General features: G+C 42.1%; 6 protein-coding genes across 11 annotated transcripts in view; 3 read left to right on the forward strand and 3 right to left on the reverse strand.

Moving 5' to 3' along the window:
- Window positions 1–3,218, forward strand: part of shisa9b (shisa family member 9b) — a 19,083-nt gene extending 15,865 nt beyond the window's left edge. For both annotated transcript variants that reach the window (XM_068728072.1, XM_068728071.1), the window contains one exon: window positions 1–3,218. This exon is cut by the window's left edge and continues 835 nt beyond it. The gene's annotated coding sequence lies outside the window, so the exon portion shown is untranslated.
- A 13,779-nt stretch (window positions 3,219–16,997) lies between these two features.
- Window positions 16,998–19,757, forward strand: igfals (insulin-like growth factor binding protein, acid labile subunit). Its single transcript, XM_068728092.1, has 2 exons — window positions 16,998–17,093; window positions 17,188–19,757. The coding sequence occupies exon 2, from the start codon at window positions 17,193–17,195 to the stop codon at window positions 18,924–18,926; it is 1,734 nt and encodes a 577-aa protein (XP_068584193.1). The 5' UTR covers window positions 16,998–17,093; window positions 17,188–17,192; the 3' UTR covers window positions 18,927–19,757.
- Window positions 19,758–20,319: 562 nt separating this feature from the next.
- On the forward strand, window positions 20,320–29,227 carry LOC137885691 (dynein axonemal assembly factor 8). Of its 4 annotated transcripts, XM_068728030.1 has the most exons (30): window positions 20,320–20,544; window positions 20,643–20,747; window positions 20,920–21,045; window positions 21,141–21,257; window positions 21,377–21,473; window positions 21,557–21,668; window positions 21,743–21,985; window positions 22,084–22,332; window positions 22,411–22,555; window positions 22,633–22,824; window positions 22,916–23,056; window positions 23,170–23,361; window positions 23,453–23,560; window positions 23,664–23,808; window positions 23,962–24,232; window positions 24,317–24,369; window positions 24,544–24,698; window positions 24,901–25,009; window positions 25,189–25,320; window positions 25,418–25,582; window positions 25,815–26,099; window positions 26,238–26,291; window positions 27,087–27,283; window positions 27,380–27,548; window positions 27,655–27,749; window positions 27,828–27,939; window positions 28,275–28,486; window positions 28,581–28,666; window positions 28,764–28,833; window positions 29,006–29,227. In XM_068728030.1, exons 1-30 carry the CDS (start codon window positions 20,485–20,487, stop codon window positions 29,042–29,044), a joined length of 4,236 nt encoding a protein of 1,411 aa, XP_068584131.1. In that variant the 5' UTR covers window positions 20,320–20,484; the 3' UTR covers window positions 29,045–29,227. The 4 variants fall into 4 exon arrangements, with proteins under 4 accessions (XP_068584131.1, XP_068584128.1, XP_068584130.1 ...); XM_068728027.1 differs by having other exon boundaries at window positions 27,655–27,939; XM_068728029.1 differs by having other exon boundaries at window positions 27,120–27,283; window positions 27,655–27,939.
- A 537-nt stretch (window positions 29,228–29,764) lies between these two features.
- Window positions 29,765–42,378, reverse strand: unkl (unk like zinc finger). Of its 2 annotated transcripts, XM_068728032.1 has the most exons (16): window positions 42,314–42,378; window positions 41,475–41,684; window positions 39,702–39,878; window positions 39,423–39,556; window positions 39,180–39,315; window positions 38,972–39,089; window positions 38,574–38,658; window positions 38,263–38,420; window positions 37,749–37,937; window positions 36,985–37,035; window positions 36,693–36,870; window positions 36,514–36,603; window positions 36,184–36,420; window positions 35,674–35,861; window positions 35,287–35,544; window positions 29,765–35,114 (listed from the first exon to the last, which is right to left on the reverse strand). In XM_068728032.1, exons 1-16 carry the CDS (start codon window positions 42,376–42,378, stop codon window positions 34,959–34,961), a joined length of 2,430 nt encoding a protein of 809 aa, XP_068584133.1. In that variant the 3' UTR covers window positions 29,765–34,958. The 2 variants fall into 2 exon arrangements, with proteins under 2 accessions (XP_068584133.1, XP_068584134.1); XM_068728033.1 differs by lacking the exon at window positions 37,749–37,937.
- Window positions 42,379–47,080: 4,702 nt separating this feature from the next.
- On the reverse strand, window positions 47,081–49,232 carry gper1 (G protein-coupled estrogen receptor 1). Its single transcript, XM_068727977.1, has 2 exons — window positions 49,122–49,232; window positions 47,081–48,652 (listed from the first exon to the last, which is right to left on the reverse strand). Exon 2 carries the CDS (start codon window positions 48,278–48,280, stop codon window positions 47,177–47,179), a length of 1,104 nt encoding a protein of 367 aa, XP_068584078.1. The 5' UTR covers window positions 48,281–48,652; window positions 49,122–49,232; the 3' UTR covers window positions 47,081–47,176.
- Window positions 49,233–56,545: 7,313 nt separating this feature from the next.
- On the reverse strand, window positions 56,546–65,819 carry gpr146 (G protein-coupled receptor 146). Its single transcript, XM_068728004.1, has 2 exons — window positions 65,510–65,819; window positions 56,546–60,866 (listed from the first exon to the last, which is right to left on the reverse strand). The coding sequence occupies exon 2, from the start codon at window positions 60,824–60,826 to the stop codon at window positions 59,825–59,827; it is 1,002 nt and encodes a 333-aa protein (XP_068584105.1). The 5' UTR covers window positions 60,827–60,866; window positions 65,510–65,819; the 3' UTR covers window positions 56,546–59,824.
- Window positions 65,820–70,945: the final 5,126 nt, after the last annotated feature.

A 70,945-nucleotide genomic window follows, 5' to 3' on the forward strand; every position in this document is an offset into this window, starting at 1 on the left:
AGTTTTACTTTGTAAAACAAAACACAACAAAACAAGACTACTTGGTTACGTTTAGTAAAACATCATTGTTTGGCTTAAAATGACTACATTTGTCACATTATTTAAGTTACGGACATAAATTAAAATAAGTCAATGTTCACTTTTGGCTTCACACAGGACACGAACAGAGGTTTCCTGGGTGAAAGTCCTCCCTACACAGACTTCAGCCGACAAGGATTAGAAACGCATTTGTTTAACGTCAAAAACAAACAGAATACAGGAGAATATAGGTTTTTTCTCATAACATAATTGCCAATGCTGTGTCGTTGTTTTGGAATATACAGCGCTGATTAATGAGAAAACTTTCCTCATTTGTCAAATCATGGTTGAGTGGGCTGTGGTTAACTGGGTATTGATGAAATTCTTTACTGGACAATTTATAGATGCCGTTAACACTGAACATGTCTGGCACTGCTCTACTGCTGGATCAAGTGCAGTGTGCAGGGAGAACACAGTTAAAAAACTACCTAAATAGTTTGAAGCAGCCCAAATTCTTACTATTTTGTGAATGAGTTTACCTATTTAAAATGGAAGATCAAACAAGTTAATCAGAAAGAACGCATTACTGATGTTTTGGGAGCTCACAGCACTAGACTTTGTTAGAATGAATGAGACCTAAAGCTCTCAATAATCATTTAACCTCAACACATTTCTTACACGTGTATTGTCATTAAAAATGTTTAAAGTCCAACTTAAAAACATCAGCAATAGTTGGTCACATACAATTTGGATGGCCATGACTAAGGCTGACTAAAGTAAGAATTGTGTTTGTTTCAGAAAAAGACTTTGAGACGTCCAAAAGTAAGTTATTCAAGTTTGTTTTCAAAATACTGTACATCCAGAGAGATTCATAAGCTAAATATATCATTCAGTGTTTCTAAAAAAATAAATGAAATAGAGGAATCATTCTGTGGAAATGTTGACCTAAATGACTTAAAATCATTCAAACGTTAAAGTTTTGTTAATGTAATGTCACTTTTTGAAGTTGTGTCTCATTTTCAAGGAAACTTTCCAAATGCATTCAAACCAAGTCACCGCCAACAGACATCCTACTGATGCATATATTTATAGGAGAAGTAGCAGCAGAGTGTTGAACCAGTGTCGTGTTGGTGTAATAGTGCCTCTCGTCAGAACCAGCATGTGTGTGGTTATCCTAGAACATACTGTAGATGAAGCCCCAGTATTATAGCGCTGATTGGTCTTAGTCAACAACAACAGTCGTTTTCAGTGTGAAGATGGAGGCTCAGAGTTTACAGCATAGTTAAAGCTCTCAGCATTTATAAAACATGGGAGTGGATCTGGACTGGACAGTCTGAAAGCAGTGGTGCAGTAGCAGTAGACGTCTCCAGTGTTGGAAGTTAACAGTGAATGAACTTCTGTCAGGATGAATGTAAAACTGTTGTGAAGCAAAGTTAAGTTGTTTTTTTGTCTGTTACTACTCAAATAAATGGGTCAACTAAAGACATATAAACAGCTTTTTGTCTGATTGACAAACAACGTACTACACGACCATATTTACCTGCTGTTAATCTGTTTCCACTGCTTATGTCAGAGCACCATATAAAGAACTCATTGCATAAAAGGACATTCGTGACGCACTTGGCAAATTGTTTTAATAAATACGATTAACTGGAACAATCGTTCATTACTTTCAAGGATTTTCCAGCCAAGCAACATACTGTAGAAAGATGCTCACGCCCGCCTGCAAGTCTTACTCATGCCGTTGACTATTTCAAGCAGCTGATACACAAGTGGGAAGCTTATGAACAGTCTGTGGTGGGAAGTGAAAACTGCTAGTACAGTAAAAAAAAAAAAAAAAAAAAAGGTGTCTCTAGGTGTCTTCTCAAGTCAAACCCTCACAGACTTCCAGTCCAACCAAACTGTCTGCACTACTCTCCCTAGTGCACGGAACTGTCCTGCCACAAAGTGAATCAACTGTTTGTGTTTCACCGTTGTATGAATTCTGCTGTTCACACTATTCAAACTTGACTATTCACTCAGCTGAGATTTGTATTCATGCTAACAATGATGTATAGTACCATTGAATGATTTTCTTTTGTGAATGCAAATCGTTTTTTATTTGACTTCTTTCCTCAAAGATACTGAAATCACTGTTATTAAGCTGCAGAACATCATATTTACACACCAAGCTCTTCTGTAACACTAACTGCCAGTTAAAGACATAATGTGTACAATATCTGTTTACTTTGCAACATCCACAAGTGAGAACACAGCAGCATTGTCGTATTTTGGTCAAGTTTTAAATGAAGGCGCCTATGATCACAGGTTTAATACAGTTCACTATTAATTCTTTGTATCACTGTTAGCTCATTATCAGAATATGCATCTGATTATCTAACTGTTCTAATGGCTTTTGTTATGCGTCTTCATGTACAATACAAAGTTACTTTGGTTTGAGATGCCCTGTTAAGTATATTCACAACCTCTGTATTTGACAGTCCACATCCTCCATAGAGTTCCTGGACGTTCACTAAGCATCGACATGCTTTCCATTCATTGCCTGTGCAGTGAAATGTAAGCCCCATGTTGCCAGAGTCTCTAAAATGACTTTTGTGTTGCATTGCATCGTATGAAATGTATAGTTAAACCAGTGGTTCAGTTCCATTGTGGTATTTCTGACATGGTTTCAGTCTGGAACAGTTTTTAGAAACATTTTCTAAAAACGTGGAAAACCTCTCTGACTGCCTTTTATGATGATAAAAGGTTTCTACAAGACTTCTGGTTTCCACGTGTTAGATATACCATCCAAGTGTAGAAAACAGTCATTGGCAATGAGCAACTGTAGCACAACGTTAGTAGTTTTACTGTCCGGCTGACAGTCAAACTACTACTACAGCTTTTAGGCTTTTGTAATTGGTTTGTTCAACTGACTTACCTCTTCCTTATCCACCAAAAAGGAAACAAACAAAGAGTCTAGTGTGCCAGCAGCAAATATTAAATGATAAAAGATAAGTGTCACAAAAACATGTATACAGACTATTTTCTACAGAGGTATGTTGTCTTTAGCATTTTTTAGTACTTAATAAATAATTCTAGCTGGCTCTATTGGCTGCCCCCTCAACACCACATCAGAGGTGTCATTACAACATGGACCTCTTCTGTATAATACACTACAGTCTATGGGACGTTCTGCTTTAATGTGCTACACCTGTAATAAAAGTGAGGCGTCATTATACTGTCCACATTAAAACCATTTTTGATAACTGTGTCTTTATTTGACCTTGATAGTTATTATATAACCTGACCTGATTCATTTGCTTTTGCTTTTGAATTCAGCGAAATCATCTTCCTGTAATGATTTATTAACATGAAGCTTCAGGCTGACAATGTCAGCTGTTCTACTCAGCAGCAACACGAGTAAAGAGGAAAAAAAAAACTATTCATATAACAGCTCATGTTGTACAAGCGCATTAACACAACAACAATAGCAGGCTACAACTTCACATTCACACGCATGCAGTCCTACGCACATTGATTCCACTACTGTAGCTTTATCCTGATGTTACCTTGAATCTCTAGATATGAGAATCGCAGAATCACAAATCATACAAAAACACTTCTTTTCAGGCTTCAAGTTTGCACCCGGTAAGTTAGAGCACAGACCAATCAGCGTCCTGTGAGGAGCTACTAAAGCAGTAAAGTAGCGCAATAACGAAAGAGAACAACTCAGAACATAAACAACATACATAATACATAAACAGTTCGGTAGTACAGCCTTGCATTTGAACACTCACATTTGCAAACACAATTTTACGACAAATAAGCTATTTTGTAGTTCCAGCCAATAGCCAGGATTGTATCACCTGAAAAACTAAAGCACCAGAAGCGTGGAGGGCAGCCAGCTCAGTGTTTAAAACAGACTTATTGACTGAGGGCATACTTGGACCACTTTGCTTTTCTCTCTACTTTTGCACTTGTTGGATAATTCAATCCATGTTGGACTTGTTAAAAACAGGCTGCTACTGTTTACAGCAATGCTTTCTATCAGAACTTAACTTTTAACAAGCCTCTGGGAGCACGATCATTTTCTTGAAAACGCCAGGAGACATTCTTGTTAATTAGCAAATGATGTTTCTTACCACCGGGGTGGTTCCCTCTGGAAATTAAATCGGCACAATAACCTAATTCAGTCAGACAGAGGGGCACAGCCATAGTCCTGGTGTGTGAAGAATCGGGATCCTACAGCAATTACATAACAAAATCTGACAAAACATTGAAACAGAATGCAGGACTGTACTTTTCACATGAACAAACAGCCTAATCCATGAGGGGAGAACAAATGCACTGAATCAAAACCACGCTGGTTTTGATTCAGTGGGTCTTCTGGAAGAATCATGGCAGCTCTCATGCTGATCGCCACTACATGCAGTTATTGTTTTCCTTACCTAAAAGTTTCTAAAAACGTGTCGGCACAGATTTCTGCTTTTCATAACTTAACATTAGGACTTTGTTCACATCACAAGGATGCTTAGAAAATGTCTTTTGGACAAACAGAATCCTACACACTGTGTGAAGGCAGCAACAGACCGGTCTGTGACTAACAGCTTGTAACACACAGATTCACACGTTCCAACCGGCTTTTATGACCACTGGTCAGTTTTCTTCACATGCAACGTATTTAGGTCCGCTTTTATGGGGTTTCTGTTCACTGATGACATGCCAGGGAGGATGGGGGACATGCTATTCATTTCAGTTTGCCATTAATCAGAGACTTTATTTGGGTTTGCAAAATGACTGGTGAGCATCTCTGGGTTGAGGCTAGAGGGACGTGCTAAATTACAGTAGATTAAAAGATCAGGTCATTAGTGGGAGACTTAGTGTAATTATACAATACTTTGGTACTCTAATAGTTATTGAACAATAGGTTACAGTTATTATTGCATGCCTAATACTGTTTGCAAAATGTTCCTGTTACCTTCAGTAACATTAGTCTATAGCCATTTTAGGGGTAAAAAGTGATTTACTTTAAAAGGAAAGTTTTCATTGTGTTTTCTTTTCATAATGCATAGAAATAGACGTTCAATATACCAAACAACGAATCCATGCCGATTAGTTGTATGCTGGTAGATAAAGGAGTGACTGTATAGTACTGTATGCTCTGAATTCCTTAGAAATAGCTTCGCCAAGTTCTACAATACGCAGACCAGATGGCATCCGATGATGGAACGCTCATTACAATCACAAGAGACTCGAGACTGAACTTGGAGTTTTGACCTAAGACTTGACCTCTAGCTCAAAGACCTCCAGAGACTTTGACAAGACACTAAATTACTCGTGAGCATCTCTGCTATCATCTACCCAGGAACACATTTAATTTGTGGTTTTCTATTCTTTTACATGTTAACACAAATACCTTTTTGATGGGCATTAGCCATGTCACAATAAGTGAACTCATGTTGGAGTTAGGTTATCAGCTCCTGAGTGCTATGAAGGCCCATTAAGCAGGGAATTCTGGCATCCTAGAGCCATTCACCTCTCTCAATGATCACACCAGTGTTCATCAACGCCACACAATAGCTAGACTGAGACTGCAACATCATATCAAGTCATTTCCAACTTTACCATCAATCTTACCAACAACAAGCTAATAGAACTGCTGACTGTGCTGGTTTGAAACAGACCCACTTCGATTTATCAGCAAACAAAAGACTTAATTATAAGCAATTACACCATGAAATATGAATTGTGTAGGACTACCACAGCGACTAACAAGGCTGAGATTTAAGAGGTGGTACAAATGTGTAATATATGCAATTAAATTACGTTGGCTGATTTGAGTCCTGAATCCATAATTCACAAGCAGTCGCACCTTTCTTTCATGCATACATAAAACAAAAGAATGTCAAGTTTTTTCTTATGACTGCAACAAAATAGGAGACCGGTGAGGAGCCTCCACTGACAAGCTGTCTAGATGTCTTAGTCCCTGACATGAAAAACTGCACTGTGACAGGCTGCAGTTCCTGCTACAGAGGCATTCATCACAAACTGCTGCTTATAAATAAATAAAGCAATAACGTTGAGATTATCCGCCGAGATAACGAGGGACATTTCCATCTCACTGGAAGTTGTGTCGATACAAGATACAGGGTGTCCTGGAGGCAACAGCTGTGAGTGCAGTAATGATGGTCTCCAGTTAGATGTACCTTGTGCGCCTATAAATTATGAGATACGTTTCATTTTAATTTAGTATGAATCTAGGAACTTTCCACAGATTTGTTACTGAGTTATTTGGCATTGCATATAATTCCTCTTCTTTCTCTGATGCTGTCTGAGAGTCAGCGAGAGATTCAGCCAAAGAAAGAGGAGTCTGTCTAATGTCTGCGTTTGACAGATTGTTGCTTTTCATACACTCATTATGCACCTTTAATCAACAGTATAATAGAACATTTTCTTACATAACACTGTGTTATGCTTGTGTATCCTTTTTAATGAAAAACAAAAAAAAATTAATTGTAAATAATAACTTAAATCTACAGGGAACCATGTTAATTTTTAAAGAAGAGAAGACATCAATAGTCATAATTTTCAATGTACTGCAGTCAAGCGAGACTGTTAATAAGAGAGCGATTCACATAAATAGACACCAGCGGGGCCAGAATAGGCTGTCAGCGCTCCAACTGAATCCGTTCTCCAAGCCAGAGCACAGTAGCACAGCCCAGATAACAGCGCTGCTACAAAAGCAAGCGAAGCAGCTTGGAGCAAAATCTGAGAGTTTCTGAAAGGAGGCACACAGAGATTAGGAATGTGCAGCTCCACAGAGAGATGCCTCCACAGCAGACAAAGACACGAGGAAGTCTTTCCTCCATGCATGAGGCAGGAAGAAAGGTCACGTTATTTTAGGGGAACTTTTCCCAGGTTAAAAGTCTGTGATACTCCGATTACCTTCACAGTATCATTACTGCAAAAACTCACTTTAGAAAGTTTGTCACAACTTGGGCTTAAATTGTTTCACAATTGTAATTCAACTTGCGTTTTTCAAGCCAAATTGAAGTTTTGGTGTAACATGCACTTCACTATTTCCTGCTCCATCTGTGAGAAGATCACACCGATGCCTCTCTGACAGAGATCACACAAACAGAAAGTAATATTCGGGTCCCACAGGGAACTCTCTGCTCCATCTTCCAAGGATGGTTTGTAAAAAACAAAAACAATGCTGCCTAGGAGGGAGGATTCCATAACAAGAGAGCGTCTCTGTTTATTTGTATGTGTGCACGGTTTTGTTACAGAAAGAAGAAACTTGCTTCAGTGTCAAATATCATTTTTAAGTCTAAACAAATTTATGTATCACATCAAAGCACAACATGCACCCATCTCCTGCCCCTCCCATATCAGCAGTACTTCTCTTTCCTTACAGCACATCCACCAAAGTCATCAACAAACTACGATACATCCAGAACTCAGCTGCCACGTCTGCTCTCCCATCCCGCAGCAGAGGTCACATCACCCCAGTCCTTCACAACCTCCACTTGACATCACTGCATAGTATGTCCTGTTGTGACTTCTAGGATAATCACAACCTCATGCAACTTTACAAGCACAAACTAGAGACCCGGGGCATTCAGGGCATGTATGGCTTTCCTACGTATAACGCAATGCAGGTTCCCAGCTTTCAGATGATCTACACCACTTCTATGTGGCATATACTGCTGAAATGCTATGATAACCCTCCTAGAAAAGACTAAATGGGGCGGGGAACAGAGGTTAAAGAAATGAATACAGTTAAATTGTCACATTGCTATAAAACAGTACTCCTGTGTTACACAATGTAAAATACAGAGTAGAAGGGTCAACAGAGGCCACAAAAAGGTAGGTGATAAAGTTTATTTTTGTTGAGCGGATCCGACTGTAGCACTACAAGCTGAATTATAAAGACGAACAAGTTTCACAACCATGGGATGTTCTGTTTGAGTAACTTTTAATCCAGACTTTAGAGAGACTCGTACATTTGTATGATGCTTGACTAAATTCCCTGTTGCCAGAAAACAACGTTAAAGGAGTAGAGTTTTAAAGTGTCCTGCAAGTTTGTGCAAATCATCGTCAATGAAACAAGAACAATGTAAGTCAGTCCTAAATCAAAGTTGGTGAGGCCACTGTCTCACTTAGAAGTTTCATATCTTATTAAACACATCAGTGAGGCAGTGGTTTTGCCAGGTGGGTAATGAGTCTACAGTGAGCATTTTATTTCCCACATCTTCAATGTGGCTTTGGGTTCAGCAGACGGGACTAAGATTTCAATTAAGTTGCCAGTACGTCATATCGCTAACACTGTAACACAAGTCTCCATCAGGAAGCTCCTCAGAGGCTAACTGCTGGAACACACAGCAAGCAGATATCTTATCAAATAAAGAAGGTGAGAGTAAATGTGAAATGAAATGTTTCCAGAAAATGCTACAACGAGAGCATCGCTAAGGGATACTCAAAGCATGGAGCTTGAAACTGAAAACCCCCGGATGAGTTATATAGACACTGAAGAGCAGGGCTCTTTGTTCGACCACCGTTAATGAAGAGATGTCATGAAAAGGTGATCCAAGTTATTATGAAAATCTGAGGGCCCTTTTTTTTTTTTTTTAATAAAAATTGTATGTCGTGTTCTACTACTACTTTCTGTTCAGCCTTTTCAACTTCAAGCAAACTGACAAAGATAGATTCCTGGATGGACTAAAAGAATTTTCATATAATGTATTAATTTAATTCTCCCGTCATTATTGTGCAGGTCTATTCAGAGAATGATCATTCAAGTCACAGAGAGGGCTTGTCATTTTTCCGTCTCTTTGTCCTTTCAGACCGGCTGCACATCCTTATCTCATTTCTTTCATTTACACCCATTCCATAAGTGGCTTCTCTCCGCTCTCCAAAGCAGGTTTAGTCACAAAGTCACACCAGACACTGACCAATACACAGACTACAGCCTTTTTAATAAGAAGACTCTAAAAAAAGACATTTATCAAACACGCCTTATTGCACAATTTAAATCAATTCATCAATCTATCCTCATAGTGAATTACACAGAGAGACGTCAAAACTAAAGCTGGACAGACCGGAGCCTCGGTGGCAAAAGCAGCTTTAAGTGTTCATACGTTGACAGTGAGGCGTCGTCCTGAGCGAATACATTGCAGCCTGTTTAGAAACTATAAAGATTTTTAGGCAAAGCATTTGACTTATTTTGTGCTGAAAGCAGCGACACTGGTGAGTGAACTCTAGTGGTGATAAAGACATCTAATACCTACAGCAGGTTCTCTTTTCAGCACAAAGTGCTTCTAACTGACACATTGAGGCGACCATCATGAGCCTTTACATTTAAGAAGTCTCATGAGAGGGAATGTCATACTCTTGTTGCTCCAACAATGATTGGTTTGGACACACGTGACACACCACGGGTAAATGTATTCTAAAATACACTTCAATCATTGCTGGTAAGAGTGCTCAGTAAATGAAAAAACAGCATCATTAGGTTAATATATTGTAGTTGAAAGAAGATCAGTTAATTGCTGGCCCCCACCATCATCAACAATGTTAAATCTCGTTCTACCTGTGTGTTAAAGCATGAGAAAAGCGTGTTAATGCATGCAACAAAGAGGGAATATCCCTACATTCACACGGAGAGAAGCCGGATGCAGTAAAGCACTCTCAGTCCGGAGGGCATCATAACTGTGAAGATTGCAGCCCAAATACAATTAGATGGGATGAAGCTCTCCAGAGGAAGACCACCACAGTTGGCAGTATTCAAACGGCAGAAATGGGACCCAAGTTGTCAGCCAAAATGAGCTCTGCAGTGAGACTACTGTTGGACTAGTTAATAATTCATTCATCAATCGTCCGTGGCAAATTCTGATTGGGAAGTGACCCGATCTGACGAAAAGTAAATCTGACACTAAAGACGAGTGTGTTGCTAAGGACCTTCTGACAATGGGAACATCCTCCTTCAGCTTTCAGAAGCTTTTACAGCTTTGCTCGCTCACCAGGAATCCTAAAAATGGCCCTGGATTGGAGAGCTGTAGTGGAAATCTGTGGCTTTGTTCAGCCGCTGAGGCTCAGTTATGAAAGATTGAAATTATTCTGAAGGGAGGGCAATTATACTGAATACAATGGCTTGTGTTGTGGTTTGTGAAGTCTCTTTAAGAGTTATGAGGACAGTTAATTACCAAACAAGGAATTTACGATTTAAGAATAAAACCTTGTCAAAGTGATATCTGTGTGCTACAATTCCTGTCTAAGAAAGGCACAACTTTATTTCTATTATTGACCTACAGTTCTAACATGTATTCACTCCACTGCCCCTGAATGTGGAGCAGGAGCCCCGGGCTACAGGTTGATGACACATTACCATTCTCATCACCTTGCAATGACACATTTGTACCTGCTTATCTAAGATGAACTTGAAACAAATGGGTCATTTTAGAATAAAGCCTTTTGAGGAATTTGGTTTTAATTCCTCTTGGACTAAATCATTTGCTTGACATTGACCTGCAGACTTGCTGCGCTCTAAACGAGTCCTCTGACGACATAGAAGGGGAGCAATAACTTTCATTGAGCTACAGAGAAAAAAAAAAAAAAAAAAATTCCTAAAAATGGTGCTCAAAGGTCTGAAAACTTGATTGAAGGGTGCTTCATGCTGGCTGCTGCTCTCATTAGTCAGTTCACAAAAACAGCTCACTGTTCAGTGTGGATGGAATGGACAGCGAGCAGAAGTGACCTGGATAAAGTGAGGCAGGAAACCGACAGAGTGGGAATGTGTGATGAATGCACTCATTCTTCACTAAAGAACTGTGGTATTGACAACATGTTACTTAAGACTCAATGCACAAAATTAACAGCCATTTTACTATTTGCATATTAAGTCAAAGCCAGAGGCTGTCACCAGAACGACGTGACAAGTGAACAGCTAACGTGCCTCGTAAACATTTGCTGCTGGTTTTATGGATTATGAAACCAAAATGAGCAACTAAACATAAGGAATACCCACAAGAAATGGGAAAATACTTTTTTCTTTGTCATATCAATGTCTTTGCAGTAGCGAGTATCGCCAACGAAAGGCACCTCGACACATCTTTTCAAAAACCATGCTTCAGCACAACTAGAGGATTTCCCAGAACAGACTGAACTACAAAAACTAAAACATCAGCTAGTTGCAGAACAGACAATTTTTGGAGCAGACGAGAAAAGACTTTTAAGACATTTTTTTTTTGTAAATGCTGCTCACTGTTTGAGGATTGCAAGAAACAGACTGAGATTGTTGCTACTGTAAAGGATACTCGGTTATCCAGAACACATGCGACACAGAAATGTAAGTAATGTCTGAGGATCAACTGAAGGATATATTGCCACCTCACATTAGACATTGTAACTTCCTAAAACGTCATCAGACACTGACAGGAGCTTTACTGAGCCCCTTACTATGTATATGTGTTTCCTGTTTGGCCCAAATATATAAAGATGCAGATGACACTTCCTCCAAAATTCAATCACTCTTTCACCTGGACACAGCTGCACAGGAAGATTAAATATCCACCTTTCAAAATGACATTCAGATGAAGAGCGAGGCATCTGAAAGGAACTTTTTTGAGCCAATGTACATACGTGGGTCTGCATCTTCACAACCGAAAAGTATTAGTCAAGAGCAGAATAAATAAACCACTAATTGTGTCTTTCAACTGAAATATGTGCTTGTCATGCTGAGGCCTACATGTTACATACATGAATGAATAAGTGAGTGACAGACCTAAAAGAAGCTATGGACTATCTCAGAGGATTCATCAGCTGCTCTTCTTTCTTCCTCTGAATGGAACACAGGTCTCCTCCTTGATTCAAAGCCTGGCAGCTGATTCAGACAGACTCTGTTTGCTTGTTTGGGTGCATGATATGGCTCTCACCTGTCCTCTCCCAGGCCTTAGAAGCTGATATTGTCCGAGTGTGCTCAAGGGTATTCAGCAAAGTCAAAACCTGTATCCATGTGAGTGAATCCGCTGGGAACACCTTCACAGGGCGGGAGGATAGAGAGAAAGAGTGAAAGTGACTCCATGGATATCGATGTTAAGTAAGGAAAGATAATTATCCAACGAGAGCTAAGCACATAAAATGTCAGCCTCTAAAGGATGTGACGTTGCAAACATTTCTGAATAAATGTACATGTCCCTCTAGGATGCAAACTCCTGAGATCCAACAAGCCTCTTTCTCTTTTTGTAATGTCAGCAAACAGACAGTCAATTTTCAAATTCACAGCATCAGCACCACATACACTAAACACTTTGAACATTAATGATGTTTAGCATCATGTTTAAACACCATGAAGTATATTTCAGAAGTGTTTTTAAAATTGTTAACCATAGATTTTCATGTTTTAGTGTAAAGTAGCTACCAGGATTTGGCATCATGTGGCTCACACATGAAACTGACATTCAGAAGGCCTAATTGGGTCATCAGCTGCAATGATTTGCTCTAGTCAAAATGATCCCAATCAATTAAGAACCAGTGGCTCAGTTCCGGCTCTTTCCAGTTGTCGAGAGTGGATTCTCTCTCCTGCTAGAAAGCCGCTAGTTGACTGTGAGCGCTGAGTGTTATTAATAGCCACTGCAGGGGTGTCAAGGGTCTCTGGCTGTCAAAGGGCCGAGGTAGCAGCCGGGTTCAGAGCAGCGCTGAACCGACGTCACCTCGATAGGTGAAAGGCCATTGAAAAACCCCGTTCTAAAGTCGTCTTTCTCAACCAAGACATGTTTCTCTTTGTTCATTTTCAAACCGGAGAAAGAGTCCAACAATCTGCCAGTGGATGGCAGTGTTGACTGAGCCTGCTCTTATTCGACACAAAGTAAAGATGGCGCATGTCTCACAATAAAATATTAAAATGTAGCCTGTGCAACTCACCTCGCTTCACGTGGTTGGGGAAGCTGAATTGTTCTCAGTTTAAGCCTGTGAAGGGACAAAGAAAACAAATGAGTTCAATTAAGCCTCTCCACTCGGTTAATAGCAGGGAATAATGGCTTCATCCTTTAATTGGGCCCCACACATTAGCATCATTAAGAAAGGGTTATGGTTAAAGCGACAGAGCAGAGAAAAGAAAGTAATTCCTTTGGCTGTCCCTCGTGGCTGTATGCCCCATGATGCACCATGTTCTGTGCAACAGATAAGACCCAACAGGAAGGTCCAACATTATGCATAAGCAGAGGCCCACTGCAGCAGCCCAGAAGGACTAATCTGTTGCTTTGTGGTTCTGCTGATTATAGACCTAGTTCATCCCGGGGTTCAGTTCACCGCATCCAGCTGCTGGCTTTTATTTTCTTATCTGACGTTCACTTGGGGGGGGAATAGTACTGTGGTGTCTTTGCTTTACGAAAATGCAGTAGGTAATACCCCAATAGATCTTTTTATTCCTGGTTTATCTCACAGTGTTTTACTTTCTGACAAGGCTAACTGGGAAAGTCGTATGGTTTCAGAATCAGCTCTGAAAAAATAAAGTGAAGTAAATTGTGTACAAATACTTGGATAGCAGCCTAGAAAAAAGGCTGCGTGTCACGGTGCCTTTCGTTGAAGACTAATGGTTAACTTGATGTCATCGACTGACCTGTAAAACTGGGTTTCTCCACAAAGAATCACAAAAAAGCACCACTTTAACTCTTGTTTACCAGAGATGTGCACATACACTTCTTGGAAATAACTCATTGAGCATGAAATAGAATTTTAAAAATTACTAATAAACAAAATAAATAAGGTAAGACTAAGACCAAAATGGCCGATTAGTTGATTAATCAACTAAGCCCTGGATATCTCTATATATTGGTGGTAGTATTAGTAATAGTATGTTTAGTGTATTTATTATGTTTTCAAGTCTGTGTTCTGCGTTTTGATTGGCTGTTAGACAAATGTCCCCCCCCCCCCCCCCCACAATGCAGAAATCAAGTACACTTAATAAACAACACTTAAAACCAAAGAATACTAGACTTTCTTGATTTCTGTGTGTGGCTGACAAATATCAAACATGTCTTTCAACACAAAATAAATGCACTTAGTGACTTAAACAGACCTAACAGCAGCAGCTGAACTAATCTGGAGACCCAGCTTATGTTTAACGGATCCTAAAAGTTTGTACTGAGCTTCCTTTGCATTTCATCTCAAGAGTTCTCTGACATTTGCCGAGCAGTAGATGGAAGTAGACATTATGATGGGCTTCTAAACCGATCAGCATGCATCCGTCAAATTCAGATTGACATCGTGCCTTTCAGGCCTGTTCTCCACTGCTGAGGGAGCATCACATTTATCTAGAATCATTAAAGGAAATTATCCTTCCAGAAGCAAGGCACTGCCGAGTCAAACATTTTCAGGCACAGTGGAAGGCTCTGCTGCTCACCATTAAGACTCTCGTCCTCCACTCAGGAAGCCCACAGTAACTGACAAAACAAAAAGGCAACCTTTGTGTCTGATTGAGTGCCGGGGAATGAGCCAATTAGAGGCGTTTGTCATTGGAGAAACAATCACTAACAACTCACTATGGCAGCCATTCGGCATGGCAATTGTTTCACTGAAGCAGCAGTAAAAACTGCAGTGTTTTATTTTTATCTGTTTGTAAAAATGACTATTTATTCTATGAAGCCCAAACAGCAAAGTCCCTTTCAATTTGAGATGTATTGGGCTTTGTTTAAAGAAATCAAAAGAAATATGGAAGGCACCAGCTCACCACTATTGAACTAAAATCATCCTCTTATCACTTCTGGTCACACTCCATTTAAAGGACCAGATCAATTTAAAAGGGTAAGACAGCCCTTTACGTAAAGCCTCCCAAGCTGCTGGGCCTCGACGTGACAACAGACCAGCAGTGCCCTCTACTGGCTAGAGAAATACAAACTAGAACTCATTAGCTACCTCCATTTCCTCAGGGTACATCACAACTTTATTCAGGACAACTGAAATGGAGATTGATTGGTTTGTAGGACATAAGCATGTTAAATATAGGCTTCAGTGATGATGTATTGGTCTTTTCACACAACACGTTCCACATGCCATTAAAAACAAATATAACATGCATTTCTTTTTGGTATGTAGCCAAATGTATTTTAATCACAAAAATAATATTCAAATAAATGCCACTAGAATACAGAAGACATTTAAGAATTATTATCACCAAATGTGTGCCAGATTCACTACCGAACTAAACATGATCTTTAGATTCAAAAATATAGATTTTAGATTTAAACATTGATAAACCTCAGTTATTCTGTGTAGGATTAGTTCAATACAAATTCCTACAATATAAATAAAATCTAAATATTTAGAACGATAACGTGCCAGTAAATCTAATGAGTGTTAGTTAGTGCGGTTGCATCACCCTGCCTGTCTGACATAATGTTGCCTACTTATTCACTGCAGAGGAGGACCAGTTTTGAGTGACATATGTTACAAACTTAGAGGATATATTCAACATGATACATTTTCTTTATACTGTTATGAATCCAGTGTTGGCAAATCAATCAATGAAATTCATGTGCAAGCACACAGTGTTATCTGGATTTGGTTGTCCTTTAGAGCATGACCAGTTCATGGTTGTCTAAAAGAACTCAGATACGAAGAAAAAGAATAAACAGAAAGTTAGTCATTGCAATCATAGATGTGATTAGGAAATGGACTTCTGGAACTGACCTCATCCTGCATTGTCAAAGAAGTGAATGAAATTGAAATGGCACTGGCATTATTGTGCAGACAGCTGATTTTATATGAATAAAACAAAAAAGGTATAGCAAGTGGAATGGTACCCAAGCATTCATTTTATTGATTTACAAATGTTTTCTACTTTTTAAACCGTCTTCAGAAAGTCTCCAAACTAGAAAATAATGTTTTTTCATGTTTTGGTTTTTGGAGGATTTTGAGAAAACATAAAGATGACAACAGTGGGTCTTAGCGCTTACAGATATCACCACTTCAATTTGAACAAAGATTATTAGGCGATTAAATGATATCTATCTTAAAAATTTTATTGACTTGAAACGGTTTGATACAGAACAATACAAAATTACACTAATATAACTGGTAAAATCCCAGTAGATCAGCCGTTTCAAAAATAGTCAAACCAGCCCTTCTGATTCTTGGTTTGAACAGCAGATCGTTTTGATAATGTCTACATGCCTAACATGAGTCGCTGCAATGTGATTGGCTGATGAGATATTTGCTTTGACCAGCAGTTTAGGGGTGAACCTATAGTTTAGAGTAGTATGTCTTACAGTATCACTATTTTCAGACCAACAATGTTGCTATGATTAGTTTAGTCTGTGGTATTGGGATATGCAGCGTTTGCTCATTCAGTCAGGAAAAGGTGCTACTAGTCAGTTTGAAAAAGATGTCAGAATTTCACAACTGTGGTCCAGAATATACACTTCCAAGCCTGAGGAAACAAGTGAAATACAACTTTGCCTCATATTACCCCATGTCAAATGTGCCTGTTATCAGGTTAAATATTAGAAAAATGAATTCAGTCAAAGGTCTGGTGCACTGGGTCCATCGTATCTCTTCACCGTATCTGTGCATCAGTTCAAATCTACAACAAATGCACTCAGTGACAGGACCCTGACTCTAGTAAACACCAAAGGCCACTTACTGTACACGGAATCCATTATTAGTTTGTTTGACAGTAAAATAAACGTGACATTTATTAAGAATAATGGAGATACAGGTACTGCATATACTTTTTAGAATCTTAATTAAGAATGGCTAACACCATTACCGAGGCAATTCTCATTTTACAGACTTAACAGTACAATCATTAGATTATTGTATCAACATAATCATAGTTGATGCTGGTTGAAAACCAAATATGCACCTCTGTGAAAAAAGGTCTGTACATGAAAAAATAATTTAAAAACAGGTCTAGTGGACATGCATGGGTTAAATATACATATTCAGTGCAGCCTACTTTAAAAAAAAAAGGAAAAAAAAAAAAGGCTTTGGGGGCTTGGCAAACTTTCCATTCAGCATACAAACAATTGCACAAGGTTCAGTCATTCAGTGCTTCACAGCCTGTCCGCCTTGAATCAAGACCTCTCATATTTAAAAAGGTAAGCAATATAATGTAGACCATACAGCGTTAAAACAATCTAAACGTCTGAAGTCTGTAGTGAACTTATTTACATTTTAATATTTTATCCACAGCTGGTATGCAAACCATTGTGCTGTTGGTGTTGTGGGTTCTGGGAACATCACTGGTGTTGCCAGACCCCGACACAGCTGGAGAGAAAGTGGCCGAAGATCCCATTCCATGTTCTAAAGGATGCACCTGTCTGCATGATGACTACAGCTTGGAGCTCAACATGTACTGCAGCGCTCGTAACTTCACACAAGTCCCGTTGGACATGCCCGCCTCGACTCATTCCCTCTGGCTGGACGGTAACCTGTTCACCTCCCTCCCAGCAGCGTCTTTTAAGGCTCTCTCTAATCTGGACTTTTTGAATCTGCAGAGTGGCGAGCTGGTGACACTTGACCCTCAGGCTTTGAGAGGACTTAGGTCGCTTGCACACATTCACCTTGAGCGAAATCGCCTCCGGGTGTTACCAGGTACGCTCTTCCAGAATACACCTAACATTGCTTCAATTAGTCTGCATAACAACCAACTCACTCGTCTTGAAGAAAGACTGTTTGCGGGACTCTCACACATGTGGCTTCTAAACCTAGGGTGGAACTCATTAGCAGTTTTACCCGAGACAGCTTTCCACGACCTGCAAGGTCTACGGGAGCTCGTTCTCGCAGGGAATAGACTCGCTTACCTGCAGCCGCAGCTTTTCCAAAATCTTGCTGAGCTTAAAGAGTTGGATCTGACTGGAAACCACCTCAAGGTCATCAAGGCTAATGTGTTCTTTAAACTAACTAAACTGCAAAAGCTTTACCTGGCCCAGAATCAGATTGTGACAGTGGTACCCAGAGCCTTTGTAGGCATGAAGTCACTCAGATGGATGGATCTCACAAACAACAGACTGACTTCTCTCCATGACGACACGTTCTTGGGCCTGCATAGTCTTCATGTGCTGCGTCTCTCCAACAACTCAATCAGTGGAATTAGGCCCATGACTTTCCGTGACCTGCAGTATTTAGAAGAGCTGCGACTCAGCCACAACAGGATCCGAGTCCTGGCGGAAAGGATCTTTGAGGGGCTGGGTCATCTGGAGGTTCTAGAGCTAGAGCACAACCAAGTGCAGGAGGCACAAGTGGGTAGTTTCACTGGGCTCGCTCATGTTGCCGTCATCAACTTGTCTGGAAGCTGCTTCCACAGTCTGCCCGACCAAATGTTTAAAGGTCTGTCAAAGCTGCACAGCCTTCATCTGGACAGAGGTTGCCTAGCAAGAGTCACAACTCAAGCTTTCACTGGACTCTCTGGTTTACGGAGGCTTTTCTTGCAGCACAACAACATCTCTGAGGTAGAACACCAGAGTTTTGCAGACCTGGTGGGCCTATTGGGACTGGACTTGAGTTTCAACAAGTTGGAGGTTCTAACAACCCATACATTCTCTGGCCTTAAGAATTTGGAGTACTTGCTGTTGTCCAACAATGAATGTCGACAATTTTTGCAGAATGGCACAAAGCAGCTGCTCCCAAGACTGCGCTATCTGGACCTGAGAGCTAATACCCTGACAAGCATGGTCCCTGATTTTCCGGAGAGTATGGAAAAACTTTTGCTGTCTTGGAACCAGTGGAAATGCGACTGCAGTGCCCTCCCACTCAGAAACTACAGCTTGAGGAATCCGTCGGTGATTCCTCGGCAAGTGGAGACTCACGCAGAGGGCGAAGAGCCCGACACAACCATCACCATATTCAACAACATTACATGCACCAGCCCACCACCTCTAGTTGGTCAAGACCTGCGAGATATTGACAGTGAACTCTTCCAAAGCTGCTAAACAAACATGTGTTAAGCGATCTGGTTGCTGTAATCTGTCTTCAACAATGTATTCCAGTTTCTCATTTCAAGATTTTAATTGTAATACAAATGCATGAGTCAGGTTATTGTTTCACACTTACTATTTACAGATAAATGTTGTCATCTGTAGCCTTTAGATAAAAATGGATCCACAATATTTTAGAGATGCTATGAATTTCTTTTAGTTGACATCTTTTGCGTCAACTAAATGCAACTGCAGCAGGCACATTGTTGACTCTCTGCAGAGAAGGGAGAAATTAAAGGAGTTTGTCTCAATCCACCTCAAAATGCTTTAAGATGATTTAGTTTGTATTGATATTTAGGAGTATGATCGACTACACAAACCTCTACCACTCAGATTACCAGGAGGGGTTGCTTGACATGGAAACATGTTGAGGTATAAAACTAAATAGACTTTGATGCATTTTTAAAATACTTTAATATATTTTAGACATCCCTTCATGTCATTGAACATGCCTTTTTCATGAGCATTTTGGGACAATTAAAATGGGGAAAGCAGGTCAAAAAACATGGCATACAGGCCTACAATTTGAAATGCAACACTGAAATGTCATTTTCCAAAAGTTTAGCCCATTAAAAGCTACAATATAGATTCTAATTTAGTCGATAATTCATGCGATTGGGCTGGTTGAACAAACGTGTGGCAAACATTACCGACAGGATGACATATCTGTAACGTTACAGCTCAGAAACTAAAACGTCTTCAACATGTGTGTATTACTTGATGTAGTAATGATCCACGTTTGTCACGGAAGTTGTCTTCAACGCGCAATAAATGTTTCAAAACGTATATGCCTTCACTTTCTTTTCCAAATGTTCAATGCAACTTACCTTACCGACAGGAAATTAATTAGTTTACCACATCATGGGACGGACTATTTCAACCACAGTACACACACACACACGCGCGCCCCTAAGCGCCACAGATGTATACACAGCAATGTTATTCATTAAGTAAAATGGAAAAAAGTTCAAAGGACAAAAATGATATAGCAAATACGACTAAATGAAAGTACTTGAATAGGAACAGAGTGTAACATTACCGCTCAACAGTGGCCTCGGCTCACCGCTGGTGCAGCACCTGCAAAAGAGAACACATTAGCTATAGCCAGCTAGTTTGCAGAGTGCATTAAGGTATATTACTTTAGCACGAGAGAATTCAAGTTGCATTTCAACAAGCCGCAGTGCCCTCATGTGCACATACTTGACCTTACATGTGTTTATACACTATATTGGTGCAGTATACTGAGCCTAACCTACCTCCAACATCTCTCTCTCTCTCTGTCTCTGTCTCTCTCACTCACCTGTGGGCTAATCACGTTCCTGTCAAATTAGCTAGTTAGTTGCAATGTTTCCGATGGCACCTGAAGGCAACATTGTTGACGACACTCGAAGCGCCACGCGAAGCACACGTGCACTCCGAAGCTTTCCGTTGCCACGGTAACTAAGGAGCCTCAAGTAACGCGGCACATAAACGGCAACGTTACCGGACAAAATCCTTTGTTTTACCGGTAATAATGGACATTCTGGAGAAAGTGAAGCCGCATCTACCGACCATCGACTTTGATTCTTCATCAGTATGTGGTTTTCCTTCCTACAAATGTTATATAACTTTACTTACAACTACAAATAACACCAACAATAATGGCTTTACGTTAATGGCTTTACGTTACAGTCCGAGAATGAAGAGATTGTCACAGTATACCAAAGACCAGCTGGTCTGTCCCTGACGGTCCCGGAAGACTTCCACCTTTTTTCAACGGATGACGATGATCTAGAGGTTAGTAGTTATAGATTAGTTTCATGAGTGTTAATCGCAGAAAGGTCAGAACTCACCAAAAACATAATCATTGATATTTTTTTCTCTGTCTGTGTGTGTGTGTGTGTGTGTGTGTGTGTGTGTGCGTGCGTGCGTGCGTGTGTGTGTGTGTGTGCATGTGTTTCTCAATCAGGAGCTGTTGACACCTGTAGCTCAGAGGTGCTGGTCAGAAGAGAGTGGGCAGTTGGATGCTGATGAACATGTGGAAGGCACTACTGTAACTGGTACACACCGCTCTGATGCCGATGCTGATGCTGAGGTAGGTGGTCTTGATCTGCAGCCACTGTTCACACCGGTGTCTCATGGCGTACACACTAAAGATGCGTCCTTTCCTTTCCTGTTTCACCATTAAAGGCAGATGCTTGTGACAGAGGTATTGTGCAGTTGAACAGAGCCAAGCCAGATGCCTCTGTACCACCAAATGTAGACGACACAACAGCTGATGGGGGTTTCCCCGTTCTCTCATTTGCAGTGAGTTTGGCAAAGTACAAAGGTTTAAGGATAATCTCATGATTGTGGTTAATGCAGTTAAGTAATCTCTAGGTGTTAACGCTTCCTAAATACTGGCTTTGCTACACATTAACATTCAGAGGCTGGACCAGTGGGATCTGGATGATGTTCTCAAAAATCTGGACGGGCTACCTCTGCAACAATATGCGTCAGTTGAACCTTTGAAAACACATGCAGGTAAGTCATTATTACACACACACACACCTAGCAATTAATTGATGGTTTATGGATATCAATTAACCTTAATGATTTCATCATAGAAGGTGTCAAGAACAGATCCCAGGGAAACATAATGGAGAGACTAGTTGCTTTCTGTAACAGCCAGTCATCTAAGTCTGTGTCAGAGCCTGTGAAAAGTCCAAACCACATCAGGTAGGTCTCATCACTGCTCATGTTCTGCGACCAGACTTGTAAGATAACGACAATAATCACCTGTTTTCACGCAGATACAACAATGTGTGGAAAAAATCATCGGTGTGGTTGGAAGACGAGCTGCAGCTGAGCCAGCAGGAATGTCCCACTGTCTACATTGACCTGCGTTGCCCCGATTCTTCAATAAAACCACCAAGAGCATCATCAAATCCTTCATCAGAGTCCAAGTCAGCAGCCAAACACAACAATCACCAGGAAACACCACCTGCAAAGAAACTCAATCTTAAAGCGCATGCTGGATCACGGAAGGGGGACAGGTAAATATATCATTTATATATCTACATTAGAAGCAGCAGTCACGCTTCAGTCCAGCACATGTTGTTTCCAATTCACATTGTCATGTCTCTGCTTCCAGGGAAGCGACTGGAAAGAGTATGTTGCTTCAGAAAATCAGGGAGATGAACAGAAATGGAAATAGATATCCTAATGAATACGCAGACCCTACATATTCAGTGCCAGAGAATGTTCCAGAAAAACTGAAAGAGAAGCTACCCCGGGCTGGAGAGTCTACATGTAGACATGAGTCACACAATGTGTGGGGAGACAGACAATCTTCTCACGTACAGTTTGAGAACAGAACAATCAGAGAACCAAAGCAGCACAGGTATGCCTTGTTCTTCATTCATTCAGCACATCGTGGAGAATAAACAGATATTTTAACCAATGACAATGTTTTTGATAGTGACCACCAGAGAGCACGAGTTAAGCAGACATATCAACAGGAACAACACCAGCAGATTCTTAAGCAGCTGGAAATACATCGTCCATCCAAATCCGTCAATCAGAAGCAGCCAGCTGCTGAAAGCACTGATGTTCTTTATGATTTTGTAAGTGACACAGAACTCAAAATGTACAGTACTTAGAACGAAGGTCAACACTCACGGTATTATGACTTGTTTTTCAGGAAGCATCTCATCTACAGTGGATCAGTACACTACCAGCAGATATTGAAAGTAAGAGACGTGTGCTACTGACCGTTGACCTCTCCAGTCCTGGCGTGGTTGGTTCCAGAGCTCACAGGAAGAGAAAACATCTGGATTCAGCGGCAACCAAATCAGACATCTACAACACTTTAGTGGCTTGGTTTCTGTCTTTGGTTAGTGAGCAGCGGCTTCTCTCTCCCACTGTGTTTGTTATCGTGAAGCTGAGTTTCACCATGTAAGGGTCGGCTTGCTTCCGTGTATTAGGTTGGCCCTGAGCCACGTCATGAGGAAGACGAGGTTGGTGCAAAGGTCCCATTCTGGGTTGCAGGACTCCAGCAGCTGTGGACAGAGGATGGACTGGCGTTGCACGTCTTAGTTGTGGCTCGTCACTCCTACAAACCAAGGGTGAACAGCAATACAAAAAAAAAAAAAGCAACAAAACAAAAGAAACACACACACTCTGTAGGCTTCAGAATAGCGGTGCTGATGCTGTTCTCTCTTTTTTGTTTGTTTTGTAGAAAAGTGAGAAAGACATCCACACACCTTTCTACAACCATGTCTGCAGGTTCCTCACTGAGACCTCGCTCGCTCTCATCACCAGCTGGCTACCTCGGCTCAGAAACTTGCTGGACCAACAAGCCTATGCCTCACCCATCCATCTGCCTTCTTCCTGTTTAGATTGTTTCATCTCCACCACCTCCAACGAAAAGGTGATGTGCTTCGGAGAGTGTGATTTAATATCATTTTTCAAGCACGTATCTTGTTGACTGTATTCTGCTCCCCCTTGGCTTTGTGTTTCAGGTTATAGATAGGACATTTGGTCTCAGTCCAGGCTTTTACTGGCAGACTGTGGAGACTCAGGAGCATGTTTGTAAGGGGAGAGAGACCACACAAGAGCTGCACACAGAAGTGAGCATGTCCCTGCCCGGCGTGTGTCTTTTGATCCCAAGAAGCACTGAATCAGAGGTAGTGAAGGCTGAATAAATATATGTCGCTCTTGTTTTTGTTGCAGGTATCGGTCGCTCTGGGGTGCAAAGCTTTCATCCTACATCCTGTCATAACACACTACGCCCTCCAACTTGTTCTCGACTCGGGGCTCGATGTGTGTGGTCTGCGGCTCCTTTATCCACCACAGGGGTTCCTGAGTGACAGTGCTGGTAAGACATAACTTAAAGCCGTCTGGTCATAAAATACCCAATAACTCTCCGTCTGGCTCATTGGTCTGGGGTGCATCCTGGTTCCATCTGTGTCCTATAGGTCCTTTTGTCAGTGTCTTCATTGAAGTTAAATTGTCTCCCTCTGACTCATAGGCGCTGTACCAGTTATCCAGAGAACTGAGGAGACCTGCCAGCCTGTTCTTGCCCTTGCTGTGCGGGGCCTTCATGCCCACTCAGTGTTGAAAGATCTAACTAGTTCCTTAGATCCTCTGATGCCCAGAGAGACAGATCGCCATCCTCTCCAGCCTCCTCTCTTCTTCTCCTCCTCTCGTCTGGCCAGCCGGGTCCACAGGGAGCTGTGCTTGTGGTTTTCAGGAAGAGTTGGAGGACAAAGTGCACAGACTCACAACCGGCTTCTGAATAGGTTTGTCGTCAAAATGTCATTAGATTGTGTGAAAAACTGATTCTAAAAATGCTGTAATCAGTCACCGTCTACTTTTGTTTGTAGAGTTGTACCATTGAATGACAGAAGCGGAGTCTTTCTGTGTGCTACAACGAAAGGTACAAGGAGCCACAACTGTCAAAACGGGGGGAAACTGGCATCTGCCCACATTTCACTTTCAACTTTCATCTTTACTATCCTGCGGGAAATTTAGTTTGCAGCAAGGCTCAAAGATTTTTACACGAGCGGAGCCGCTAATCCTTCTCTCCCCCCCCACCCCACCCCTCTTATAGCTGACTTACTCCTGGTGGTGTCGCCTGCCGTGCCTCCATGTTGCTACGGCCAAGTGCTGTCAGTCTGTGAACGCAGAGGCTTCAGTCTGTCGGGGCTGCAGAGGCCGCAGCTTCAGAGCAACGCAGCTGCAGTCCTTGGACTCTCCAAGCAGCAGGTAGAACTGCAAGCCACTCATTCACAGTCCAGACCTTCAGAAGAACAGTGTGTCGAACAGAATGTTACCGAGCCTCATGACAAAGTCAAATGTCAATTATTGACAATACATTTGATATTGTACACTATTTACTGGAGACACTTGTAGAGGTGAATGGGAAAAAGGTTGTTGAAGTGTTGAAGCCGGTGTATATTTCCTCTAGGCTCGTGTGTTCTGCAGCCCACAGACCGTGACCCCAGATCAGGGTCACTGTCTGCTGTTGTTACTGAGGAAGGAGAACGCAGTGCACCACGGTGTTAGTCTGCCAGCAGGTCTGAATTCCATCTCGTGTTATATCTAGAGCATAATTCATCTCAATAAATGACATCAAAAGTAAACATTTTAGATCACACTTGAAAATGGAAAACTAGATGTTTTCCCTCACTTGCCTCTAAAGTCAGCATTACCGTGTTTCCAATAAAATAACCCTGTAGTTATTATGTTGTTTCAGCTCTAATGAGAGAATTTAAGGCACAACAGCTTCTGGGTTGCATCCAGTCCAGAGTTGATGGGGTTCAGACGGCAGAGCCAAGCTTCTGTTTCCACACTGTGCCCTACAGCGGCAGCCTGTGCCGTGTCTTTGGTAAGCACCGTGTGTTCAGCATCAGTAAAGCAGCAGACGCTCCTCTGCCGTCTCCCTTTACGGTTCTTCTGTCTTATTTGTTGTTGTTTTTTTTTAGTTCGGTGTATGTGGGCAGTGCCAGATCCCTCCAGTGTGATCCTGTCCCATCAGAAGTGTTCGTCCAACTCCGACATGGAGCAGGTGGCGATTTTGACCTTCTGTGGAAAGGACATGAGACAGGGCCTGAGCCTCCTACACAGAGCGCTGACAGAGGAGCCAGAAGGTGGGCGAAGTTCAACTGCAGCACAGCTTGTCCTGCGTTTGGGAACGGGAGTGGGCAGAACAAACAAAATACACCGTCAAACACACATAGCAGCCTACACAGTTTAATTAATGAATGAACAGAGTAGCGAGTATGTGAGTGGATTATTTATTTAGAATACCCCCCCCCCCTCTCCCCTCCTTACTTTTCAATGGTTGCAATGTTGATGATAAAGGTGATGTACAACACACAGGATTCGAGCTGCTCGGCCTGAAGTGGCTGCCTGCGTTGACTCGACTTCAGGCTCAGGAGCTGAGTCCATACGAGGTCGGGCAGCAGCTCTGTCAGGACAGCCTCAACTATCTGATGCCATCTCCTGCCCTAGTGTGCGCTCTTAAACGGCTGGATGCTTTTCCTTCACTGAGGAAGCTCTTACCACTAGATTACCCCGGTAACCTCAGTGTCCTGATGTCACCCACTCCTGAAGTGGCTTTCAGACAGGCCTCCCTCTTCTTCTTTGAGCACGAGATGATTCCTGGTAGGTTTGTTGAGTGCTGTATGCAACATGCAATCAGATACCAAGTCTAAAAATGGAGTCTTTTGAGTTATATAAGAAATAATAATAGTCTCTAATACGCCAGGAAAAGTCTCATCACCCCACTTCTGTCCACTACAGACCACAGCGTACGTCCAGTTGTGAAGTTTCCTCCGCAAAACTGCAGTACAAAAGGTTTGTGTATAAAATAATATTTACAACAACCATGTTGAGCTTGAATATTGTAGCTGGCATCAGTTGATATAGTGATAAAAGTAGATTTCTAACAACAACTGGACTAAAGCACAATTCAAGGTTTTTTATTGTATAAATCGGTGGAATTAAACTCTCTGACTGCGTGCACACAGCTTTCTCTCAAAGGTCGGCCTGTCGGTGTAACTACCGTTGTTGGGCAATATATTTTCCCAGAAATAATTGCGATAAACGATGTTGTAATTGTAAGACCATTTTGTGCCACTGACATAATGATAATATAATGGCAGGTACACCATTTCAAAGAGCAATGCACTGTTAATTCTTAGGAATATTCATTTGACATTAAAATGTGAACAAAACATTCAAATATTCTAAATAAATAAAACGTTCAAATACAACCAAAACAATAAATAAAATGGACTCTCTGGCTCTGTAATCAAAAATGTGCAATGTCTGCACAATGCTCAATTGTTATAATGGTCAGGAAAAACTTCACTAAAATGACCATGTCCATACACCGTACAATAAGTCGATAACGGGGAATTATCGAGGTCATGTCCATATTATATTGTACAAGAAGTCGATAACATGAAAATGATCGAGTTAATGTCGATATGTGTACATTCGGACATTCAGTAAGTTCTGTATGTCTTCAAATCATAAATGAGATATAGAATACTCAATGTGAATGTGAGGGACTGATCTATTTTGTGCATCACAGGCTAGTGTCTCACAGTGGCAAACTATATTATCATATTAATGTCTTTGTGACAGGAATTTTGAACGTTCATCATGGACTCCGTTCAGATCCACAGATGCTGGTCACTGTGTGCCTTTTCAAGCCAACAATCTGGAATCACACGCTGGCTAAAATAGCCTGCGAACTCCAGCTGTGTGGCCTCACAATGGTGGGCCTGCATGTAGTGATCCTGGACAAAAGCACTGCCACCTCACTACTGCCTGCAGAAAGTGTAACTGATAATGATTATCTCTCTGAAAATCAAGCTTTCCATTCATGCAAAACCGTAGGCCTTGATGATTCATAACGTGTTAACTTCTGTGTGCAGGACCCCTCGGTCTTGGAGGCCCATGTGGAGTACTTGACCTCTGGCTCCTCATTGGCTCTCTGCCTCCAGGGGGAAAATGCTGCAAGTAGGCTGCTGGATGTGCTGGACCAAGAGGACTCGTCCCTGTGGACCTATCATGGCATGGCTCATTCACACAATGGCATTTATGGTCAGTGCCCTGTACTGCTAGTGCATACTGGAACACATTTAAGAACTGGGCTGCTATGTGTGCAACAATAACTGTATGGCTAAAAGGTCTGTGATCAATTTGATAGCATCAGGATCGTATCAGAAAGCGATTCAGGATGTGAGGAGGTTTTTCCCAGAGGGGCTCTGCTGCACCGAGACCAGCACAATGAGACGGGAGCAGGTACGCCTATCGCACACATTTCACTCACGGCTGACAGAAGACAAACATTCTGCGTTGGTGCTTGCTTCCTTGTTGCAGATACCCAGCGTGCGCTCAGACCCTTTAGCCTCTGCGGAGCGTGAACGGAGCTGCACATTCCCTGTGGACCGGGGGAGTGCTTCCCCTTTAAGGGCATCAGGACCAAATAGAGGTTCGGACTACTTACAGACAATGATATGTATTGATAACTTTCATGAAGAGAAATGCTCTGTAAAGTCTGCAGAGCTAGACTCAGGTTGCATTAGTGGTACCAATACTCAGGTATTCACGTTTTTCTGACTATTGTCATTCCACTGATCTCACTTTAAAGTCACAGCATTGAAGATCTCATGGTTCAATCATCTATTGAAACAAAATGGGTGCTTTTTAAATGATTCAATCATTTATTGTGACTTTGGCAGAGACTCCTCTGGAATGATGTTGAAATATGACTCTGTTCCAGATGACCTTTTGTAAACAACGTTTTGCTTGTTTATTGGTACACAGGGATACACAGTGCTCTCTGGCAGACAACCTGTCTGCTTCTTCCCCTAAATGCTCCACCTCTCAGCCGAGTAGTGCCAGCCCTGCTAGCGATGCTTGAGCAGCTGCTGAGGTCAGGCTGCCATCTGGTGGCAGGTAGGATGAGCACGCTGGATACAGAGCAGAGGAAGCACATCGCCGAGACACTGAAAGTGTCTTCAAGAGGGAACCAAAGGGTGAGACGTTCGTAGTAAGTTGCTGCAGGACCTACTTTCTTACAAACAGCGCACTCAACAGTTGATCTTCCCTCGTCTCTCGTTTCATTATAAGATGGCTCACCTTTACTCGGCACCCTGTCTCATCATGGCGCTGCAGGGTGAAGCGATTGTGGCCGGCTTTAACTCGATTCTTGAAAGGTAAGGAAAAAGAAAACTCAAACTTACGCGCATACATGTAGAATATGTATTCATAAATAACTCGTCCCTTTTCCCCCCCGTTTCATTGTCACTCTAGCATCTACAAGGAGAGGTCAGAACTAGAAGAAGTGGGGGAAATGATAATCTACCCAGAGTGCCAGAAAGAGGTAAATTATGATTATGATTGAATTTATTTAATCATTCATTCATCAGCTGCTCTATGTAAACCAACCAGGTGCAATGCTGCGTTAGGATTTGTTGTATTGTCATGAAATATTGTTTTGTTTGGCAACACGTCATCTCGGCGTGAACTCGTTTGTGTTGTGTTCTCTCCTCCAGGCCCAGCAGCTGATACGCTACCTATTTGATCACATGTGACCCCATTGAGCCATAAAGTTCAGATGAGTGCACAAATACAAGCATGCCACAAGGTGATGCTAGTTGGCATTTTTATGTCCATTTTGAAAAATGTATTTTACAATTCAACTGCTCAGGACGACTTGTTTTAGATGACATAAATATGTTTAAAAACGACTGAAATGTATTAAAGTTAAAAATCTCCTCTGGTGTCCACTATTTCAGATCGTTTACTTTTCTTCTGTAATTTGTGTTTGAGACAAAAAAAAAAAGTATTCACACGTTTCAGATGAAAAATTATTTTAATACTCAAGATGATAAAAATAATTTTGTGAACTCTGTAAACCATTGCATAACTGTAGTGTAACAATTGAACAAGTGTTAACAAACTAGTAATGCATTACAGAAAATATTCTGTACACAATCCTCAATGTAGAAAAGAAAACTCTAGTATTCTAAGACTTGCACCTATTTCTGTGTTTACAACACAAAACATATCAATATACCAACAGAATCATTTCTACAATTATCAGTAGAGAATTTCCTACATATCCATACAGCTCGTCACAAAATAAGGGACATATTGTTTAATCTATAAATAATGTCTAAACCCACCGACATTAAGTCAACGAAATGCAGTTTCCTCAGATTTGATCTCATCTCTCTCATCACTCTGAGAAAAAAGCATTTCTTTCCTCAATTTCCTCATTATGCTGACAAATAGATACTTGAAAACTTGCATTTGTTTTAGTACTAATACATTTTATTGAAGAGCAATTCACAACTAGATGCTACATCATAATGAATTAACTGAGCTCCATAATATCCAGTGACCTGTTTCATTTCATATCTAATTTAGAACAATACATTCAATATTTCAGGGCTTCAATGTTAGAAGAACATTTCTAAAGTGTATGGAACGACTGGTTCCACATTCAGATTATTTACTTTTGACAACAGCTGTTGCACTAGTATTTTACTTAATAATTTGAAAAGCTCCATACATCATAGTCATATACATGTACAAGATTGCATAAATTTTCAGGCTCCATTTTCATAATATTAAAAACAAAAAAAGACGACACAACAACTAACAATAATGCAAAATAGATGAAACTATTCCAATAGCGTAATGACACATCTATTACAGTTAATTTACAAGAGTCCCTATTTGGTGCTTTTCCTTACAAACAATTGAGTTTTTGGTGCCAAATGACTTATTGAGATCAAAATTGTGTATTCAATGGTTAAGTATTGCTGTTCTTTTTGTTTGTTTGTATGGTATGGCAAATACAGACTGAGATAGACGACCGTCAGTCCTTTTCTAACCTTTGTGTCCTTTGGAACTGGTGAAGCAAATCTCATTAGATCGGCCTTTTTCCTTTCAGCTCAAGTGGCCTTAAGCGATCACGTTGTGGTCCACAAAAATATTGTAAGGCACTGGAATTTTAAATTCTAATTAAGCATATTTTGCCATCTTACTGAGAGCAAACACCGTCTCAGAGACGTATTCTCTTCATACCAATCAAAATTATGGAATCATTAAAGGCACCGATGTACTTGAAAATGTAGCTGGTCCGTTTGAAATCAATTGAACAAATCTACAGAAATGAAAGCTGTGCTTATCAAGTGATTTCTCATTTCATTTCTTTGTTTTTAACTTAAATTGGGGGCAAGTAGACCACTTGAGAGACCAACAACAAATTACGAACAACAACTCAGTTTTAATTACGTCTGCATCTGCCATTAACGTTTCTCACAATCATCACCTGTCCCGTCATCTTACAAAAACAGAAAACTAATTTGGACCACTGCTTTAAGAAATAGAAAACAAAGAGTCAGATAGAAAGAAAGCCCCGTACAGTCACTGCAGGCCTATCATAACAGCATATAATGCATAACCATCCACGTCCAAAGTGATTATGGAGTTAAGCAAAGTCAACAAAGAAAAGGTTTATATGGCCACTTCAGAAGCACAAACGTCATCGACCTTTGACATTCCTTCACTGTAGACGACATTTATACTGAGCTGAATCCTCACCTAAGGTCGCCAGCATGAGACAAACCTGCCATATATATATATAGGTCAATGTATACGCAACACAAAATCAAATGTACAAACACACATTGTAAGGGTCGGACCCATACATTTTAATCAACTCACTATAGCTAACTTAAGATAGAAAAAAGATGCCATTAATTGCTGTTAATGAACATTATCTATTTAAGGTACTAGGTGATTACTGTTTTAAATCAATTTAGGTTTATTACTGGAATAAAACAAATGATGAAATGTAGCAAAAAAAAAAAGAAGAAAGAAATAACAGTTCAAGTCTTTGGTAAAACTGCAAAACAATGGGCTCAAGTCCATTAATGTTGTAAGCAAACGCCATTGGCATAGTCCTGTTTACTCAATACGAGGAAATATGTCTCACTGAATAAAATATTAAAGCAAAAATCCGTCCCAAAGAACAGAATTCCTGCCACTCACAACCGCCGTCTCAGTTTCATCCGGATGGCCTTGGTGCTCTGCCGCTTAGAACCGCGGATCAGACCGGCGCCATTCACAACTACAGGCCGGTCTGTCCCATTGTACCGGAGGAATTATTCAAATTCTGTTCACGGGTAACTCTTCTCTTCAGAACACCACTTTGGTTGATTTTTAGATTTCCACACTAGACGTCATTAGTTCAAACTAAAGCGACCAGAGGGCGGAGAGAAACTAGCTTTAACTGTACACCGAGGGGGGGGGGGGGGGGGGGGGGAGAGACAGAAATCCAACAAATGTCCATTTACCTTCGGTCAATGTTGAAAAAAGGGACAACCTACAGCAGTACAGGTCTGTGACATCATTCTTAGTGACATAGAAAAGTAGTGAACCTCTGACTCGCATTTACAAATCAATACTTCAATCAAGTAAGATTTACTTAAAGTAGATGCAGAAGAGAGAATATTTCATAGTTTTGGAAATCTGAGCTGTGAATGAACAACAACATTCAAACATCTAAATGTATAACAACAAACTACATGAATATCTTTTCCAGTAGCAGCGAAGCTCGCAGAAGTTATTAAGCCTTTACTACGCTAAAAATAAGTCTATACAAATATTCTGGCAGTGCGACACAGTGCAACATTTTTTTTTCTTCCTTTTTTTTTTGTTTTGTTTTTTGAAGCTGGTTAATATATCGCATAACATGCAATACCAGAAGTAGGCTAAGCCTGCCTTTTACTCTGTAGTATAATGAAGTCACGAATCATATAAATGCTGAAATACCATAACCGTTCTGGATTATTTTCCTCTGAGTTGCTTAATTGTCATTTATATGAATGTAAACAATGCATTTTTCCCATATTTAGAAGTAGCAAAAAAGTGTACCTGGAGATACATGATTTTCTATTGAATTTAACGCAAGAATAAAAAGTTATTTTTAAACACAGTAGAAGGTCATTTCAATTAGAAGAACCGAAGCACAAGTCCTGTCCAATTCACAAGTCAACTACGGAATTCTTCATTCACTGCAGGATCATTACACAAACAAATCAAAGTTACTAAAACGGTCTAAAAAGCATTTGTATATGTTGCTGTACAAATTCGTCTGTCCTGTTTGCATACTCCCAAACATTGAATTGGAAAAACCTAATTTCAAAGACTGAAGCTGCATCAAAAGAGCACCGCGACCAAGGAATGAGTTGGAGAGGAGGACTTATCTTCTGCAGAAAAACGTCATCAGATTGGGCCAAATACACCGGCATATATCTATATATATATATATATTCAATGTTTCTGCAAAGTCGAACGAGACACGTTTTGCAGAAACCCTTTGCACAAGCTTCGACTGCTTTGCGATTCCCTCTGAAAATTCGACACATGACCTTTTTAACTAAGGCAAGGCACTTTAGAGTTCGAGGCCGATATGTTCCAGACACGGTCCAGAGACTAGACTCCTACAAAAATCACCACCTCAGGCTCTTTAGCAAACACAACACATGCTTTTCTAACAGGCTAAGCTCTATAAATCTCTACAAAAACAAAAAACAAAAACAAACTGATTGAATTACAGCCTTAACATGTAGCATGTGCCTTACTGATATTACAGCTGCTGGTTATGCCTAAAATACATTTTAAATTTGCACTTATTTGATTGAAATTTTATAAATCTAACTATGAAAGTAGAAACCATTAAGTACTTTTCTATGAAATCTTAATATCTAGAACCATGCCATGATTTTACAATAGGAAACATGAAATATCCAAATTATGTTTCACAGTACACACAAAAGCGTCAGACATTAGCTTATATAGAAAATATAAATCTACAAAAAAAACAACTCAAAAAGAATACCTACAAAGCAGCTTAAAGCAAATGTCTATATAGCCTTTAATAAAGTCCCAGGTCAACAAAGTCCTTTCATAACAAATCAAACTGAATGATGCTTGACTGGCTGCATGTAAAGAGTGTTCATGAACATGTGGCTTTACTTAAAGAGGAAGACAGAGGCGAGTGTTTAGTCGTGTCCTTGGTCAGCGTGATTACAGACACAGGTGTGCTTCAGCACTAATACCTTATTGGATGTGAATCAATCTGCATATTCAGTCTCTAGAGCTGGACAATACTTTGGCCATTTTTCATCGACACACACTTGCATTCATAGTTTTGAATGCAAGTGTGTATTAAGTGTAGTTTTGAATGCAAGTGTGTATTAAGTGTTGACTCCTCAGAGCGTGGAGCTGCTAAGTGTTCCAGCACATTCTGGTAGAAGACAGTTGATCAGCGACTCAGTTCACACGTCGGCGTTGGCAGCTCCACGCTCTGTAAATGGAATGAGCACACTTCTCTTTTCTGGAATTTCAGACCGACTAGGTCAAAACTAAAATATGACTTCCTAATTAAGCATCAGTCACTTCCAGGTTCTTGGATATCTGGTTTCTCAGATTTGCTTCCAAAAGCTCCCGAGTGAATTCTTTGATTTATTGTATTCCTCTTTAACTAACGAAAAATCTGCTTTGAGTTTTGCCCAGTTTATGTTTAACATCAGTGGACCTGTTGAGTGCGAGCGAACTCGACATTTCCTGGCAGTATGTTGATTCTTTGCATCTGAGATCATACGCGGTGTCTCAACGTTCCCCACCATCAAAATAACTGAAACATGACCGTAAGACTTACAGTATGAGAAAGACACGGAGAGTTGTTCTATACCTCATTTTAAAACTAGAACTTTTCAGTTAAGATATAATATTAAAGTTACAGTGAGTACGTTTTCTTTCTTCAAATACAATAATCTGTGCTGTAACAGATCTATTAAAAGCTTTTTTTAATACACATTTCCTCAGTACTTTCTGAAAAGCCTTCAAATTTGCTCTGAGTGGACTTTAAGTGCATTAAAACGCACAGAGATCAGAGTTTTATCCACGATAATTCAAAAGTATTTCCAATCCATTAACACGAGAGAAGTAATACAAACTCACACTCAATATTGTCTCTGAGTATGTTTATCAATCCTGTTTGCAATTTTATTTTGAAATTGCACTTTTCTATTTACCGTAAGAGCAATATATCACGTTGGCAAAGCATATCGGCCAAAACGTATTGCTGACAAATATACAAAATATAGATATCTGGACACAAGACACGTGTCCTTTAGAGTGACTGATGATTTGAGTTAATTCAATATTCTAATTTGAGTGCGTGGTTTTCCATTCAGAAAGGTTGAGCAATGTTAATGTGCACATAAAATGAGCAAAAACTATAATGATTAAATCCCCTGTACACAATCTGATTCATAATACTATTTGCTTTCTCAGTCAAACACCATCGTGTTCTAAATCAATTCAATCACTGTACGAAACAGACGTTGCTATTTAGAAAATGGAATATCTATTAGTAGTTTTTCAAAAAGGGCTAAATCTTTAAATAGTACCTCGAGTCATTGTACATCACCACTTCAATATCTTTGCTCTACAATAGGGACATTCTGTTTTACTAGGTGCACAGTTCTCACATAGTACATAATGTTGGCAAGGCTGCAGAACAATGCAGCGATCATGCTTTTGGCAAACTATACATTTCTTTGACTGAAGCTGATATATTACCTGTTGGGGAAAGAAAAGAATGAATATCAGCTGCAACTAAGGGAAAATACAATCCATGCAGACTTTTCAAATAAGCATGCTTGATGACAAAAAAAAGAAAAAAGAAAATGGATCTGAATGAGAAAACTAGAGGCTACAAACGGAAATCTGTGTGTGATCTAGTCTGTCTTACCCCGTCTATAAGGTCTAGGTCATTACGCAGCTGACTCTGGATGGAGTGAAGCTTTGACAAGGGGAGCTTGTCCAGCTCTCTATAGCTACGAAGAAGGGGTGTTCCAGGGGTGCGACAAAGCGCATCAAAGTCCCCTTGGAGCTCTTTCAGCTTGCGCTCCGTTTCCTCCCATTTCTGTTCTGCCAGCTGCCGCTCTGCCTCCGCCGTTTTCGCTTGTTCCTTTGCTTCGCGAGCGTCTTTCTGGCAAGCTTCACAGGCCTGGAACAAAGTTCAAGAGTCTTGGGATTAAAAAAAAAACAAGAAGAAAACTTGCCATCTATGAAAAAGGGGGAATCATTCTGATAAATAAGATATGTAATGCAATGAGAGCGCATGTGTAACACTGACTTGTTTGACCTGATGCCAGGCCTCCTCCCATTGTTTGATCTTCCTCTTGGCCTCGTCCAGGTCTCTAAAGAGGCGGGCCAGATCAGCACTGCTGGTTGCGGAGGCGAGGCTGCTGAAAACTGGAGATGGGCTCGGTGAAAAGCTGCCACTCACAAAGTCCCAAATGCTGCTGGCCCCTCCATTCAAGCCTAGGGGAGTGATGTCACAAGACCGAGCATCAGAGTGAATAGTTAGCCGGGGGATGGAAGGTTTACATGTATTCAGAGCTCTCTGATAACTCAAGCTATTTCAGTCCATCCTAAACTGATGTTTTTATAGTAATGATTTAGCTTTGAGAATTCGAGAACTGAATCTTTCTTGTTGCTTCATGGGGCAAAATATTGTTTCTTACACAAACTAACAGCCGTACCTCTCCGCCTCTTCTGCATATGGAACCAGATTACACATTTAGGTGGGAGTTGATGGCGTTCCAGCTCACTTATCACAAAGCGCCTGATGCTATCAGCTTACCCAAAGAATTCTGGGAAGAGGAGGTGGGGGTTCCCAGCAGGCCGTGCTCTTGCTTGGCTAACATGTTTGAAGGTTGATTCTGCTGCGATAGCGTGGCAGACAGCAGGGACTGCGACAGAGACTGGGAGAGGGAGCTCAGCGGGGAGGTGGAGAGCGACGACGAGGAATTAAACGAGGACGATCGAGCCAGGGAGCCAGGAATGTTGACCGGGGCGGAGCCGCCGAGCACCCTTTGATCTGTGGGGGCAAATAATGACAAACTATGATGAGGCCACTTGTGATCGACCGCTCGAACCACTGAAAGCACTGTAACCAACTAGGTGTCCTTACTTGCCAGTCCCACACTGTTGTCTTGCTCCTCTAACTCCTTATCAAGAGATGCAACATTGATGTCACTGAAGTTGAGGTCCAAAGCGGATCCTGGAGGGGAAACAAAAACACATCCAGCCGTCATTCTACCACAGAACACACAGCGTCTGCTCGACCCGGTTACAGTTGACGTGACGTACCTATGACGGACTCCACTGTGTTGCTCCCCGGGTAGAAAGGAGTGGCTTTTGCATTCATTGTTGATAAGGTGGTGGGTGAAGAACTATCGGAGCCAATGCTAGAGGCCAAGCTGGATGTTATGCTGGAGGTAAAGCTTGATGCCAAAGGGTTCACCGCAGAGAAGACGGTGTTTTGTTTCTAGAAAGGAGAGCACCAAGGGAATTTGATTGATTCCCAATTAAATCAATGCATTATATATATTATGTAATACCATCAATCCATCACCACTGAGTAACCCACTGAAGCACAAACCTGTTTTTCTTGGTCCATTAATTTGTGATCCATCTGTCCCTTGTTCTTAATCTAAAAAGGGATCAAACACAGAAAACAGCACATTTTTAATGACAAAACTACATTTGACATATTGTCTAATATCTAAGCTAATGCAGCCAAAAGCTAAATTAAATAAACCTTTTGCCCTCAACCACTATTGACTTTACTACCCAGTGGAGCCAACTGTGACTTCACGACGCGCTCTGCAGCTGCGTTGAACACTTTTCACTTTAGGTAGTTCTTGATGTAACTTTCCACTGAATTACATCTGATCACAATCAGAGGTGTGTAGACTGAACACGTGTAGCTCTAGCGTTGATTTAAACACAGTACAACCTCAATGACAGAAACATTTGACTGTGACTGGGCTGCATTCTTCTGCAATAACTATGATTCTTAGTGCAGAGCCACAAACACTACTGGCTGTGTTCGCATCGTGAATATACTTTTTTTTTTTAAAGCAGTATGATTGCAAGATTGAGCCTCTCAACAATAAATTATGAATATCAACAATGAGGCTTTTGCTTTTACTACACGATACTCTCACCAAGTGATAAGATACTATTGAGTCTCAACACAGGAAATGATCTAAAACAAAGCAATTAATGGAGAAATGTGTCAAATTAAAAATGCCATGAATGAGAAATAAACAAGATGAATGACAGTGACACATTAACAGTGAAGCCCTGCGTTGTGTCTGTGAGTTGTATTCTTCCTAAAGCTGAAGAGAGCAGTCTGTATACCTGATCCTCACGTTCAAAGCCCGGAGCTCTAGGATAGTTAGACGTCAGAGGGGAGACACTGGATGTGGCGGACTCTGAACATAAACTAGTATTAGTTAAGGATTTGGGCCTGCTGATGGATCCCACTGGGGATAACAAACTGTCGCTTCCTGAGCTTGGAGTTACAGTCGAGCTATTAGAACATGAAACCTGAGAAAGAGAAGTGCACATGATCTTAATAAAATGATGAAATAAAATAAAATTAATAGCATTGTTCTGAACGCACTAGAGAATCTCTCTAGGATTGAGAATGTAATAATAAATAGCACTTTCAATGAGAAACCGCCTGTTCTTTTAAAACAGCGTAGTAATGAAAACGTAAAACAGTGAAGAAAATAGTAACAATGACAAATCAATGTATAAAAAAACAAAAAAAACAACAGAAGAATGAGAGCACGGTAAACAACATGTCGACACGTAGATCAAACAGCTGGGACCAGTTGGTTGGGACACATGTTCTACTGAGGACACATACACTTCCTACTTGTCCGTTGCTACAGGTCGCGGAGTTGCCTCCACTGTTCCACTCACTGACGGGACACTCTGAATACTGCTGAGAGCCCAGCTGGGACTGGGAACTGGACTGTATCACTGTTAGCAATGAGCTCATGGTCTCTTCTGTAGAGGGAATCCCTGAAAGGATTAAAAATACATATTCAATTCATATAGTGTGGCAACAACCAGGCTGCAAACAGCTAACATCCAATAAAATGTCTTGTGACCAAATCAATCTAAAAGTAAATAGTCAAATACTCTACTTTCGTACAGGAACAAACTCTCACTTACTTTCTACATGTGCAAAAGCACAAAACGGTCCTCTGGGACAGTACCCAGTCTGTCGCATATCATTGCATTTGGTAGATTTGTAGATCTTAAGAGAAACAAACAAAACAAAAGACAAGACAAGAAGAAACAAAGTTAAGATGAGCGCCTTCAGAAAAACGAGTCAACCACATTGTTACACCAACGACGCTACAATATAATATTAACAAAATAATTAAACATCAAATACAAAATCTGGAACTTGCAGCAGGATTACAGCCAAAAAACTAATACTACACATTATCTGTATTTTGGCTATGTTGGTAACGAGTCTGGGTATTCTATTTACATGTCATGATAGTGAAGAGGAACGCTCTGACCCATCAACCTGTTCATCTTCTGAAAAACAAAAACTCACTCACCTCTGGATGAAACTGCTGTTCAGTGCGAGAGTGACAATACTGGCAACTGTCTCCGCTGTCACACTTTGAGGGTTCGCCCCACTCATCCCCATGTTTCACATTCGGGCAAGGAGTAGACCTGAATCCACAGAGTTAGAACCCTCGATCCATCACATTTACACAGCTCGATATCATTTGTTATTTCAACTTAAAGTGAGCAACAGCTTACCGATATTTGAACTTCCTGGGATTTCGTCTTCGGTCTCTACTGTTGTGGTAGTGGGGGCAGGCGTAGCCCTGTCTGCATAGTCTTGGGGGCTTAGTGCACTGATCTGTTTTGTAGTTGGCTAAAACAAAGTTGGTATCTGCAAAAAATGGCACAAAGTATTAATGTGCTTTTATTTTGAAGGAAACTAGCATTCTCGTTGGTATTGCATGAGCCGTTATCATCACCAGGGTGGGGCGTACTCACCTTGCCAGCGGGGGTCTTCTGTCAGAGTTTTCTCAATCATAGCTTGGCTGGCTAACACACCCGGCTGCAGATCAGGAATACCTTCCCCAGATCCCAACTGTCCATTCTGAAGGGCCTCTTGTGCTTGAATCTCTCTGTGATGAATGACACAATTCATTCATAAAATACATATTTAAATATAATACCGAGAAGAAAGGTAATGTAAGAGTTCTACATAATTCTACATTTAGCTATGTGACTCCAGGGAGAGCAGAGGCCAGTGTTTGCTTTGCGCGTCACCTGATATCATAGACCGGAGGTCGGAGATCATGTGGCCCGTGAGCGAAAGCACAGTGGAGTCCATTCTTCACACAATGCCCCCGAGCGTCCGTCTCATGGATACAAGTGCCCGTCTTGTAATAGCGTAGATGGTACTTGCGCTCCGTGTCGCCGGTGGTCCGGTGTAAATAAGGACAGCTAAGGAGGCAAGGACACGACATCCAACAAGGTCATAAAAATTAAATGAAAGAAAGATCACAGCATATGACATCACAGCAAAGCGCTGCACTGACAGAAAATAATTAGAATTAGTTATAAAAGGAGGATTTTTTTTTTTTATAGTTTCACACTACTTTTAATCAGGAATAAGACTCTACTGTGGGTGCGGGGCCTCTACAAATGTTTGGTCAAAAAAGCCTCTTGAATAAACCAAAATTCTCCTTTCTTGAGTAGCAACAGTTGCTATGGCAACACATAAGGTCACACAAAAATAGCTCCCATCGGCAGAGGAGGAACAGCAGTCGCGTTCATTTTCCATTAGTTCAATAATCTTATTTCATTTCTATGGAGGGACTCGATTAAATGCGGTGCCATTTTTAATTCCCAGTCACACAGAGAGGCCGCCGCCCCCTTCTGAGGATCACACCTCTAGTACTCTGCAGCCACAAAAACATGTTTACAAAAAACACGTTTCCTTTTGTGAAGACAAATGGTGCGCGGTGTGAAACAAAACTGGAGACCACATGGTCTCAACAAAAACTAGAGAGGTGTCTGTGTACTGAAGCGTGGACTCTATGGGGAACTGACGTTTTTTTTTTGTACATACCAAGCTAGGGACAAATGTTAGTTTGTCAAAACACATGTTCCCATTAGCTTAAAATAACAGCAGCATCAGCAGTGACTGTAAGGCTGGAGGGCTCCCACAGACACGCTGTCAAGTAGCCTCACCTCAAAGACAAAGAGGCACGGTCATGTCACAGGAAGTGTGAGTCCAGTCACAAATGTTAAATTTAATATTCTACATGCGAAAACACAAAGAATCTCGCATCTGTAACAACGCGGCCAACATCTGCAGCAACAGCACGCCTTTCAGATACTCAATGATAAACACTGCTCACCAAGCAACTACCAATGAAACCGTGTTTTCATGGGTAAATAAAGAAGATGCAAAACATTCATGTTCTTAATATTGCGCTCCTCACTATGCGTAAAGAATCCACACAGTTTACAATCTTTAGACCAATTTCAGTGATAGAAAGGTTTGACTACTAAAGCACACAGACCTCTCTAAGCAGTCATTTGAAAATAAACGGCTCCTGCTTTAAATGAGCTTTTATAACCAGGCTGATGTGCACATATCACATTAAACAGAGCGCTTGTATGTCCTACACACTTGCGTCACTGTAGCCACAGCAGGCTGGTAAAAGAGTTTTTAAATCTTTGAGAAGTTCCCTCAAAATACACAAAGGTCATAAAAACACATGCTTTCAGTCCCCTGCAAACAGCAACAGTTAGCTCCAAAGCAGTTCCTTCTTGGTCTACAGACAGTGATAAAGTGCTGCAGCTTCTCCCCGTTAGCTTCAGTCACATGAAACAATAAAGTACTACTTTAACAAAGAAACTAGAAGTGTATCCACACAGCGCCTCCCAACGTAGACACACCTCAGCCCAAAGCCATTAAAGGACATATAAACTATACTTTATATACAGCAACACATCAGTCAGCTGTCAGCAGCAGCATCACGACACGCGTCCATGAAGCTGGAGGACGTCATGAGTGAAACTGGGACTTACTCGTCTCCATCTGGGCAGATGCCTGTAGTCTCGTCGTATTTGGTGCAGTACACGTCGGGGCTGTAGTTAAAAGTGCCGTCTCTTCTTCTGATGGGTCGTCTTCTCCGCTGGTTGAGAAAGTGCCAATGAAAGCACGTAAACGGTCTGTGCTGCGTGCACTTGTGCTGGAGGAACAACGGGCACTGCTCCGTCCTGAACTCCTTTAAGTATCTGAAACAACAAGGGACACGTAGGGTCACGAGCCGCGCTTTAACATCAACGTTTGCACGCGGAAAAGTTCGCAGACGGCGTGGTGTCGCGTTATGTGGCTCGTGTTGTAGCCTAATGTATGTTTTGGGTCACTAACGTTAGCTTGCTATTCAGAGAGCAAACTACGTAAGTATTCCGACCTAACGTCGGCTGGCAGTCCCCGAGCGTACGTCTATAAATGTGCGTAGCAAGGGGGAACTCAAAATAAGGCCGAGCTATTTACAAGCAGACTGTTAGCGAGTTCCTGGCTAATCATTTAGCAAACCAAGTTGACGGTATTACATTCAAGGGATTCCTAAAACAATGTCTCAACTCGGTAAAACAATTGTTAACGGTTCCGTTAATGCCTGGCTTGTGAATGAAGTGCTTTAAGATGTCCGTGTTTCCTGCGTTCGGGTTGATGTCGTTAGCGTGCAGTCGTTGTTTGCTAAGTGACGTTAGGTAGTCACAATGCCTGGAAAAGCACCATGTTTTGAACGCACACACAAGAGTTGAGGAATGCAAGAAATGCAAACGCGCACACGCGCGCATGCAAATACACCTTTCAACAAAGAGCGATTTAGTTGTTTCTGCGCAGCAGCTTTACTCACGTATAGTGGGTAGGTTTCTCGGTTTGAGGAGACGCATTGGCCGCCGTTTTCGAAACCGACGGCATTTTCAGTCAAAACAATGAACTGCGCATGCGCTCAGATCTGTTGCTCGCGTGCGTGCACGTCCGCCTGCACGCCAGCGCACACTGCACACATTGAAGCAGGGGGCGCTGCGAGGATGGGACCGAGACTGTTGATTCCTTTATCTCTGTTGTTACACCTGCTGCGGGAACGGAATTAAAACAATGACAATAACAATAACAACATCGAGGAATATTTCCCCAACATTCATAACAATGAGAACCTCCCCCCCCCTATATTTCACTGAAATATATGACGTAAGATATGTGAATACTGAAAACATTTTATAACTTGTATATTGAATAATCTATTTGATAATATCTGACTTTGGCTATGTCTAAACACGCCACTTGTGAAAGTCACAGCTCGAATGAAGGTGTGTGTGTTGTGGGGGAAGTGTGAAAACCTTCACGTTTTCAATATGTGAAGCTTCATAATGTGTGTTAATCATTAACGTCTTTGTAGAACAACAGATAAAGTGTGATCTAGGTCATTTTAAAGCATCTATAATAATAATAATAATAATAATAATCTATACTTTGATTTCTATGTTCATTATGATAAAATATTTGCCGGAGCAAATGTTTTGGACTCACTACAATAAGTTCAGTTTATTTCGAACACACCATCAACTGCCTCCAGTGTGAATTTTTCAAATTTGTGTTTTACGTTTTTTCTGCAAACAATATTTTTTTGTTTTTTTTGATTGCCTTAATGTTCAATATGAGGAATTTATGGGGACTGCCTGCAGCATGTCAAACTCCAATCTTCTTTTCTCCCCTTCTGTATCTGGGAAGCTAATCTGCTCTACTATTCAGCTCTCTTTTTCCTGTAAGGGATTTTAATTTACAAATGCAATTATACGCCTAATTCATAATTCAGCTGCTGAGGTCCACTGAGTGCACTGCCTAATAATTATGCATAAAGCCTGGACTGTCCTGTTGTAATTACTTTGACATGCCCCACCCTCACTCAGCTTACAGTTGGACAGTGTCCAGTACCTTTTTTACACAGGACATATTTTAAGAGTGCTCACCTTTATGTGGAATATATTTAGCTTACTTTGTTTTCTGCTTCATTTCTGCTTTATTATACCTGCAGCCTCGTATAATTAAATCAACGCCCGTCTGAACAAAAACTAAACATTAAGATACATTTATTTAATTTGACTTCAATATCACATTGTTTTGCACCTAATAAACAAGTCACTCTGTGTGTTTAGCACTTTGTTGTCTTTGAGCAACAGCAGCAGAGGTACATACATTACAACTACATACGTTTCATTCAACTTAGTCGGTAAAAAGCACCAGGATTTGTCTCAAGAGTGCATTATCATCATCGTTTGGCTGCGTGATCTTGCTTATCCCGCCTATATAATAACATAAAGATATTGTACTATGTTCTTTTACCAGATGTGTTGCTCACAAACTCATTGTTTAATCCAGCATCCTCCAGAGGAAGTATTAAATGTAAGCAAGGGTAAAAGTCACACCCTTTTCCCTTTCTGTGACGTCAGTCACCACAAACCTTTAACCTCTTAGTCTCAGCTGTACACACAGTCCACTGTCAACCTCTTCTCACAGCATCTTCAATGTGTGTGTTTGTATGCGTGTGGATGTGTGACGTAAAGAGGCTCCTTTGTCTCTTCCACGGTGTTGAACTCGGAGGGTCTCGGTGTCTAGGTGTTGCTTGTTTATCTCAGTGAATTTGACAGCTCTCATTGGATTATTACTTCCCTGTCTTCCTGTCTTTGTGCCCTTTGTGGCTCTGATAGAACCATGTGCTGTTTATAGAAGAAAACACGTCTTCATACAATCAACAACCAAAATTCAAATATGTCAGATATACTTAAATTGTCTTTGTCAAGGTTTAAAAGACAAATCTGTGACATGTAGAACATACTGATTGCTGTGTTGCAGGATAAGAGAGTAGAGGACATTGGACAGTGTAATGGGAACACCATGCAAGAGAATCTTTACCATCATGTACCACAACAAGTTTAGCATTTTTTCAGACCTCTAATAAACAATCACTCAAGCAGTCCTCAGCGCTGCTTTCCCAGGCTGCTGGGACTGTTACAGCTGGAATAACAGTTTGTGGTTTGGACTCCTGTTTTTCCCAGTCACGCCATTATCTCTGGCTGCCTCATGCACAAATCCAGCTCAGGCCCGCCGCAGGCTGGCAATACACAGATCGTATACGTTGACGTGCAATCCTCAACCTATAGGCGTTTAAGAAGGCAGTGCATTATTACGCACTAAGAATTTATAACGTTTGCTGCGACGGGTCAACACACAATGTGAGGCTGTAAAACTCAGTGGCAGGTTTCATTAAAACCTCCGCTATTAAGTCTCTGATGGGAAACAATTTCAAATGTTTGAACTGCATCTGTGTAGCCTGGCAATCTGCATTACATTAACCTGTGATCAATGTTTTAATGAGCATCTTCCTTGCTGTCAAAAGCATTTTTATATTTAAAGAGAACCCACATGTCCAGTGATGGCCTTATACCTAAATATGTCTATTTGTCATAATGTCTGTGTTAATTGAATAAAAAAGAAATGAATTCTATTCACAGACAGAAAAGCAAGCCACACATGTGCAGATGTATTGTGTTTTAGGTGGAAACATTTGATGAACAGCGATGGCCCACCCTGAGTCACGCCCCTGTGGCACAGTGTAATGGGTGCTACAGACGTGTAAGCACAAAGAGTGAGGCAGCTTCAGGTTGTCAACATTGAATGATGTGTTTGTCTCATCCCCTCCTGGCAAAACAACACCTGCCTCTTTGCTTTACCATCATGCTAACAGGACCTGACAAGTGGGGTAATAACACAGCCATCTTTGAAATGAGCACTCACTGACTCCCACATAAGCTAAAATACATATGAGCTCAGACATCAGATTTTGGAGATTAATCTCACTTTTCATTTGTCCTTAATCCATGAGATCGTGTGACTGAGCTCAAAGCGTCCGGTTTAACAAGATATGAATAAACGGTGAAGCTACGTTACCCAGTTATTTACTCCATGTGATACTTGACCATGTACAACACAAGCTGGTTTATTTTAAATGTTGTTGGGTATTACTGAAAAAACATCACTCGACAACTTCCACTTTATACTCCTGGAAAAGTGAGACATTTTATTTATTTCTAAAAATAGAACACATTGGTTTGCATTGTCCAATGAATGTTTTGCTATACATAAGGCCATTTTCATTCAACAGAAGGAAAACAAAGCGTTAGCAGAAATGCACAAAGCAGAGGGTACATTAAGGGAGACGCCCTGGCAAAAACCTCGGGTTTTTTTTCATGCACAAATACATTTTCAAATTGGAGATTGTGGGCTACTTTGATTCCATAACATGTCTTCTTTCAGACTAGTGGAAAGAAATCATCCAAAATACACATTTAAGTGTTCAAAAAAATCCAACAAAAGTTAGCATAGAATAGTGCCTCATTTGCATATTCAAACATACACCTGTAGTGTCTTCAAAATATATGTAATTTCACAATACATATCTTTAAAAGCTGTTTTCTCTAAATTATTTTTTTTCCCAGACTGAGACAGAACTCTCCTCTTCAGTAGCTCTTACATTCACCAGACCTTCCAGTTTCATTCCTATCTTACAGAGGAGTTTGTTCATTTACCATTCATTGCCTGATTTATGGAACATTTTATTACCAAAGACATGATTTTTATATTTTATATGGCTGTTGACAGTATTTTCTGATTAATGGAGTGATTCAATATCCAACATTCCCTTTGCAAAAACCTTTGCCTCTTATTGAGTCGACAAAATGAAACAAGAATTTTGAACCTGGCTTTATCCAATGTTTACATTTCTGCACATATTTAGAAACATAATGCCTCATTTGCATATTTAAACATATATTTTCAGAAAACTTCTAATACAAAAAATGATTGCCTTAATGTAAGTAAGCAACGGGGGAAGTTTCATGTTGATATCTATTAGTTACATTTTTTTACCCCATTCACCTTATTATTATTATTATTATTATTATATTATTTAGTAGACAGGGACAGTCATTGCTATAGTTTTTCTTCAATTTCGTTCCGTAACTGTGATATCCTGGATTGATTTCACATTTGATTCATGTTGACAGATGAGCGAGGTCATTTTGTTATGGGATGTCTTGGTGATGGTGATGGTGATGTGGTAGTTTCTTGATAAATGCATGTTTGTCTTTTTACATAAACCAGGTGATATTACATGTGGGTTTCAACTGAAATGACCCCTCTGTTGAAGATGAAACGGATCTTCTGATTAGATTTCATTATCGCCCGTCTCACACCAAGGCTGCTCTCCTCTGACACTCATCTGTCCATTAGTCATATTTGCCCGCTAGCTGTACTTCAAAGATAGATGCTGACACTTTGCCCGTAACTAGCATTTCATTTACTCTTGCCCTGCCACCCAACTAACCTTTTGAAGAAATAACACACCAAATACACGTATAGAAATCAATCCAACATGCAGATAAACACGACTATAGCTTTAAGTACTGTATGTGCATTGTTGGCTACATAAAAGGGACGCATACATCATGTCATTTCCATCCTTCTTTGAGTGTTCATTCTTGTGTTTTTGTTCAGAAAGTGAGCGGGTTTAACTGTACAACTATGAGGCAAAGCTAAATAACAGGTGAAGAAAGCTGAGGTCATATATCCCACTGGGTGATGCATCGCTTTGATATGAAGATTTCTTTACCATAATCAATGGACTCAGTTTGATAACAATTGTCCCTCTTCTTGACAGTCACACTTCGGACACTTCGCCCCTGACAGAGAGGTGTAAATCGAGGCCGTGGTGGCAGAAGCGGTTCACTACTGACCAGCTGGCCTTCTGCTTAATGAAGAGACGCAGCTTGTCCCTGAAGGTTTCTCCTAGAAAGCTGTAGATAATGGGGTTGAGGCAGCTGTTGGAGAAAGCTGCCAGGTTAACGATGTGGCCTGTGAGTGGGTAGTCATGCCACAGGGTGGTAGCAGTCCGCTGCGACGGGTCAGCTGTGCCCTGCAGCAGCTGGATGCTGATGAAGACGTTCTCTGGCAGCCAGCAGATGAAGAACACCAGAACCACCACCACGATCATGCGCAGGGCCTTCTGCCGCCGCGGCCACAACCCACGGTGCTTCTGGGCCCTCATGAGGATTCGCCCAATCAGAGAGTAGCATAGACCAATGATGGAGAAGGGCACCAAAAAGCCAATAGTAACCTCCAGCCACTGAATCTCAAAGACGTTGGCAAAGCAGAAGTGCACCTCGCCCCTGTGCTGGGTCTGCACAATGGTGAAGGGGAGCAGGGTGGCCAGGATGGAAGCCATCCAGATGAGGCCACAGCTGAGCTTGGCGTGCTGCATAGTCCTCAGCGGGCGGCTGCTTATGGAGCTGGCCAAGGCAACGTATCGGTCGAAGCTCATCCACGTGAGAAAGAAGATGCTGCTGTACATGTTGACCTGCAGGAACAGGGACATGAAGGTGCAGAGCACAGCGTAGTCGTAATATTTCTCGTTCAGATTGAAGACCTCGATCAGAGAATCCGCCACCAGGATGAGGTCGGCTGCAGCCAGGTTGACAAAATAAAGGTCGGGGATGGTCATCTTCTCCCTGTGGTTCAGGTTCACCACCAGGATTAAGATGTTACCAATAAATCCAATAGGAAAGAGGAGGATGGTGTACAGGCAGGACAGGAAGAGACCGATGATGTAAGACTGGTATTTGTCTGAGTCTTCAGTCAAATCTGTTGTGTTGTTCTCATTTGAAGTGTTCAGTTGTTCCGTACTGTTAACATATATCCAGACCAGAGAGGTTGTTTGCACTTCCATACTGGCTGTAATTGGACTGTCTTGAATGGTGGGCCACATGCAAGTCACCTGTAGCTGCTACATCGTTAGACAATGTTAGTTCCCAGTGATGTCTCTTTAAAGGGCGAGTCATCTATGCTGTGTTGGCATGCTGACAGAAGTCAGGTGAGTGGAACAAAATGGTTACTGTTTCTTTGACCTCATGTTGACATCAAGGTTCATCTATCAATAGGTTCCAACACACGAACCAGAAGCACCTCCATGTCTTTAAAATGGTCTCTGCAACCTGAGGACTCACATCATCGCAAACTGTGGTCCTGAGATCAGAGGCTGGACTTCTTTCTCTTCTTTTGAGTCATCTGATTTGTCCGTCCAAGTCCATGTGCATCTTTATTCAGAGAGCCTCGGCCAGAGACGCTATTGCTGTGACACCTGAGCTGTGGAGAGAAGAGGAACAAAAAAAAAAAAAAAAAAATCGGAACATTAAAGACAATTAGGGGCACAGACTTGAAAAGAAGAAGCAATGTTGTGTGCAGTTAAGTGAGAAGAGCTACGATGAATAGCACTTGTTTTACGAAAAAACTTCAAAATCTTAAGATGGAGTATTTAAGTGAAACAGGTCCACTTTGGAGGCAGACCTTTAACGGGGTCTAACATGGATGGCAGACAACTAAGTAAGCACATTAACATTCAAGATGCAGGCTTAAACAGATGCATTGAAATCCTCCTTAGAAATCCTCGGCCAATCACTCGAGACGGTTTGTGAAGACTCCATGACTTTTAATTGGCAAGATGAAAATAAATTTGTAATTAACATTTAACAAACCTCTGTGTTTTTATGGCTCAAGTCGACACACATCGCACTCAGTTCTGAATGTATATAATACAAAGATGTTTTTACATTACTAACAGTCCTCTTCCTTGGTTGATGATTTTCAGGCCCAAAATCTGTGACTTTCTCCGGTGATAGAAGGACTGTTTTCTGTTTGGCAAACATGACCTTTAGCAAACATCACAGCCTTTTGGGTTTTATTTCCTCCAGGGGAGACCTTCTGCAATATTAATGCATTCTTATCAACAGTTGTCTTCATAGCAGTAATTCAGCACATGCATGCACATGAAAGCAAAATTCATGCATAGGCTGGGAATCTTACAATTTATTTTTTTTTGTTGCCATTGTTTTTAAATCCTCCGATAAATAAAGAATCATGATCACAACATTAGTAGCATGCAGCCTTTTTCTTTTTAATTATAGGGAGAGTTCAAAACCTCCACAAAAGCTCACACAGTTGTATTTTGTATCATATAAGTATATAATATAATATAATATAGTCAAATATTCCTGTAATTAAACAAATTATGCAGAGAAATTATCTTGTCACCAAAAAATGTAGTCCCTGGTATCTGAATTCTACGGTTTCCTGTTCTAATAGCAGGAAAGGATGTTTCAAAACAGATTGAAATCATTTTTGAAACAGCTTGTTTTCATCTTCATTCTACCAAAATCAGTGAGACCTGAGACCTGCTTCTCTCAGAAACTACAACCAGCCACTTCAGACATGTAATGGAGCAAGATATAGAGCTAGTTATTGACATAACGCATGACTTATTATGCAACTGGATTCCCAGGACCTGAGGGTTTGCCCCATCCACACTGAAACTGAACACCACCATATTAACCTTAAATGAACAAATCCATATAGTTATCACCTGTTTTGCAAACTATCCTTGTTTTTAATGATATAAATCACATGAAGCTCTATTCCATAACCACAAATAGTAGAAAAGATGTCAAAAGCAGCACTTACTTTTTAAAATTTGGGGTTCTTTGCTCCTCCATGCTTGTCCGGTGCAGAGGTCTGAGAGCCAGAGATTTGTAAATCTCAAGTCCGGGCTTCTCTTCTGCACCACCTGCTGTTTGGCCCAACCCTGTCTGGAGAGGAGAGGAGGGAGAGACAGAAAGGCAGGAGATGATCTGTCGCCTTCGGTTTGTTACCGCGCTTCATCACATTTCCTTTTCTTTCTCGCCCAGCTTGTGATTGCAGGTGTCCGCGGAGCGTCTGGAAAGATCCAGTGACCGAACTGATTTCAGCCCAAAGTAAAGTTTGGACAGTAAATGCGAAGCGTGTGGAGTTTACCTTGACCAGGTTGTGTTGTTATGGAAACCACTTATATATTTATGCAGTATTTGTTCACCTGGGTCGTCTAGCTCTTAGTCTTAAGGGCCGTGTAAACACACCGCACAAGACCTTTCTCAGTTTTTCCATCAATACATGTTTGATAGATAGCCTATCTGCTGATCTGTATCGATTATTGATTCCACACAACAAAACACACTACGCCATTCTTATTTACTGTTCATTCTCAATGCTACAATTACATTCAGATAAGGCTTTAAAAACCCCGAGCCTTCACTCTCAATGAGGGCGAAACAGAACAGACCCTTTGCTTCTGGGAAAGGAGCAACATGAACATAATCTGAACTAATCTATGCATCCAAACTGTGGCTATGGAGACCTTTTTGATGTGGTGTTGGCTAGTGTAATGTCTTTGACAGCCGGGTGGCATTAACTGCAGATGCCTGCAATAATTGCAGACGTACAATAACCATCTGCGACAACAGAGCTATATATATATTGATATGGAGCAGGCTGCATCATGTCAAAGCACAGTTGTAAAACTAAATTGTCTTAGACTATATTGACCCCCTACTTATTGATATCATACTAGGTTTATTCCCAAATGATCAGTATGCAGCTGCAAAGACTGCAGTGGGTAGTCGACACAACTTGGAATCCAAAATATTATAAATAATTTAAGATAAAAATGGATGAAATCATTGGCATTTCATCAGGATGAAAGGAAAGCACTGGACACAAGGGTCCATGACAAACAAGAATTTACAGTTTGCCTCCAAAAGACAGAATGTGACTCTGAGGTCTTCACATGGTGGGAAGGTCACTTCATCCATTGACAGCCAGAGGGAAGTCAAGGCCAGGGCTGGATCGCTGCCTGGAGGTTTGGGGTTGCAGCTCCTTTGGCAGCGCTATGTGCACCAGCTCCAGGGATTTGAATGTCATGCATCAACAGCAGACAGCCAGCGGAGTGAGTGAAGACGGGGCGGGTCACAGCACTCTGTGTCCACAGCTCAAGCGTGGACACGGTGGACAGAGTTCTTGGTATAGTGGGCTACAATTTTGGGATTTAGAGGTTTCAAAAGGTAACTTTTGAAAAGGAGATGCCTGCCAGCTAGTTCAGGCAGACAACTGCAATGCCATGTTACGCACATGACATACTCTTCTGTTTATATCCAATGCACCCTTGTAATAAGGCAGCCTATTTAAACGGTCAACAGCCCGCCCACTTGTTTCTGCTACTCATGTGGCATTTCACAAGTCTGCCAACAGTCCAATCGGGTTGCTTTAAGAAAATTGCATCGAGGAAAATTTCCGTTTTAAAAAGTAGGGGAAACTGGAAACGTTCTACTTAATTATGGGCTTTCCAGTAAAAACATTTCTATAAGATATTCCCGATATCTTTTACTCGATTACTGAGTTACGGGGAGTAACTGAGGACAGTATCTGTAGATTTAGTGCCGATGAGGAGGAGGACATTAAGCATTTGTTTTGGTATTGTCCAGTCGTTGCATCCTTTTGGCGTCAGGTGGCAGATTGGTCTGAACAAGCAATCAATTTACCTTCAAGCCCTCTCAAAATGATTTGGGGTTTTCAAGGTGATCAAAATACATCACTGAACAACGTTGTGTAAAGCTTATACATTCAATACTCCAACAGAAGCTGGTTTGGAACATTTTAGTCCTCAAACATGTATTATTATTTACAGGAAAAGATGAGTATGAAAGGTAGGGCAGAAAGCTCAAGTATAAATGAATGGTGGCAGCTGGTGGCCTTGCTGGCACAAACAAGTTTGGGGTTTTTGACAAGCGAGGCAACAGGAGAGAATTGAATCTGAGGGTTAGAGAAGAAGAGGTTTATTAGCTGTGGTAGAAAATCGATTCAGCATCTGAGAGCAGAAAGTCTGGGTCATACAGCAAGTCTGATGTGTGTGATTTTCTCTCTGCCACCTGAAATCTCAGTTATTCAGCCCGCATGACTTCACACAGATAACGGGAAAGTGTGGATGTGGAGGTCAGTCAGCGAACAGGTGCTAGAGAGTGCTGGAGAGGATCGAAGAGGAGAAGAAAGCGAGGACAGTGTCCACATTACCCTGATGGCTTTAGATGAGACCAAGTTAACGAAGCGAGTATTAGCCAAACGCAGCACTGAAGCAGGGCAGGTAAAATGGGTTACATTTGATTTAATGTTGGTGGAAACACATCTTTGACATGTTACAGTCAAACAAAGTATATACTGGCTGAAATGATGTGTGATAGGAAAGGGTTTCCACGACTTAAAGAAGTAATGAGGTGTGTTGCAGCAAACATTATTTAAAGTCTTTTTCTGTCACCTACCTTCAGGACTTTTGCCTCTTCACGATCTATGACTCTGAATTCAACTACTCCTCTATCAGACCTCTCAGTCCTTTGCTGAGGGTTGAGACAGAGGATGCACTCCCTGTTCATGTCCACTGGGTGGCCCACCGGCACAAACAGTGAATGATGGTTGGCGAAGGGCGACGAGAATGTGAACATCACTCCACAAGCTCTGGCTGAGTCAGAGAGACGTGGTGAGGATGGTGAGGTGAGTGACGTTCAAAGAGGCTGAGGGCTCGATTATTGGATTATACGGTAAATTATAAGGAGGATCCAATATTTGTTTTGGTCTCGGTTTTCTATTATGATAACCATGAAATCATGCCATAATAGTGAAAACATATTATGATAATAACGTTTGTTTCCTTGTATATAAAAGGGGCTATCTACGAATAAAAAAAAACAACCTTCCCACCGAGTGACATCTAATCAACAAGACAGCATTACCAGTGCTGTTAATGGGAAGTTGTGGGGTTTAACTGCTTGTGGTTGGGGGAGTGAAAGTGGGAGGTCTAGCGGAGGAGGGTACAACACCCTCATCTGCCTCCACTTACCAGTCTGAAGTGCTTCTGGCTCCATCTAACATCTCCCACAGCCACAACCACAACCTCTGAATGGAACATCCTGCAGAGTCCAGCTCCTCTGCACTGCTTCAAGGGCCATGTTTGATATTTAGCTGATGCTGGAATTTTATTGTTAGTGTATTTGATTTTTTTTTTTTTTTGAAGAGGAAAAGTAAAGAAGAGGACTGGCATGGGGAGGAAGGGTGGATTGTTTTGAAAGCATCTGCCCTGGTCCACTTGTCTCCCCAGAGCTGGAGTGATGTGGTGGGTCAGAGATGAAGGCTCCTTTCTCAAGTCTCTGCTCTGATCCGTAGGATTCATATGGTGGAAGCATTCAAACATGTCAAGGACAACATTGGAGACAAGAACTGCAGCAGTGTTATTCTGTTCAGCCATCTCAGGAGACTGTTTTAGATGCAGGACAGGGATCAGTTCAAACGTGTTCCACCTCTTTCATCTCTGTTATGGCTTCGGTTAAATACGACTCGGGATCAGAACCAGCTTGGCTTTACATCATGTGGTCTTTTTTTTAAATTGTTTTTCTCTTTATATTTGAGTCATTTCCCCCTGTTCTCTTTCTAGTGTGTGCTCTCTGTCAAAACTGCATTGTGAATTGCACTTTTAAGGAAAAAATATTCACGGATTATGTTTGCTTTTTTTCATCTATCAAACACAAGTTTCAAATGAATTCACGGAAGTGCAGGAAGGTGGCGTTTGGCCCACACAGGGCTTTCACCCAGGAGACTGCTGTTTGTTGCCTAAACTAAATAGTTTTGTTGTGTTTTTGTTTTGTTTCAATTTTGGTATTCATTGTAAGCCAAACCATTATATTTTTTTACCCAACCAAATCAAGCAGTTTTGTTGCCTAAACCTAACGAGGTAGTTTTGTAGCGTTTATTGTTTTGTTTGAATTTACGACGCTTCCGCGTGTTTCAGACTGTTTTATGTGGCCGTAATCTAGGAGAAAATAAGTTTCCCTGCAGAGCGCAGTGTGGTTGCATGGGAACATCATTTTGTAGGAGACACGGCTGCTCACAATGTTCAACCTTTTCTCTCGGATTTCTTTTGTATTAAACGTTTTGTTACGTGAGTATAATTCCTTCACGGATCACATTGTGAGACCGATTTCTAGCAAACTGTGAACTGGTAGGTCTGGTTCTTGTCATTACATTCTGCAGCCCAATTTGACCCACATTAAGAAAAACAATGGTGGTCTAAGGGTGTGTGTGTGTGTGTGTGTGTGTGTGTGTGTGTGTGTGTGTGCGTGTGTGAAATCTGGTCAACAGCCAGGTAAAACATTTGAAGCTACAAGCCAAATGTTCTGGCTACATAGGTGGTCTGATGTTATGTTAGACTGACGTTGACCCAAATAATGTAGGTCTGGATGAACCTCTAAAGGAGAAAAACAACATGAAGAATAAATGTAGCACATTAAAAACGGTGCTCCGTCAGCGTTACCCCATTCCCAGATGGATGCTTTTACAGTCAAGAGCTTTTTCTGATGCAACCTGAGGAAAATGACGCAAAACCTTCATTTGGACCGCACACAGCTTCATTCTTGTTACGTATCTAAACCAGATATCCTCTTGTATATTAAGAGTATAGAAAGAAATTCACATTATGGAAATATACTATTCAAACTTTTATTAGATGAGACGATTGATACCACTCATATCTAGATTAAAAACATTTTCCAACCCCAAAAAACCCAGCCGAGTCTTACAACTCTTTACCAAAGAAAGAAACTAGCAGCACGCGCTCCAAAAGTCCTGTGATGATGAGAATGATGAATGTAAACAACAACAACAGTGGCTATTGTTAGCGTCACAGCTGTCAAGCTAGCAGCTCGTGGAAGACTCCGGTGAGCCCGGATTGGTTGAAGTTGTGGTTATTTATACGGAGTGTCTGGTGCGTCGTATCAGACGCCGAAGGGCACGACAACAGCTCTGTGTTTGACGCCCTAAGAAGAGGGATTTATTGTCAAGAGAATTTCAACAAACACAACAAAAAAAGCTTCCTAAAAATACATTACCCACACTAGCTGCCGGTTAGCTTAGCTTAGCATAAAACCTGGAAACAACTAGCTTCGCTCTGGAAGCTCCACTGGTTGCCAGGCACACAGCTAACATCAGTGAGGACAGGAGAGAAACTCACGACAACAGCATATTATTAGTACTCTACTGGTTGATTACCGTTTTGCTGGCTAGACGACCTATTTCTTGTGAGCGGTGCATTTACAGACTAATGATGTCAAAGTCTTTCAGCCGCATTACATCCTGTCGCGTCACTGGCTTCCCGCTCTTTTAAGGAAATGAAAAGTTGCACATAAACACACACACACACACTGTAGCTGCACTGATTGATGTCTTGTGTCCTTTGCGTGTTGTTTTGTTTGAGCCAACACAATGAAGGGAAAACCTTGGGACTCCAGACCTCAAGAGGAACCATGACAACCATGTTCAATTCACTCCATTATCATATCATTTCCAGATGTAGGACATATAATTCAAGACCTCCCCCTCCTCCCGTTGGACCTCTTCTGTTTGCTCTGTGGTTTGGCTCCTCCAAAGATGTTGAAAATATATACACTATTGCGCAATCAAATGTTTCTGTTGCTGGGTTGGTTTCTAGCAGCGGCAAACAGCTGATGCACTCCTCCTTGCAACGTGGGTCCTCACCTCCGCATCTATCGTAAACCCGTCTAATTACAAGTCAGATTTTCACCTCATCACCTCAACCCTCCTAGCTTCCTGCTGCAGCACTGTTCTTTTCAGCTCCTACTTGCAGGCCTGCACACATCTCTCTGTGTGCAGCATTGTTATCAGACGTAGCCTACACAGACCCACAGAAGACAAAACAATTCCCAGAATGCCTGGACCGCTGTTATGTTCCGCCAGTCGGAGTGGCGTGGTTGAAGTGTCTCGCCACAAGCGATCCGCTGTTAGCGTGTGGCGACCTCACTCCCACTGTCACTGCAGCTCACAGGGAGGGGAGAACCTCGACAAGCTGCCCACCACCCTGACCCGATCACTGGGCGAAGGAGCCAGAATTAACAGTCGAGCAGTCAGTCTCTTTCAAATAAAAAAAAAGTTATTTTTCCATTTCAAGGGGACATTTTTGGGAACAAAGCAACACTTCCAAGTTCCGTCTCCCACAAACATTTGTCATTAATCACGGCAAACAGCCTTTAAAAGACAGACTGCATAGCAGATGTTACAACATATCCTCATCTTGAATATCGTCAGTTGCATTGAAAGAAGGAGGCGTGGGAATAGTTAGTTAATTGTTTAATCAGTCTTTGACTCAGTTGACAATAGAGTAGATCACTTACAGAATCTAAATATATCTATCTCTCAGAAAATAATGCTGTGTTTTTGAAAGAGCATGGTATCTTCTTGTAAATCTCTCACATACAATATATACACACATTGTTTTGTATTATACACTTGCATACGCAGTCACAAAAAGCATCACATCTGAAAGTGGTTTAGTCTGGACTTGTGAGGTTTTGCCGTTCTAATAGTTAAAAGGCGTCTGCTCACATTGAGGATGTTTCTACACGTCTGCTCTTCATGTGTGTTTCGTCATTTTAACTGAACTCTGTGATTATCGCTCCAATGTTCTTCGCACCGGTATGAGATCACGGCCCCTCTGAAATAATAAGCCACACTTAAAAGACCTGTCATCCGAGTCTGGTGTGATTTTGAGCTTAATTTAATGACGCTTTATTTGCGGCGATCGTTAATTATTCTCTCTGCCAAGAAATATGTCTCGTCTCTCAGCGAGATATTTCCAAAAGAAATCAAATTGAATTTTAGTGCTAAACGTGAGGCCTTCTTGTGCAATTGCAACCACATGTAGATGGCACATATCAACTCCAAGCCATCTTCAATGGCTGATGGTGTTTTGCCTACAGGTGGAGCTGCAGCAACACGGTAAGGTTAGAAGTGACTTTCATCTATTCATCCTCCAACAATCCGTTGACATTCATTCTTTGTAGTCTGATGCAAATTCAGATCCAGAACTAAATTTCAATCCACCAACATTTGGTTGAATGCCTTCTATTTATACGTCTCTTCACAAGATGAAAGTGAATTAAATATGGGTTCTTTCCGGATTAACTGCGTCGCACTAACACGTTCAAGTGTCACATGATGAGAAAACGGTGAAGCGCTCAACTCTAGTCACGATAAATCAAGTGTCAATGTTGATTAAATAAAAGTCGGTGTTCTGGTAACTGCAATCTCTAGCTTTCTATAAAATGACCATCTTCACAAAAGCTGCTTATCTGTCCTCCTTCAGAGCGCTGATCCATCCGACCGTGTGTGTGTGTGTGTGTGTGTGTGTGTGTGTGTGTGTGTGTGTGTGTGTGTGCTACCGTCTGCCTTCCGACCCTCAGTGAACAGTAAGCGCTGGGACTTTGAACTGGGTTCAAATAATGATTAACTGCGTCACCATACCTACGTGTTTTCTTCCTAAATGGGGCAGATCATACTGTAGCACATAATGTAAACACACAGAGTCGACAATAAACAGTTATTCTAACTGACTGACTGCAGATACACACAGCGAGGGTGGGGCTATGCAGCGAAAAATGTAAAATGTTGAACACTGTTTCGGACCTCAAATCGTAGACAGAAACATCCCCACTAGTCAGTATGCGTGATATAATCTTAATAATAAACTCACATACGTATGAGAATCAAATCAAATCTGATTGGTTGTTACATCTGGAAATCCCTTAAATATCACAGTGAAAGCCGAGCACACACGTTACAGCCCAACAGCTTTATTGTTCATTTAAAAAGGTGTAAATTAAAACTCCACAAACTGCATTAATTGTTGTCTGTGAGTGGATAGAACAGTGTGTCCACTTCCCATTTCCCTTCAAGTGAACGCCCCACCCTGCTGCTGCTGCTCCTCTTCACAGGATGATTACAAACTGGCCCTCTAACTCACAAAGCAAAGATACAAACTGGCGAAAAGCGACACTCATGCAAAAGCAAGTTTTTCTATATATTTTTTCCATTTCATAACTGGGGTTCATCACCCACTAGCAGCTCTACCATTAAACGAGCAGATGGCCTCGCCGGACATGGGCAGCGTTACAGTTAGCGCGGTCTGCAGGCGAGTCATTTAGGATCGGTGAAGGTTGTGATATAGCGCTTCTCTCCAGTGACGCAGTAAGGCTTCAGGTTTCTACTGCGCAGAACCTTCCCGAGCGCTCAAACCATTCAGGGAATGCACATGCCGCCTCCTCAGGGCCCTCTCTGTGACACTGTGGGACTTCAGTGACCCCCCCCCCCCCCCCCCCCCCATGAGAGGCTCTCCACGAGGGATTCCTCATGGTGGGCCGAAAAGCTGAAGCCGAAGCTGGATTTTTGAAAGAGTTGATTTGAACTGCTTATGGCTGGCGATGCGATTTCAGCAGAGATCACAAGAGGTACACCGGTTATAGCTGAATACGAGCTTCATGTGAGCATTTCATGAAGCACTGCGTGACTTCAAAGTGATGATGTGTATTCAATTTATTTCATATTTGTAGCTTGACAGATACTAGGATAACCTCTTCATGTGAGCCTGTCTGAACCTCACGACTCAAAGTGAGAGCTCCTCTTGTGCCATGAAGAGACCGTTCATATCGTTCTCTACCTTTAACGCGTGAAGACGATTCACCGCGACGGCGAGGCATCGCCCGTCAACGCTCTGAAGTAAAGAGGGGAACTCCGCTCCTCTCATTCAAGCGATCAAGGCCTCTAGTTTGAGGGCAGCAAACACTGATGTTTACCGTCACGATGCAATGTTGACTCATGCAGGTCCATTAGCTGTGGTGGGTCACTGCTATACTGGCCACCATCCATCGATGCATTCTTAAACAAAATAACTACGTGATTATTTATTCATAGCTAACTGGTTTTTGCTGCTGGTGTGATAGGAGAAAGCATCATGCATCACTTATTCATTGTTTTAGTTAAAACATATCTAGGAGCATATCGTGTGACTTCGACAGCGGAATTTAGGCGGTCAAACCGGCGCACTGTCAGCAGAATATTCACAACACGCCCGCATCGGGGGAGCTGATGCACTGAGTGCTTGAGAGTCTCCCTGCTAACAAGACATTTCATGAGTGTGTGTGTGTGTGTGTGTGTGTGTGTGAGAAACGCTGGGTAGTTATCAGCTGATTGTGCCAATTTACCGCCCACAGACTAGACGCTCAAGTATCTCAGTGGAGAGCTTCACTCAGTGACCAAAAAAAAAAAAAAAAAAAAAAAATAACAGCACTTAGTGGTTTTTGCTTGGTTTGTCCTCTCAATGCGGAACTTGAGATAGATAAGATCAAGTTCTGGAAGGTGACAGGAAATTCTGCAGTTCGCTATACGTCGCTCTTAACACAGTCCAGAGCAGCGAGGGAGCGCCGCTCAGATACTACTGGCTCCGTAGTGAGGGGGAGGGGGGGGGGGGGGGTAAGTGCCGGCTATGCCAAGAGGTTGAAAGAGGGGGAGGGGCATCTGTCAACTCAAAGGGAAGAGGAAGGGGTGGGGGGGGTCCTCACGTCACCACTTGCTGCACTGTTGAGCGTTCATGAGGGCAGGACTGGTCTCTGCAGTGCAGCCTCTTGAGCAGCCGCTGGAGCTTGTTGGAGAAGTTTTTGTTCATCTGCCGATACATGAGCGGCATCGCAAAGCTGCTGGAGAAGGCCAGCAGCTTGGACACGCACCTCAAGAAATAATACGTGGGCAAGTAATGTGCGTTGCTGATGTACCCCGGTGCGCCGGCTATGGTGTGTACCAACAGGGTCATGTAGTACGGAGTCCACAGAACGAACTGCACGCAGACTGAGGCGAGCAGCAGTCGGTGGATAGACGGGTCCAAGCGAGCCGAGTCCTGGTCCAGAGGCGTGGACTCCTTCCTGATGCGCAGAATGAGCACAAAGGCGTACAGAACGGCCACAGCCGGAACCACGTAGCCGATGAACATCATGATGGCGTCCGCCGCCTCCTTGTTCTGCATTTTGGAGCACTCCACCATCTTGGTGGAGATGTGGTTGCACACGTAGAAGAGCAGCGAGGAGAAGCTGGTGAGCACCGCGCCGCCCCAGATGAAGCCGCACACGTGTTTGGTGTTGTACACGCTGGACATGTAGGTCCGCGGCAGCGCCCGCTCGATGTAGTAGTCCAGGCTGAGCAGCGTGGTGGAATACATGATGACCAGGGAGGAGATGTTGAAGAGGATCAGCAGGGTGATGTAGACCTCGTTGTTGTACTCCCAAACGTGCCAGCGGGTGAAGGTGGAATTCAGCAGCTCCACGGGCGCCACCAGGTTGAGCACGAGGCCCGCGATGGCCATGTTGACGAAATAAACATCCGGCATGGTCATGGACACCTTGTTGGAGAGGTTGACCACGACCAGCAGCACGTTGTAGCACAGCCCCAACGGGAAGCACACCAGGAGGTAGATGAGGGAGAAGACCGACAGGATGAGGCCGAAGTCCTGGCAGAGCCGGAAGTCCACGCTGGTGTCCGTCTCATTGTAAGCCGTGCAGAGCCACATCGCTGGGCTCCCACACGGGTCAGGGCTCTCAGTGGGTCGCCTGCAGGCAGAGAGGGAGGGAGGCAGGAGTTAGTCACAGGAGAATCGTCATAGTGATAGTTTCAGGTGATTATACGCTACTGAAAACATAGTTATGAATATTTATATTCCATTTCTGCTGGTCCCTGTAGTTTTTGAGGAAGTCACAAAAAAAAAACTACACCCACATTGGGCCCTCTCTGGTTTTGGTTTCCATGCTGGCTCGAGGAGCAAACAAGGAACACAGAAACACGTCGGCCACGGCTCAGCCATTACGCTCTGGGTAACGCCGTTAACTTCACTTCACTGCACCTGACTGGCCCAATACAAACGGCTCACAATGCGTTTGGTTCGCTAGCCCAGGCCTCAACGCGCACCGCTTCTCCTCACACTGGGCAGAGCGAGTGTTTGGAAGCCTCCGCAAAGCTTCTCTCCATCACGGCCACACGCTAGAGGCATCGCTAGCGGTGCAGTGCCGGCCTTGTGCTTTTCACATGAGCAAGAAGGCCCGGTAACAGACCTGCTTTGGTGTCACGACTCTAAAAAGCACACGGAGCTTCTGTCCAGGTCGACTGGGGGGTGGGGAGCGCGGCGACGGGTGAGATTTATAAAGAGTGAAAGGTGAAGCGAGCTCTGGCGGAGGGTCAAGAGAGGATCGAGTCGCGGGGGTCGGAGTTCGGGGCGAGGTCAGAGAAAAAGGCCCGAGCGCATGTCGTGGAGCGTTTGGGATCGAGGTTGACGGGGGCGGCAAGTTTTGAAAAAAAAAAAAAAGCTTATGTAATGCTGCCTTGCATTATTAACGCATGACATTTGAAATAAATTATTAAATTATTCACTGGTCAAGGAAGTGGAAGATCACAAGGCTATCGCAGGATTGCAGTGAAAAGTCATCCAAGTTCACCGCCGCCTTTTATTTCCGCCGTGATAATTTGGTAGTTATTTTTCCACATGTTGGAACGATCCTCTGAAGAGCAAATAAACTTAAGAATAAAAAAAAAAAAAAAGGTTAAAATAAAAATGAAACCGTTTTCAGGAGGAAGAGGAACGATGCCAGTAAAAGGGGAAACATTCTTCCGTTCACTTACGTAACACCACTACAGAGGGGCCGTTTTGGCCTTCAGACACACACACACACACACACACACACACACACACACACACACACACACACACACACACACACACACACACACACACACAGCAGTCCCTCCGCTACACGACTCCAATTGGCTGCAGTGAGACCGTAGTGGAGGCTGGACCTCAGAGCTGGACTGGACCTGGACCAGGCCCAGGAGGGGGAGCGTGTGGAGTTACTCTTCACCGGGACAGGAGCCCCGCTCAGACGTCTTGTAAACATAAGCGGCTCGGTGACTCACTGACTCAAACAGGCCTTGACATAATGAGCTGTGGATTATGTCCTTCCCTCTCTGAATGCGTTGTAGATGGCAGGAAGTGCGTTTGCTCTTCACTCTCACAACGACCCCCGATCACTTAAGGAGATAATGACATCGGTGATTATTAGAGAGGACGCGGTCCACTGAGGCTGGATGTCCCCACTCATTAGCACCTGCTGCGTACAGACGCTTCAGCCTCCCTTTCATTAGCGCTGCGGCTCACGCTACAGCTTCTGAGAGCGGCTCCTAATATCCCCCATGAAAGGGTTCTCGTGTCACTTTGTTTCCACATACTTTTGCTTCCTGTTAGACTTTAGACAGCCTTTTGACGCAAGACCTCGACAATTACAAGCCGATGATAACGTAGAGATGAAAACTGAAGCCACGGCATTCACGAGGCGGACCGGACTGAAGGGGAATAGAGGGGAAACTGAAGCCTCGGAATTTCCTACGTTTACTTACCGGAAGGGACAGAAACGTGATAGCATGTAAACACATATTTTGTTCAACACTCGTGGGATTTCACTCTTTTACAAATAGACCAAACCACTCAGGAACAGGAAGAGTTTACGCAAAATACAGTTACGACACACGAATAGAGAAAAAAAAACTACAATATTAGAGAGCAATTAGCCTCCTATGCATTTCCTCTAAGTCACTAAAGAATGAAAACACAGAGCTCATACTAGACAATACTTTGAAATCATGGTTTTCATACTGTGTCTGTGAACAACCGCTGCTAGCTTAGCAGCGTCTGCATCAGTTCCCACTGGGCCTCTACTCTACTCTACTCTACTCTACTCTACTCTACTCTACTCTACTCTACTGCACTCTAGCTCTGCACATTTCACCAGCAGCCCATGGTAATGAAGTCTCTGCTGAGAGGAGACAAACGGGGCGGATGAGGTCAACGTCAGATTCTACCAAAAACCACAGATGGAGGTGATGTTGTTGGTGTTGGGTGACGATCAACAGGCACTGTATTATGTTGTTATCACAGCGTGCACTGGTACTTCCTGAGGCATGTCGCTTCTCACTAGACAATAGTTATGCAGTGATCCAAGTACGCAAGTCAGTTATTGAAGCATGCATGTGAGCAGGTGTGACTCAAAGCAGAGGAAAGGTGGCTTCCTGACAGCGGCTTACCATGAAGGTGCCGTACGTACAATTACACGGCCGAGTAAGAATAGCCTAAGCTCTTGTAAGAGCTCCTCCTGATGACTTTGACCGCAGCTGTAGACTTGGTTAAGCCTGGTCTGAACCTTTTTGTCCTACTCCATGTCAAAAGTGGTTTAGTCAAATATTCCCAGAGAGGGTGGGGGGGAGGGGGGGGGTGGGGGGAGGGTGGGCGTGCTCCAGCATGCTCTAGCCCCCACCAAAAAGCAGGATCTCGTCAGAGTGACGCCCATGTGCTTGACGTGTCTTAGCGCTTTGAAGCCAGATCTCGCGGGCCGATGGGAGCAGTGTGACATACTGGGCCCACACCCCTCATATATCCTTACTGGAATTCACAGGCGCTTCTCAGAAAAAGCCCAGAGTGATGTCACATGATCGGCTACTTCTGCGTCTGCAGCGTGCAGCGGAGCAGCAACAGCAATACTACAGAAGGACAATGACTCACACCTTTACACATTCAGGGACTGGGCAGAAGTGTGTGACACAATGACATGTGATGCACAGAACGTTTTAGAGCAATTCATAGTGTACAGTTTGAGGTACCTGCCCACAGACGTACTAAACTACTCACAGTGTGAGAGGCCATTATAGATGTAAATGATTCAGAAAGTCCCGAAATCTTTTCTGGTTCACCGAGAGCATTAATGAATCATTTGACTTCAGGTGCACGCTAATGCTGCAGAACATTTTGCAAATTAAAACGACTAAGCTCTCAGAGGTGATTGAAATACTTGCCATCAACTCCATTTCTGTGGAAGGGTTTAATATAATTCACATTTTCCCCCAAAAAATCATCAGGAGTCCCCCCCATAGAGTCCAGTCACAGCGCTGGAAGAGGGAACTTGTCTCTAAATGGATTCCTTGACAAACTCCTTTCCTTAAAGGGGTTAAATCACAACACTAAAATGTTGATGATGTAATTGACCGGCTGTTTCGTAAACACAGCATTGCCTCATATTCAAGTTCTAGTGGTAGAGACTCTGGTCAAGCTCGGGGTCACGGCCGGTCAAGACCGCTTCCTCAGCGTCTTTTTCTGAAACACGTTGAACTGTGACAGACATCAACAAAGTCAAGAGTTCACCGGTCAGCACAAAGCAGGCTTTGCTGCCGTTAAGCCACGGCACACATGGCCCATGTCCCCCTCGGTCACATGCAGGAAGTTGACAACAACAAGTGCTAAAGCCTGAATCTCAAGACGCATTTCATTGGGCGAGCCGTTCTGAAGTATCTGAGCGGAAGTAAATTTGTCAGAAAGTCGCCTTCACTCTGGCCTCCAGCTGCTTTCCATAATTAGTGGCACATAAATAGTTACCACGTTTATTAAATAGTGGCTTCAAAAGTTCCTGATGTCATTCATCAAAACAAAAGATGTCAAGGCCAAGAATATCTCCATGTGCCTGTGTGGAAGTAGAATAATACAGATGTAAGCAGTGCTTGTCCTTATATGTTATTAATGATTAAACTTCTCAAGGCTAAACATACACAAGTAGCAGCTTAATCACTCATTGACGGCCTGGGATTTATTAAGGCCATATATTAGCAGGTTTACGGTAAGCACCTCAAATAGACTGCTAGTTACACACATGATTCTGATTAATTCAGCACACTCATGTGACGTCCCACTAGCTCTGATGACACATGTCATATGAAGACGATATGGGTTGATATTATTATTATTATTAATGCAAAGAGCAGTCTACTACAACTTTAAACTGTTTCCAGTGCAGCAGCACCTCTGAATACACTGAGAAACTTTGTAGAGAAAGCTGATCCCGTGAGAAACATCTTCAAGGTTCTGTTTCACGAATATGAACTACTGGAGCAGAACTAAGACACACGAAGCGAACCTTTCGTGGTTCGGGTTTGTTATTGCGGACTTCGGGTGTCTCCATCCCACTTGACTGCAGCGATCAAAGCGGGGATAGCTGTCACGGCTTCACCATTATTCTGCCATTGCTGTAGTTGGCACAGATACTCTCTCTCGCATCTACCTTAATAAACAGTGTAAAGTCACGTTTAACTGTACGGAGGAAACAAAAAGAGCTCCGTCTCATTATTGGCTCCAGATAATAAACGTAAAAAGAGGAACACTCACCAGAAACGTATAGATTTGGCTCGGTGACAAACCTACGGTGGCATTGGGTCTGGATGTAACGTTTGCATTTCCACTGGCATTTCTCAGTCGTTTCATTTCACAAACACGCATCCTAAAATACCCGCTCCGGCAAAACTCCACGCGCTCTTTACGCCTAAAAACCAGCACACACACAAAAAAAAAGAAAAAAAAAAAAAGGAACCGCTTTACTGCGTTAAGGTGAAGACTGACTTCATCTCTCAACTTTTCGACGAGGCTTGTTCTGAAAAGGGGGCTGTCCGTTGCAGACTTTACTACTGCTGGAGTGCTGCTGAGCCCTACAGTGTGTACACACGTGACCCTCCCCCACTGTCTCCCCGCTCCGCTCCTCTGCCGCTGCTGCTGCTGCTGCAGACCGTTCTCTGCTCTGATTGGACGAGAGGGCAGGGAGGTGGGGCGCGAGGGAGACCGAGGGGGAACGCACGCACGCACACACACACACACACACACACACACACACACACACACACACACACACGCACACTAGTTCACACAAGTTCACGAGAAATATTGAGCAATGTATTACTAGAAGAATGACAAGTCAGTTATCGCAAGTTTTCATGTCATTTCCCAAGTTTGAATGGTGCCGAGCAGTGACGTTTAAAATAAAGGTTCGTTTTTACTGTTTTAGTTTTGTCTTTTATTTTGAATTCCCCCCCCCCTCGACCTGACCTTATCCTAACCCTCTCAATTCCACAAGTTTTCAAGTACGTCTTAAAACAAACAGTCAGATGCCCTTATGAACATTGCAGCAGCCAAATCATTTAGATTTTTCAATAATCAAATCATTCACTTTCAATGTGAGTTGTGCAATGCTACTTATAGCACTAACTGTTTTTCTTGTTTCTGTACTTTGGCTCTGAGTTATGCTCTGCTTCATGCTCTTAGATGCTTGTTTGGAAAAGGAAATGTACTTATGACTTCTGGTGACTAGTAGTTCTTTTGATTACCAATGTTGAATGCACTTATTGTAAGTCGCTTTGGATAAAAGCGTCTGCTAAATGACTGTAATGTAATGTAATGTCATGTAAGTGAACGGGGACAAAGTCTCCGCCCTTTGTTTTGTGTAGAAACGCGTTCACACACATGAGGCTTCAGCAGACTGAGTTGGACAAATTTCATCTGACATTTATTTTGTTCAAATCCCTCTTTGTGTCTCTCCACCCATGCTTAGTAAGGAAAGCCTGCTGAAGCCTCATATTAACTTCAGAGGAACTGTAGAAGAGGGATGTGGATTTGTCAACTCATCACTACATTGAAAGTGCATTATAAAAAGGATCAGAATAAAAGGGAATGATTCCATTAAACAAATCCTGTTACAACGTTCTCATGGGCACCTGACTATTGTTTAACCAGTGCTTTAACCCATAACCTCATCAGTTAACACCTAGCCATGAACTGGTGTTCAGACCGCATCATTAAAACAACACCATGATGGCTTGTGTTGTTTCAGGTTCTGGTGAGATATGAAATATGATCCAGGAGGGCCAATTTGAGTAAAAGGATGAGTTTGAAGGATTATGAGTCAGACAGTTTCCATTCTTGGATTAAACTAAATGTCATCCCTCAGAGAACAGAAATGCAGACAAATGTCTGCTGATGTCCTAAAGGTTATAACTGCTGTCCCGCTTCTGTCCTGTCTCTGTCTAGATGGAAGAGAAGTGAATCATCGCGTGTGAACGCCCAGAGGAAGAATAATGGTGGCTTTCTGTTCTGATGAAAATATGAGGACATGTTTGTAATGAAGCAGACTTGATTATCACTTTGGGAGGTACTTTTTTGTAATGTTTGAACGGAAAAATGCCTTTGAGTTGTTCTGTTGAATGGAGTCTTTAATTAAGCCACTGAAGTTCGCTAAGAAGATTAAGGATTATCATGTGCATTCGCCACAGTTTATAGCACATATCATAATCCTGACATGGAGAACAATGCTGCACAGCAGATGATTGAATTAAGTATTAAATATGTCCTGTTTGAACAGCAGCCAATTTTCACCTTGAATACTCTGTTATATCATACAGATTGTTTTGTTACAATGCCTAAAGACTGCGGTGTTTAATGACCAACTACTCCGATATACATTTTCTGGTTTCTTGCTTTGCTGGCTATACTTTCTTCATGTTGCATTTTGCCACCATATTGTATTTTAATAACCCAAATAAATCACAATTTTCCATGATCCCACAACAATATATAATCATTACAGTACCGCAACTTTTAGTAGGTGCTGATGAGTCATAGATAGCAACCAAATGTCACGTTCAGTTTTATTGTCGCTGAACCTATAAAACCTTATTTGATCATTGCTAAGCTCCGGGTCTAAGATAACAGGGCGCATGCAGCATGGTAACAGCAGGTCTTAATCAGCGCTTCACGGATCCATCCCTCAATTTCCTGCTCAGCACCCGAGGGAGAGGAGGGATACTGCAACTAAGCCCTAAAGTGAAACCCTGCAGGTCCACAGTGTTAAAAGAACCTGGAAGCAGATATTTCATTAAACTCTAAATGTCTCTGCTCTTAACGCTCTCCTTGCAAGTATAATGGATTAGTTCTAGGCAAGCAATAAAAATGAAAAACAGTAGCGAAAGACTTTCGGAATGCTCAGTTTCAAAACACGACGCGTTGCCAACGGCTCAGTGAACGCACTCAATCTTTATAGAGAGCGCTCAGGAGTGCTGGACGTAAGTCTCTTGTGCCACTTAGAAAGAAGTGACGTTTAAACATTCCACCGGGGCTGAAAAAAGTATTTCTTGTCATTGTCGAGTAAAACCCTGACAATGTCCAACTCCATAAAGACAGAATGCAGACGGATTTGAGTGAACAGTTATCAGACGATGTCTGGGACAAGAGCCTGAAAAAGACACTCTTAGAAATAAAAAGGTGCTAACTAGAACCGTACAGAGTTCTTTGACTTGTCCCCATAGAGAACCCTTTTTGGTTACTGGTAAAAACTTTTGTATGTGTTCCACCTGGAACCCTTTCAGTGAGTTCTACCCAGAACCCAACAGGAATGGTTGTGAAAGGTTCCACCCAGAACCCCCTATGAGAAGCTTTTCAGTCAACAATCCCCGAAGGTTCCATCCAGAACCATTCCACGTTCTAAGGGTGGTAACAAGATCCCACCCAGGGGATTCTATTGACACCCATTTTATATTCCAATGGTTTCATCCAGAACTCTGAAGGGCCGGGCTGATGTAGTGTCTTAATAGAACCCATCGTCTTACAAGGAACTCTTGAAAAATCCTTTTCTTCAGAAAAAGGATCCTAAGAAGCAAATGGTTCTGGGTAGAACTTCAGCACTTCAGGAAGAACCTGTTTAGAACCTTTATTTATAGTATGTGTATACGTACAGGTTACATGCACAACACTGTTTTATACAATTCAAGGTATTGTATATATTGCAGTATTCAAAGGGAGAGGAAATCTTGCTATAGTGTGACTAACACACACTGCTCCCTGGTTGTGTTGCTATCATTCAATCTCTTCAGCCCAGTAAGAGAGAACTCTGTGCTCTAAAAGTTAAATTGGACATTTTTTTTTTAAGAAGTATAAATGCAAATTTCAGGACAGAAAGTCCCTATAAGATCAGTTGTCACAGCGCGGCAGTAACAGGAGATGGCTGCAGTGGAAACATACAAGCTTTCCCTTTGCATGTGCTATAGCGATCACTTATGTAAGAAGGAGTTCTGCATCTCAGGAGTGAGTCTTAAATGTCAAGCGCTACACTTTCCACAGCTGCAGCCATGATGGAGCCAAATCAGAAGTAAGCATGGTTGAAAGAGGAGCATTTCCAGCAGAGGAGCGGGGAGATATGCTACTCACCAAATGACGATTAACAATGTCTTTTACCAACTGCTAAGCTGTGACCAAACGACTGATGCCTGAAGGACCTGTGTATCCACCTGTGAGTCTGAAAGAGTCTTTTACTGCAGAAAGATGCACACCTCTGCAAAATGAGAGCCAAAATGCAAAAAAAACAAATAAGATGATCTGAAATAAACATCCAAGCAATTGCAAACTTGTCACCCCTTACAGTGTGAGTCACTTGTGTGTGACGTTTTGGGTGTTAATACAATAATCCACAGCATAAATCAGATTAAGACTTCTGTATATTGCAGCGCTTCAAGATTTCTTTAGAGTGTACGGCGTGGACTTTAACCTTGTCAGGTGTTTTCCCACACAGCTATAATACAATTCACAGTTTCTTTGCTTTTTTTCCTTCTAATTCTGACCATGCGGATGGCTCTTGGTCTCACATTATATCAAACTAGAAGATAATATTGCCATAATTCTTCCTTATCTGAAGTCACAATGGTTTCAATCAATTACATAATCATATTATCTCTGGTACTTTTCATGAAAGCTTTTAGTGCATCGGTGTGTTTTCTGAATGCTTTGTTAGCAGTATGAGATATTTGTGCTCCATCTGAATAATACAAGTTCTGTTTTGACTCTTGATTGCATGTTTGAAAAGGGGGAGACGTGTTCGCGCTGTGCCTGTGCTGTGGTCATTTACTTCAGCGGGAGAGAAAGCGAGTGTTAGTATTAGGGGCTGAGTGGACCGTGGGTCTGAGGACTAAATCACAGTTTATCCCCAATCAAGCTCTGAAATCTCTCCCTGTTCTTGGAAGCCTCAGCACCACTGCAAGGCTCCGGTCTGCTTTTACTTTCCCCTAAAGTCTTTAGGCTGCATGACGACATATGGCTTGTTTGCGCTGTCACTTTGGCAACAGATGGTCACAGACGCGTAATGTGAGTCTAATGATAATGATTAAACCACAGCGTCTGTGGGCACACTGAAACTCTGAAACGTTTCATGAGTGGTGTAAGTCACGTCTTATTCAAAGAACTTTGCAAATTACATAGAGCTGTTCCCCGTACTGAAAGACTTTGTCAGAAGGTTATGACCAATCACAGCATGAGGACACATCTCGGTGCTTGTGTGCCTGATTTCTTTTATGTGGCGAGAGCAACACAAACAGCAGCACAGTGCATGCAGCGCACATGCCTTTAAGCTCAGAGGCCTGGGAGTGCACATTAAGCTCATTAAATCTGTGGTGGATTATGGTGTGTTGCAGACCAGGCACCAGCGTCCAGTGGCTGGGACGCTTCCTCCTTTTCAGATGGCGGGGAGGAAGTGGATGAATGAGGGTTTCATCGATATAAAAAATATTTGACAGCATCAATAATTCTGCCTTTAAATATAGATCACTAATCTAAGTCTGATGCAATTTAAAAACACATGCTTTAACGATGGAAAAGAAGATATAATTACAATTCAGAATGTCATTTCAAACACCCACACTGCTAAAAACAAACAAGTGCAGAGCTACATAAAATGGCGATACGTACGGCAGGAGAGCAGAGCTCAGATACAGCGTGCTCCCGTGATAATCC

This window comes from Cebidichthys violaceus, unplaced genomic scaffold (assembly GCF_023349555.1).
Source record: "Cebidichthys violaceus isolate CVI_PGR_0920_01 unplaced genomic scaffold, fCebVio1.0.p SCAF_40, whole genome shotgun sequence".
NCBI lineage: Eukaryota > Metazoa > Chordata > Actinopteri > Perciformes > Stichaeidae > Cebidichthys > Cebidichthys violaceus.

Coding starts and splice junctions, on each gene's coding strand:
- gper1 (XM_068727977.1), bottom strand. CDS start 48,280: ATGTGGCCCACCATTCAAGACAGTCCAATTACAGCCAGTATGGAAGTG.
- igfals (XM_068728092.1), top strand. CDS start 17,193: ATGCAAACCATTGTGCTGTTGGTGTTGTGGGTTCTGGGAACATCACTG.
- LOC137885691 (XM_068728027.1), top strand. CDS start 20,485: ATGGACATTCTGGAGAAAGTGAAGCCGCATCTACCGACCATCGACTTT. Junction 22,825..22,915: donor TGGCTTGGTTTCTGTCTTTG/GTTAGTGAGCAG, acceptor TCCGTGTATTAG/GTTGGCCCTGAGCCACGTCA. Junction 23,362..23,452: donor CCACCACCTCCAACGAAAAG/GTGATGTGCTTC, acceptor TTTGTGTTTCAG/GTTATAGATAGGACATTTGG.
- unkl (XM_068728032.1), bottom strand. CDS start 42,378: ATGCCGTCGGTTTCGAAAACGGCGGCCAATGCGTCTCCTCAAACCGAG. Junction 38,659..38,971: donor AACAGCAGTTTCATCCAGAG/GTGAGTGAGTTT, acceptor GTTTCTCTTAAG/ATCTACAAATCTACCAAATG. Junction 37,036..37,748: donor GCTTTGAACGTGAGGATCAG/GTATACAGACTG, acceptor ATCCCTTTTTAG/ATTAAGAACAAGGGACAGAT.
- gpr146 (XM_068728004.1), bottom strand. CDS start 60,826: ATGTGGCTCTGCACGGCTTACAATGAGACGGACACCAGCGTGGACTTC.